This window comes from Leopardus geoffroyi, chromosome C2 (genome assembly GCF_018350155.1).
Source record: "Leopardus geoffroyi isolate Oge1 chromosome C2, O.geoffroyi_Oge1_pat1.0, whole genome shotgun sequence".
In the NCBI taxonomy this organism is placed as follows: Eukaryota; Metazoa; Chordata; class Mammalia; order Carnivora; family Felidae; genus Leopardus; species Leopardus geoffroyi.
In genome coordinates this window covers 106,291,767-106,363,855 of record NC_059333.1, presented here as the reverse complement: position 1 = coordinate 106,363,855, position 72,089 = coordinate 106,291,767, and the positions used below count along the sequence as shown (strand labels likewise).

Sequence of the window (72,089 nt, the reverse complement as noted above, 5' to 3'; positions counted from 1 at the left end):
GGGAGGGGCAGAGAGAGAGGGAGACACAGAATCGGAAACAGGCTCCAGGCTCTGAGCCATCAGCCCAGAGCCTGACGCGGGGCTCGAACTCACGGACCGCGAGATCGTGACCTGGCTGAAGTCGGACGCTTAACCAACTGCGCCACCCAGGCGCCCCACAGGTAGTTTCTTTTAAAGCATGGTTGGATTCTATTGAAAAAAATTTTCTTGTTTTTATATTTTTTTTAAACCAAGAAACATTTTTTCTACAAGCCAGTCTATTTTATTACCTCTCTGAAGATACTGTGATTTTCCTGACAGTTTATTCTGCTCTTTGTGCTGTCTTGGTTTCCTCTGAATTTCTATATTTGATTAGGATTTCCAATAATTATTGTCTGTAAGTTTTTTCTTTGAGGAACTCAGTTTCCCTAAGAAGGAAACTTTGAGGCTGCTGGTTCAGGTCTCCAAGCTGGGCCACCAAGATTCTCAGAAGCAATGGGGAAGAGTTACTAGTGATTGTCACCATTCATTCAGCATGCCACCTTGCCCTCAGTCTCCTTCTCCAGTATGTTTTCTGTTGGATGAGAGAGATGCCTGGTTGGTGGGGTGAAGAAGTGATCTACGGATCTCCTTGCATTTAGTACAGGCTTTGAACCAGGACCCCACTTCCTGAGCAGTTCCTGATGCCTCTGATCCTACGCCTTTCAGGGGCTCTATGAGGCTGATCTGTTAGCTTTCTGCCTCCTCTCTGCACCCCATGCCCAGTCTCTGAGTCATTCATCACTGGCTATCTGTTTTCCAGTTGCCAACACTGTGTTCACATCTCTCTTTCCATTCTTGTTGCCTTTAACAAAATCTTTATATTGTAATGAGGTTTTGAGAGGAAATAGAGGCAAAAAAATGTGTTTAATGCACCATGTTTACTTGGATGGTTACCCCATCCTTCCTCAATGGAAAAAAAATACTTAAAATAGATTCTATGGAAATTCTACCCACTTTGAGAATGCTATTAAACCTTCATGTTTCTAGTGCCCAGTTCACAACCCTCATAGAGCTGGTGTCTGCCATTTAAAAGGTGAGCAATTACTTTGAATGAATTCATTTGAATGAATAATATCAGGTGATCACTGATAGTGCTGCTAGCTCCTGGGGAAGCTAAAGGGCTCTGAACACTCAGAATAGGGGAGAGCATAGCAGGTGCAGTAAACTAGGGAACAGTGGCTTCCACATTTGGTTGCAAATTAGGACTGCTTGGGAAGATTCTAGAATTACAAATCCCTGGAGATCATTCCAGAACTAACTGAATCCTGTTCTCAGGGACTGGTTCTTGGGGAATCTGAATTTTTATGAAGCAACTGCCCACCTCTAGCCTTTTTGTTACATGAAAAAACAAACCTCTGATGTTTAAGGTACTGTTGATCACATTTTTTTTGTTGCTTAGAGCTGACAGTATTCCTAACATATAGAGTAAAACCTTGGTTTGTGAGTGTAATTCATTTCAGAAACATGCTTGTAATTCAAAACACTTGTATATCAAAGTGATTTTTCAGGAAACATTGGCTCAGTTGTGATCACGTGACATTCAGCATCAAGTATTACTCATATTGCAAGACATCACTCATTTATCAAGTTAAAGTTTATTAGAAATGCTTGTTCATCTTGCGGAACACTCACAGAACAAGTTACTTGCAATCCAAGGTTTTAGTGTACATGGGGCTCATGAGAATCTCAAAACACTTAGTGGAAAGGATGACCATTCAGGGGAGTATGAGAGCAAACATCTCCAGGGATATGCAGCCAGCTGAGGGCCTCCTGGGGGAAGGGGTGGTAATGGGAAATGCTCCAAGATGCTCCCCAGGTTTTCAGTGCTGACCTACTCTTCCCTGTGTGCTCCTCCCTGTCCCTCCCCTCACCCATCCAGGAGACCTACACTAGTGCCCCTAGAGACACCGGGATGTGGTTGTCTGACAACTCCTCTAGCCTCTCTCCTTGTTCCATGTTTCTTTATGTGCTTCATGACCCAAGCCCCACCTTTTGATTCTCAAAAGCTATTTCAGAGTCACAAAGCTCAGCATTAACCATTCTCAGCTCTTCTCAGTTCCTCTCTATGAACTTTACTCTTCCATGGGGTCACTTGCTCACTGTACAAGGAAATGGGGAAAAAACTCCACAGATGAATATCTCAAGATAATATCTAGCCATGTTTGTTAATAACAACCTGCCAACTGTTGCACCCACCCCCCAGACCTACCCTCAGCAAGAGAAGCTGAGCTTACTCCCTGAACCACTAGAGGCAGATTATGCAGGATCCTACAGAGATGGCAGAAATACAAAGGATTCTGGGGAAAGGGGAGTGGCTAGAACCCAAGGGAGGTCCCAGGGACTAAAGAAAAGTAAGGGGAGGAGGCTTTTTTTCCTTGGGTGAAAGGAAGTAGGTGAACTCCAGGATCAAAGCCCCATCTCAGAGAGGCAGTGGAAGAAGGGATACCCCAAAAGAATGGTCCCCATCTTTGAAGATTAAAGTTAGGCAAATGTAGCAGAGTAATTTACTCCTCCTGGGGAAAAAAGTTTTGATGCAGAGATTATGACCAATCACTTGAGAGTTTGCCCAAGTGGGCAATGTATATTAGGGTCATATGTGTGGGGTGACCACAGACAGGATCGAGAAGTCAAGGGATCCTCATGAAAAACAGCTCTTGGGGCAGAAATTAGTGATGACACAGGGAACTGAGTAATGTGTTCCTTATTGGGGAAGAGACCCACATTTTAAAATCCTCTACATATTTATAATCCTTTGGACCATAATCCTGGAGCTCTTCACTGTTATGAGTCTCTGATGAGGACTCCTGACGGGCCAGGTACCAAGATGCAACTGCACATTATGTTTATCTTTTGACAACAAGACCAGGACTGGAGAATCCTAAGGCTGGGACCTGGCCTGGTGATCTGCTGACACTGAATAGAATTCACTTAGAAAATTGCAGATGGAATGTAATAGTCTTGGTAAGGATGTAATATTTGCATAGTGTTTTTTTTTTTTTATTTTTTTTCTTCCTTCATCTTCAAATAACCTAATCTTTCATTTGTTAAATTTCAGAGGATCTCTTTGAACAAATTTTGTGTTCAAATTTCATTTTTTTGAGGAATGTAAATTATTTATTTATTTATTTGATGTTTTCATTTTTTTATTTTTTATTTTTTTCTCTCTGTATATGTTTTTTATTTTTATTTTTAATTTATTTTTTTCAATATATGAAATTTATTGTCAAATTGGTTTCCATACAACACCCAGTGCTCATCCCAAAAGGTGCCCTCTTCAATACCCATCACCCACCCTCCCCTCCCTCCCACCACCCATCAACCCTCAGTTTGTTCTTAGTTTTTAAGAGTCTCTTATGCTTTGGCTCTCTCCCACTCTAACCTCTTTTTTTTTTTTTCTTCCCCTCCCCCATGGGTTTCTGTTAAGTTTCTCAGGATCCACATAAGAGTGAAACCATATGGTATCTGTCTTTCTCTGTATGGCTTATTTCACTTAGCATCACATTCTCCAGTTCCATCCACATTGCTACAAAGGGCTGCATAGTGTTTCAACTGAAGTGCTGGAGATGTTTTCTAGAGATCTCACTAAGCAAGAGATCTAGCAGGATGGATACAGCTCACTGTCCAGCTGCTGCCCCTATCCAACTGTCCCTGAGGCAACTTCATGGCCGACTGGTGCTTAGGCAAGTCATGTGCTTTGTGATAAAGAGTTCAGAATTAGTAGTAATTCACTCAGATCAGTTTTGAACTTAATCACTGATTTCCCTCAGTGGATTTCAGATCTGTCAATTTTTCAATTTTTCACTTTTTGTATTTTGAAGCTAAGTTATTGGATGTTCAAGGATTTGGGATTGTGTTATATTCTACTGGATTCACTCCCTGATCATTATAAAGTGTCCCTCTTTCTTTGGGGTGTGGCTTCTTGCCTCACAGTTTACTTTGTCTGATATTAGGATAGCTATACTAGCTCCTTAGGGTGAATGTCTGCATGATGACTCTTTTTCCAATATCTCAGTTTCAATATTTCTGTGTTATTGTATTTAAAATGTGTCTAGGGGTGGCTCAGTTGGTTAAGCATCCAATTTTGGCTCAGGTCATAATCTAGCAGTTTGTGAGTTCAAGCCCCACATTGGTCTATCTGCTGTCAGCACAGAGCTGGCTTTGGATCCTCTGTCCCCTTCTCTCTCCGCCCCTCCCCTGCCCATTCTCTCTTTTAGTCGCTCTCAAAATAAATAAATAAATAAATAAATAAACTTAAAAATGTGTCTATAGTTGAATGAGAGGGTCCAACACAGGGATGTATAAAGACCCTGAACTCACCTCTCACTGACACATCAATTCTACACCTATTTCTAAAGCAATTCCTCCTGAAAAAGAACTGAGGTCTGACTGAATAGATTGTGCACAACAAAAGGTAGAGAGACCACATAGACAATGGCAAGAGAGATGGAGACACAGTAATGAAGGGAACCCCTACCCCTGATGCTACGAACTGCAGGGGTGAGGGACAGTACCTAGGAACCTTGAGTAGATTCATCTGCCCTATAGCACAGGAAAAAAGAGCAGTTTAAAAGAGTAACTACAGTATAAAAGAACCAGCCCTAGAACCTTGCCAAATGGCAGGGGAGGTGCTGGAACTCTCTTCAGGCTCAGAGGGGCTGGCGAACACCAGTTTGTGTTCCTTCTCCACCTTAACAGTACACATGGGAACAGGGTCCAGGTGCCAAAGTCAGCCTGTCACCTCAGCAGCCCCTAGATCCGCGGTCTATACTAGCCCGGGTTGCTCTGGGGCACAGGAAAAAAAAAAAAAAAAAAAAAAAAAAGCCATGGTTTAAAAGAGCAAGTAGACCCAAAGCAATCTACAGATTTGATGCAATCCCTATCAAAATACCAAACAGCATTTTTCACAGAACTAGAAAAAACAATCTTAAAATTTGTATGGAACCACAGAAGACCTCAAAGAGCTGAAGCAATCTTGAGAAAGAAGAACAAAACTGGAGGTATTATAATCCCAGATTTGAAGATATACTACAAAGTTTTAGTTATCAAAACTGTATGGTACTGCCATAAAAAGAGACAAGCAGATCAGTGGAACATGATGTATAGTCCAGTCATAAACTCACGCTTACATGGTCAATTAATCTACGACAAAGGAGACAAGAATACACAACGGGGGAAAGACAATCTCTTCAACAAATGGTGTTGAGAAAACTGGACAGCTACATGCAAAAGAATGAAGCTGGACCACTTTCTTACACCACATCTAAAAATAAATGCAAACAGAGGTGCCTGGGTGGCTCAGTCGGTTGAGCGTCCACTTAGGCTCAGGTCACGATCTTGCAGTATGTGGGTTCCGGCCCTCGTCGGGCTCTGTGCTGACAGCTCACAGCCTGGAACCTGCTTCAGATTCTGTGTCTCCCTCTCTCTCTGCCCCTCTCCCACTTACAATCTGTCTCTCTCTCTCAAAATAAATAAACATAAAAAATGCAAATAAAATGGTTTAAGGGCCTACATATGAGGCCAGAAACCATACAACTTCTAGAAGAAAACATAGTAATCTCTTTGACACTGGCTTATCTCCTCAGGCAAGGGAAACAAAAGCTAAAATAAACAAATGGGACTAAATCAAACTGAAAAGCTTTTGCCCAGAGAATAAAGCCATCAACAAAGCAAAAGGCAACCTACTGATTGGGAGAAGATATTTGTAAATGAGATATCCAATAAGGGGTTAAAATCCAAAATATATAAAGAACTTATACAACTCAACATCAAAAAAACAAAGAAGCAAACAAACCCAAATAATCCAATTAAAAATGGAGAGAACACCTGAATAGACATTTTTCCAAAGAAGACATACACAGATGGCAAACAGGCACATTAAAAGATGGTCAACATCACTCATCATCAGGAAATGCAAATCAAAACCACTGTGAGATATCACCTTACACCTGTCAGAATGGTTAGAATCCGAAAGAGAAGATATAACAAGTGTTGGTAAGGATGTGGAAAAAAAAGGAACTCTGGTGCATTGTTGGTGGCAGTGTAACCTGGAGAACAGTATGGAAATTCCTTCTCAAAATTAAAAATAGAAATATCATAAGATCCAGTAAGTCCACTACTAGATATTTACCTAAAGAAAAAGAGAACATTAATTGGAGAAGATATATGCCTCCCTCTGTTCATTGCAGCATTATCTACAATAGCTAAGATATGGAAGCAACCTAAGTGTCCACTGATAGATGAATGGATAAAGAAGAGTGAGATATTTATATATATATATATATATATATATATATACATATATATATATATATATATATATATATAAAATATTAACAGCCATTAAAAAGAATGAGATCTTGTCATTTGTGAAAACATAAATGGACCTAGAGGGTGTCACACTAAGTGAAATAAGCCAAACAGAGAAAGACAAATACCATATAATTTTAGTTATATGTGGAATCCAGAAAACAAGACAAATGAACAAACAAAGCAGAAACAGATCGATGAATACGGGAAGCAAACTGGTGCCTGCCATAGGGAGGGACTTAGAAGGGTGGGCAAAATGGGTGAAGGACTTAGAAGGGTGGGCAAAAGTGGGAAGTACAAGCTTCCAGTTACAGAATGAGTAAGTCATGGGGATGAAAGGCCAGCATAGGGAATATAGTCAGTGGTGCTGTAATAATGTTTATGGTGACAGATAGTAGCTATACTTGTGGTGAGCGTAGCATAACACATAGAGGTGTCCAATCACTATGTTGTACAACTGAAACTAATGTAACATTGTGTGTCGACTCGACGTCAATAAAAAGAGTGTCTATTGCTTTTTTTATCCAGTGTTGCAGTTTTAGCTTTTTACTTGGATTTAGAGAATTTATATTAATTATTGACTTAGTTGAGTTTATAGTGACTTATATTGTTTTCTAATTAACCCACCCGCTTTGTATTACATTTTTTTCCTTTCATTTTTTTGGATTAGTACGTTTTTTTATTATTCCATTTTGCCCCTTTACTAACTTGTGATAGTCCTCTTTATTGACTATTTTCATTTTGTCAGTGCTGATGTCTGACAACATATTAAGGCATTAGTTAGAATCCATGTTCTGGAGTCCACAGATTAAAGAGGAAAAGTAGCAGACTTTCCCAGTTCTAAAAGGTGAGCAGTAGATGGTTTAAGCTTAGAAATTAATGGCTGGATGGATAAATAAAGATGGAGGGCTGAATCTGGTAATTCTTTGAAGGGATCCGTGAGATACACGGTTTTATAATGGAGGGGACTGCATTTGCAACAACAGAAAACACTATCAATGGTGCTTACTACAGTTGATTCCTTTAATTTGTATTTTGGTCTTGATCCATACAACCAATTGCTATTGGAAATTGCCACCAGATTACCTATGAGCATCTCAAATGCAACGTATCCTACCTTACTCACTGCCCCAGCTCCCTCTCTCTCTCCTCTTCTCTCAGGCAACAGCACCATCATCCGCCAAGAACCTGAGCATCACATCTGACTTCTCTCTCTTACTCACCCATTTTCACCACCAACTCTGATTCCTTCTGTATCTTAAAGGTTCTTCACAGTTACTCACATCTCTCCATCTTCACTTCCTCACTGACCCCACCTCTTCGCTGTTGCTTAACCACAGAATGCCGTGAAGTGGAGCGGTAACTCCATTTGCTAAATGAAGGAGCGTCCACGTCCACTACTGGCAGAAAACAAACATTTTAAGATAAACAATGAATACCTTCTAGCTATATCAATTGGCCTTTTTTCAGATGCTAAAGAGGCGCCCACAAGGGACTGGGGCGAGGGGTGTGGGGGTGGGGGAGAGGCCAGATTCAGCAAGATGGAGTAACAGAAGAGCATTGTAAAGCATTCAAGGTTTTAAATCTGTGGGTCCTATGCTAGCCTGTGCTCCTCTCTTCATGTTAGGAAACAGAAGATGCTGTCTCTGGAGGTCATAATAACCAAAGTGAGCGAAACTCTGAAAGCCAATTTGCAATTCCCAAGTATATTGGCTATCTGGAATTTTCAGTGGACTTGATTGATCAGAGTAATGCAAAAATCGGGACCTCCAGCCTCAAGATTTTATAGCACCTATAAAACATGTTTTACAGTTTCGGCTCAATTTTATGCTGTTAAGCTAAACATTTGATATCATATGGCACTTTAAGCACATTGATTTATGGTAAGCCAGCAATTGCATCTGTAATAAAAAGTCCAAAGTATGGGTTTTAAAAGTAATCTACTGTATTTATTATTGACATAAACAGTTACCTGCAGTCCATTTGAACATCATCTTAGATTTAACTCATGTATTAAAGATATTATGCTTTCCACCCAGCAAGGTCATCACCAAGGTGAAAACTATATATGGTTGGAAATGAAAAAGATCAAATGGGTAATGATAAATATTTTAAAAATAAGTGACATATAGGATTTCATCTTTCTACATTCCTGATTAATAATCATATTCTGTTTATTTTATTTTTTTATACCCACCTCCTTCCCCCATACCCCAGCTCTGGCAACCACTAATCTTTTCTTCATCTCTGTAATTTTGTTATTTCAAGAATGCTGTATAAATGGAATTATACAGTCTGTAACCTTTTGATATTGGCTTTTTCTTTTTTAATTCAACACAATTCCTGTGAGTTCTGTTTAATTTTATGTGGACTGTCTCAGTCTTATTTCAGCATCATGGTTACAACTAGGGTGGCATAATTCAATTAATTTAAGAACTATTTCAATATATACCAAAGTAGAAGAGTCTGAATTCAAAGTAATTTCATAACAGGGAACATTATAGTTGAGTCCACATTAAAGAGTGAGAGATGTTTACTTTTAGGCAGTGTCAAAGCAGGTCTGGACAAAGTGCATCTGGTTCATCTAAAGGACAGTTGGCAGCATAATTAAAAAACACACAGTTTCCCTAATGTGAATTTAAGAGCTGCTTTAGTTACACATTTGGAAAAATTTATGAAACAATTCCATTTTCACTTTACATTTGCAGAATGTATGTTATTCAGTTTGTAAGCATTTATTGAGTTCATCCTGTCTATACAGAGTAAGCCCAACAGTCATGGAAAAACAAAACTTGCATCAGCTAGCGGCACAGATTTGTATTGCCTTCTATTTTTTTATGTTTATTTATTTTTTCTGAGAGAGAGAGAGAGAGAGAGAGAGACCGAGCAAGTGAGGGAGGGGCAGAGAGAGAAGGAAAGAGAATCTCAAGCAGGCTCTGCACTGTCAGCGCAGAGCCTGATGTGGGGCTCAAACTTTGACCTGAGCCAAAATAAAGAGTCAGGTGCTTAACCAACTGAGCCACCCAGGTGCCCTGTATTGCCTTCTTTGAATATTGTTAAGATACAGTATGTGGGTTTATTTTATTTTGGGGGGGAGGGTTATTTTTGTTTTCACACACAAATTGAAAGTTTGACAAAGGCTCTTTCTTTTCAAATAACCCAACAAAGGGAAGGCTGCAATTTGAGGTAAGCTTATGTCAAGAATTGTTAGCAGGCCATGTCATGAGGTTCCCAAGACCAACCACGTTCAGTTATTCTCTAGGAGGACCCATAGGACTCAGCATAAGTCAGAGACATGGGTTTGATTTATTACAGAGAAAGGATAGACAGCACAATTAGCAAAGGGAAAAGGTGCATTGGGTGAAGTCTGGAGGAAACCAGGCACAAGCTTCTAAAAGTCCTCTTCCATTATAGTCACACAGGACACTCTGAATGCTCCCAGCATCAAGTTGTGACAATACATATATAATGTTGCCAATGAGGGAAGTCCATTAGAAGTCAATGCTTGGAGCTTTTCTTGAGGGCTGGTCACACAGTATTCTTTACCTAGCATATATTCAAATTCCAGACTACCAGAAGGAAAGCAGATGTTCAGCATAAGCTACATTATTTGCACAGTTGGGTTCAGTGAGGCACATTTATCAGTTAATGGGTGGGAACTCTCCTGAAATCTAAGTTCTAGATGCCAGAGAAGGAGCAACCTTGCAAGTTGGAGTTTTTCAAGGATAGTAGCTTAGGCCTGCCATGTTAACTCTTTTCTGTACATACTACTTATCATTCTGATCTCCATATGTCTAACTGCTGTATCTTAGAACACAGGTGGGTAAGAGACAAAGGTTATCTGTTGACTCTCAGCTAAACTGTATAGCAGGGACAAATGAACATGGAAATGGCTAGGCAGACATGCCTCTTTCTCCCAGTGAGAGAAAAAAGAAAACCCGGCAACAAAAACCGACGTACAAAACTTTTAGATTAAGAATACTATCTGAAAAATGGATTGACATTTACTATCCTTATTGACAAAGTCTATACTGTGACTTGAGATACTGATAATGATACAGGAGGTATCCAGCTAATCAGACATTTAAAATACTGTTTTCATTTTAAAATCTCATTCTTTAAAATTTTCTTTTTTTATTATTTATTTTGAGAGAGACACAGCATGAGGGGGGAGGGGCAGAGAGAGAGGGAGAGAGAGAATCCCTTTGCTGGTGCAGAGCCTGATGCAGGGCTTGAACACCCAAAGCTGTGAGATCATGACCCTAGCTGAAATCAAGAATCAGACGCTTAACTGACTGAGCCACTCATCCTTTAGAATTTTTCTTATGTGTTTATTACTATGAGATACCATAGTACCTATGAAATACCATTCAGCCTTACAAAAGAAGAAAATCCTGCCATTTGCAACTAGATGGGTAAGCCTGGATGACATTATGCTAAGTGAAATAAGCTAGATACAGGAAGACAAATACACATGATCTCACTTATATGTGGAATTAAAAAAAAAGTGGAACTTACAATAACAGAGTAGAAGTGTGGTTATTAGAGGCTGGGGTGGGGGTGGGAGAAAATGGGAGATATTGACCAAATGGTACAAACTTTCAGTTCTAAGATGAGTAAGTTCTGAAGACCTAACATACAGCATGGTGACTATAGTTAATAACAATGTACTGTATACTTGACATTTGCTAAAAGAGTAGATTTCAAATGTTCTCACCACACACACACAAAACGAAAACTATGTGAAGTGACAGATATGTTAATTAGATCAATCGTATTAATACGTTCACAATATACACAAAATTCAAAACATCACATTGTATACCTAAATATATATAGTTAGCCAAATCATAATTAAGCTTGGAAAAAAATAAGGAAATTGAAGCCTAAAGAGGTGAAGTTGACTTGTCCAAGGTGATGTAGAAGTTAGTTGTAGGGACAGGCTAGAACCTGGATCATCCTTGAGCCACACAGGAGTATTTGACAAGGTGTGGGAAGCATGACAGCCACAGTTCTTTTGGGGAAAAGAATGAATGAGGTACATTTCTCCTTATCTCTATTTTCTTGTGTCATCTTGCATTGACATCTTCTTTTTTTATATTCTTCCTCCCAGGGGTACTGACCTGTCACAGTTTGTCTTTTCTGGAGAGAGGGGACAGGGGGATTTATGCCCCCTTTTTTCTCTGGTGAGTGTACATGGGATATTGCTGGTTAGACAATGGTCAGGAATATGTTAGCTCAGAACATTTCATACTGCATTGTGTTAGATGTTATCTTACTCCTTTCCAAGTTGATAGGCTAGAATTAGAAAAAATTAAATTCATCTGGATTAAAATTTTTTTTAATGTTTTATTTATTTTTCAGAGAGAGAGAGAGAGACCCATATCTTTTATGAATACAGAGGCAAAAATCTTCAAAAAAATACTAGTAACCTGAATCCATAAACATATAGAAATAATTATAAATCATGTACATATGGGATGTAAGGCAGCAAATCAAGAATGACATAAAAGACTTGAACAATAATATAAATCAACTAGATCTCGGTATCTCTAGAACACTCCCCCCAACAACAGCAGGATACACTTTTTTCTCAAGTGCATATGGTGCATTCCCCAAGATATATTATATAGTAGGCCACGAAGAAAGTGTCAGTAAATTTAAAAAGATTTAGGTCATACCTAGCATGTTTTCTAAGCACAATGGAATAAAATTAGAAATCAATAACAGAAGGAAAGTTGGGAAATTCACAAATATGCGTAAGTTAAACAACATATTCCTAAATAACTAATAGGTCAAAGAAGAAATCACAAGGGAAATTAGAAAGTCCTTTGAAATAAATAAAAAACATAATACAATATGTAAAAGCTTATATGAAATCAGTCAATGTGATACAACACGTCAATAAGAGAAAGGATTAAAACATATGATTATTTCAGTAAATGCAGAAAAAGTACAACATCCATTCATGATAAAAAAAAGTACAACATCCATTCATGAATTCAGCTGCAGGATACAACATCCATTCATGAATTCAGCTGCAGGATACAAAAATCAACGTACAGAAATCTGTTGCATTCCTACACATTGATAATGAAGCAGTAGAAAGTGAAATTAAGAAAATAATCCCATTTACAATTGTGTCAAAAATAATAAAATACCTGGGAATAAACCTAACCAGAGGTGAAAGACTTGTACTCTGAAAACTATAAATCACTGATGAAAGAAATTCAAGAGGACGCAAAGAAATGGAAAGACATTTCACGCTCATGGGTTGGAAGAACAAATGTTGTTAAAATGTCTCAATTACCCAAAGCAATCTACACATACAATACAATCTCTATCAAAATACCAACAGAATTTTTCACAGAAGTAGAATAAACAATCCTAAAATTTGTATGTAACCACAAAAGATCCCAAACAGCCAAAGAAATCTTGAAAAAGAAAAACAAAACTGGAGGTATCATAATTCCAGACTTCAAGTTATATTACAAAGCTGCAGTAATCATCTCCATTAACAAAATAGTTATTACATTGTGTTCATATGCAATTTACATACTAAAATATATTGGTGTATATTTAAATGGAACAACAACAAGAAAAGAAGACTCAACTACTTGCTGTCCAAAGAAACACAAATCCCAAGTGTGACTATTTTTTTCTTTTTTTCTTTTTAAAGTTTATTTATTTATTTTGAGAGAGAGAGACAGACATGGAGAGAGAGAGCAGAAGAGGCACAGAGAGGGAGAGAGAGAATCCCAAGCAGGCTCCGCACCGTTAGTGTGGAGGCTGATGCAGGGTTTGAACTCACAAACCGTGAGATCATGACCTGAGCAGAAACCAAGAGTCGGATGCTTAACCGACTGAGCCACCCAGGCGCCCCGACTATTTTTTTTTTCAATATAGGTTCTTCAGCTTTGTAGGCTTTGAGTGCTTTAAGTAGACCCTCCAGGTTTTCAGACTATCATGGTGCATATAGTTTTCTTCACTCAATCAATGAAAATACTTTTTTGTTAATAAGTTAACATTGTTTTTATCAATAATAACTATATCTTGATTTAAAAAGGCAATGTGAACCAAAAAGATTGAAATGATCTCTTTTTAATAGAAAAATGTATTTCATTATGTACTGTAGCAAATTATCAAGGGCATATCTCGTCTACATGACACAATGATCAGTCACAAAAGACTGAATTCTGTAAATATGTGATTTTAAATATGAACTGCTTTAACACTAATAATTTAAGAGTCTGGTTTTTGTTTTTAGGAATGATGGCATTTGCTGGTAGATTAAACTATTACAACTTTCCAAGCATTAAAAAAACTCAAAGCTATAGTAATCAAAACAGTATGGTACTGGCACAACATCACCACAGCAGAATAGAGAGCCCAGAAATAAATGATTATATGGGCAATTAATCTTTAACAAAGTAGGAAAGAATATATAATGGGAAAAAGACAGCCTCTTCAACAAATGGTGTTGGGAAAAGTGGACAGCTACACGCAGAAGAAATAGGAAGAAATATAAGAGGATACCTTAAAAAACTGCATGCCAACAAATTAGAGAGATAAAATGGAAAAATTCCTAGAAAGACCCAAACTACTGAAACTAACTCAACAGAGAAAATCTGAATACACTAACAATAAATAAAAGCTTAACAATTAAAAAAAATTTTTAATGTTTATTTTTGAGAGAAAGAGAGAGAGAGAGAGAGCGTGCTCGCGCACGTGTGCGCACAAGCGGGGGAGGGGCAGAAAAAGGGAGGCACAGAATCCAAAGCAGGCTCCAGGCTCTGAGCTGTCAGCACAGAGCCTGATGCGGGGCTCAAACCCATGAACGGTGAGATCATGACCTGAGCCGAAGTCAGACACTTAACTGACTGAGCCACCCAGGCGCCCCAAAGCTTAGTAATTTTAAAACTTCCCACAGGGGTGCCTGGGTGGCTCAGTCAGTTAAGTGTCCGACTTTGGCTCAGGTCATGATCTCATGGCTTGTGAGTTCAAGCCCTGCATCGGGTTCTGTGCTGACAGCTCAGGGCCTGGAGCCTGCTTTGGATTCTGTGTCTCCCTCTCTCTCTGCTACTCTCCTGCTCACACTCTGTCTCTCTCCCTCTCTCAAAATAAATAAACATTGAGTAAGTAAATAAACTTTTCACAAAGGAAAGCCTAGGCCCAAATAGCTTCAATGGTGAATTCTACCAAACATTTAAAGAGTTAATACCTATCCTTCACAAACTTCCAAATAAAAAAGGATGGAATATTTTCCAATTCATTCTATGAGGCCAGGATTACCCTGATACCAAAAACAAAGACATCACTAGATAACTATAGACCCATATCTTTTATGAATACAGAGGCAAAAATCTTCAAAAAAATACTAGTAACCTGAATCCATAAACATATAGAAATAATTATAAATCATGTACATATGGGATTTATTCTAAGAATTCAAGGTTAGTTTAATTTATGAAATTTGATTAATGTAATATACTCTATCAATTGGATGAAGGGTAAAAATCACATGATTCTCTCAATAGACACAGAAAAACTTGACAAAATTAGTATCCTTTCATGACAAAACATGATAAAACATGATAAAAACACAACAACCAGGAAAAGAAGTAAATTTCTTCACATGATAAAGGACATCTACCAAAAAAATCCTACAGCCAGCATTCTACTTAATGGTAAAACAAGACAAGGATGTCTGCTCTTCCCACTTCTATTCAACATTTTACTGGAGGTTATAGCCAGGGCAATTAGGCATGAAAAATAACAGGCATTCAGATTAGGAAGGAAGAAGTAAAATGATCTCTATTTGCAGATGACATGATCTTGTGTATAGTAAATCTTAAGTAATCCAGTAATATACACTAGAACTAGCAAATGAGTTCAGCAAGGCTGCAGGATAAAATATCGTTCTATATATAAAAATCAATTATACTTATATACATCAGAAACAATCTGAAAATGAAATTAAGAAAACAATTCTAATATCATCAAAAATATCATCAAAAATAATAGAATAGTAAGAAATACATTTAACAAGAGTACAAGATTTGTACACTCAAAAGTATAAAACGTGGAAAAAATTAAGCACAATCAAAATAAATAGAAAGATATCCCATAATCATGGATCAGAAGACAATATTGTTAAGATAGCAGTATTCCTCAAATTGATCTACACATTCAGTGCAACCACTACTAAAAATCCCAGATGGCTCTTTTGGTTTGTTTGTTTGCTTTACAGACACTGACAAGTTGATACTAAAATTCATACAGAGATACAATAGACCCAGAACAGCTAATATAATCTTGAAAAAGAACCAAACTAGAGGAGTCACACTTCCTGATTTCAAAATTTACTACAAAGAGTATAGTATTGGCAGAAAGATAGAAATGCATATCACTGAAATAGAATTTATGGTCCAAAAATAAACCCTTATGTTTATGATCAATTGATTTTTGACAATTCAATGGGGGGAAAATGATCTTCAACAAATGGTGCTAGATAAGCTACATATAAAAATGTAAAAAAAAATTAAGTTATGATCCTTCCTTGTATCACACACAAAAATTAATTCAAAATAGATCAAACATATAAATGTAAGGAGTAAAATTATAACTCATAGGAGAAAGTAAATCTCTGTCACCTTGTGTTAGGTAATGGTTTCTTAGATATGACACCAAAACTTTAAGAGAAAAGAGAAAAAGTTTATAAATTGAATTTCATCAAAATTTAAAACTTTTGTTCTGCAAAAAGTATGAGTAAAACCTACAGAATGAGAGGAAATATTTGCAGAGCATATATCTGATAAGGGTTTTATATCCAGAATATAAAAAGAACTTTTACAGCTCAATAATAAAAAGATAATCCAATTAAAAATGGGAAAAGGCTCTGAAAAGACATTTCTCCAAAGAAGATGTATGAGGTCTAATCAGCACATGAAAAGGTGCTCAATTTCATTTGCCATTAGGAAATGTAAAGCAAAGTAATATGACTTCATGCCCACTAAGATGACTTAAAATAAAAAAGACAAGATAGTAACAAGTATTGGCAAGGATGTGGAGAAATTAGAACCCTTATATATTACTAGTGATAAGTGAAAACATATGTCCACAAAAACTTGTATAAGAATGCTCATAGTAGGCTTATTCATAATAGTCCAAAAGTGGAAACAACCCAATGTCCATAAACTGATAAGTGGATAAAGAAAATGTAATATGTTCATGCAATGGATTATTATTGGCAATTCAAAGGAATGAAGTACTGATACATGCTACAACATGGATGGAACTTGAAAACATTTCACAAAATGAAAGGAGCTAATCACAACATATTACATATTACATGATTCCACTTATATGCAATGTTCCAAGTAGGCAAATCCAGAGATACAGAAAATAAACTAGGGATTACAGAGTCCTGGGGTGGGGGTAATGCGGGATCAGTAAGGGGAAATGGGAGAGTGAATGCTAATGAGTACTAGGTATTTTTTTTGAGTGTTGAAATATTCTAAAATTGGATTGTGCTGATGGTTGCACAACTTTGTGAATACACTAAAATCCACTGATTTATATACTTTAAATGGTAAATTGTAGGATATGTGAGTTATATTTTAATAAAGCTATTTTAAAGGACTTCATTAAGAAAATGAAAATGCAAGCTACAGACTGGGAAACATTTACAAAATATAATCTGATTAAAGGATTTATATCCTAAATAAGTAAAGAACTCTTACAACTAAATATTGGGAACACAAACAACTCAATTTTTTTTTTTTCAACGTTTATTTATTTTTGGGACAGAGAGAGACAGAGCATGAACGGGGGAGGGGCAGAGAGAGAGGGAGACACAGAATCGGAAACAGGCTCCAGGCTCTGAGCCATCAGCCCAGAGCCCAACGTGGGGCTCGAACTCACGGACCGCGAGATCGTGACCTGGCTGAAGTCAGACGCTTAACCGACTGCGCCACCCAGGCGCCCCAAAACAACTCAATTTTTAAAAATGGGGAAAAGATTTGAACAGATACTTCACCAAAGAAGTTACATGCATGTCAAATAAACACATGAAAAGTTGTTTAATTAATATCAATGATCATCAAGAAAATATATAGTAAAATCACCATGAGCTATTACTACACATCTATTAGAATGGCTAAAACTAAAAGAAAAACACCTGACAATATACAGTGTCCAAGAGGATGTGGATTTCTCATACATTTCTGTTGGAAATGCAAAAGACACAGCTAGTTTGCATAGTCATCCTGCACTTCTTAAAAAATTACATATATACTTACCATACAACTCAGCAACCCTACTCATAGGATTTACTCAAGAAAAATAAAAACATGTTTTTACTAAGTTTTTTCCAAGAATTTAGCAATTTTATTCACAACAGCACAAACTGGAAGGAACTCAAGTGTTCATCAACAGGTGAATGGATAAACAGACCATTCTATATTCATTCAGTGGAATACTGCTCGGCAATAAAAAGGAGTAAACTGGTGCTCACAACAATATGGGTGAATCTTGAATGACTTATGCCAAGTGAAAGAAGATAGACAAAAAAGACTACATATTTTATGATACATTTACATGAAAATTTAGAAGAGGTAAACTATAAAGAAGGAAACCAGATCAGTCAATGTCTAGTATTTGGGCTAGGGGTAGAGGAAAAGATCGACTGTAATGGATCATGAAGAAACTTTTTGGGGAGATGTCTATTTTGTCTTGACTGGGATGGTGATCACATAATTGTATAAATTTATCATGAATCATTGATTTGCACATTGACAAGGGATAAATTTTATTGAATGTAAATTATACCTCAATAAAGGTAATTACAATTTTTTAGAAAAAAATCAAAGAAATATGAGGTTTATTGTGGGAGATGATTTCTGTAGATTGTTTGCTTTCCCTCTAAAATTCTTATGTTGAAATCTAGTCCCTAATGTGATGATATCAGGAGGGAGAGCCTTTGGGAGGTGCTCAGATCAGGAAGGCAGAACCCCCACGAATGGGAGTAGTATCTTTACAAAAGATAACCATGAGGGCTCGCTTGCCCCTTCTGCCATGTAAGGCCTCAGTGAAAAGAACCATGAGGTGGACTCTAACCCAACACCAAATCTGCTGGCACCTTGATCTTGGATTTGCCAGCTTCCAGAATTGTAAGAAATAAATTTACATAATTTTTAGCTACTTCATCTACGGCATTTTGTTATAGCAGTCCAAATGAATAAAAACAGGAATTAACAAGGGGTCTTTGGTGGCAACAAACTGAAATCCATTGATGTTAGCCAATCCTTATGTGAGGTATGAAAGGACTAAAGTCAAGATCCCTACTCCCAGAATAGAGATCTATCCATTATACTACATTTTCAGTTCTTTTTGGTTTGTATATTATTATTATATATGAATCCAAAGAATTTTTAAAAAGAGTGACACATTAGTAACTTTCAAAATCAAATATATTGAGTTTACGACATGATTACTGCCCAGTAATCTCAGAGGAGGAGCATACTCCAGCATTAGTATGGATTAAGTGAACCCTGACACAAAGATCTGAGGACAAGAAATTTACTTGGGATATCTCTTGTCCTCAGATCTTTGTATCAGGGTTCACTTTATGTGGATAAAAGCATTAATACACCAGGCCTAAGACTGCTATTCTGCTTGCAAAGTTGGCCCTTGGCTGGCATCAGGGAACTTGGATTTTGAGACGGTTCCCCAAACCCTGGTAAGTGGCTCACTGTGCCTAAGTTGCATGCAAACAATGTGATTTGTGCTAAACACCTTTCCTTCTGGGAGTCTGGGATTTGGGCACATAGCAAGCAGAGGGTGTCATTATGATCAACTTTTGTTAAAGACTTTGGGCATGGAGTCTCTAATGAGCTTCCCTGGTAGACAGCTTTTCAAACACACTGTCACAATTTGTTGCTGTGGGAATAAAGCACATCCTGTATGATTCACTGGAGGAGACATTTTGGAAGCTTGTTTCCTCTGGGCTTTATTTCATGCACCTTTTCTTTTTGCTTTTTGTCCTTTAGCTGTGTTAAATCATAACCATAAGTACGACCATATACTGAGCTGTGTGAATCCTCCTAGAGAATTACTGAACCTGAGAAGGGTGGTCCTGGAGACCCTCAACACAGGAGGTGATCCTAGAAGACACTAAGAAGGGAAGAAATGATGGCCCTTAAAAGGATATATTATCATATATTACTAGAATGGGCAATCAGAGCAGAATTCTTCTGGGGAATTTTGGAACAAGTGTAGATGTACTTCAGAGTTATCCACTCAAGTGGCAAGAAGGATGTGATATTTATCACCCAACTAAAGAACTGGTATTAATTGTCTGGAATTTCCAGTCCACCCTTTGCACAGGCCCAGTGGGCTCTCGTGTCCATAACCAGCCCTGAAGCAAAGAGCTGCAGCTGGAGGTTGGATTTGCATGTATGGAAATTGTATACTCTTGTGGAGAATATGATGGGACACTTCTCCCACAGCCCCTAAAAGGCATGAAATCAAACATGAACGTAAGACTACTGCCCAGTTATTTGACATGTGGCCCATTGCTTTCCTTAGGATGAGTTTCTTGTACCTTATTCCCATAAGGGAGGCTTTGCCTCCCAGGAGAGTCCTTTAGAAGCTGCAATCTGGCCCAGTATAGTGAGAACATAAGGGAGAGTTTGCCTTATCCATAGAAGACAGAAATAAGGTCTCTATTCTCCCCTCTCTGCTTTCAAGTCCTGGTCATAGGAAGTCCTGCTAGGGTTTCCTGTTTCTTTTGTTTTACCTCTTTACTAGCCCAGGCTAATTAGTAGGGTCAATAGGAGGCTTCTTCTCCCATAGAAGGGGCACCTAGCATGAACCTCTGGCTTTCTATCCTCAGAACATAGGCTCCTCCATTAGGCCACATACTTAGGGATACTCTTTTATCTGGGTATCGTGTAGGTCCACTGGGCTGATCCATCTTGCCTGCTCTTGGTAGAGTCCCTACATTTCCCAGAACCTCTGGATTACTTAGTTTCCTCATTCTATCTTTTATTACTTACATAGCCAGAAATACATCATTTATTTAAATTCTTTTTTTGAGTATAATTAATACAATGTTATATTAGTTTCAGGTGTACAATATAATGATTCAACAATTCAATATATTGCTCAGGGCTCATCAAGATAAGTGCATTCTTAATCTATTTAAAGTGTACCCCTTTATCTATTTCATCCATCCCTCCACTCACCTCCCCTCTGGCAACCACCAGCTTCTCTGCATTTAAGAGTCTGTTTTTTTTTTTTTTTTGGTCTCTTTTGAAAACTTTGTTCATTTGTTTTGTTTCTTAAATTGAACGAAATCATATGGTATTTGTCTTTCTCTGACTTATTTCATTTAGCATTATACTCGCTTGGTCCAACCACGTTGTTGCAAATGGCAAGACTTCATTCTTTTTGATGGATGAATAATATTCCTTGTGTATATATATTATATATAGTAGTATATATAGTAGCATATACTATATATAGTATTATATATAGTAGTATACAATATATATACTACTTCTTCATCCGTCTATCTGTGGATGGACACTTCGGTTGCTCTCCTATTCTGGCTATTGTAAATAATGCTGCAATAAACATAGGGGTGCATATATCTTTTCAAATTAGTGTTTTCATTTTCTTTGGGTAAATAGAGGAATTAATGGATCATATGATAATTCTATTTTTATTTATTTTTAATTTTTTAAAAAGTTTGTTTGTTTAATTTAGGGAGACCACAAGCACGAGTGGGAAGAGTAGAGTGAGTGAGAGAGGGCGGGAGAGAATCCCAAGCAGGCTCTGTACTCTCAGTGCAGAGCCCGATATGGGGTTCAATCTCATGAACCATGAGATCATGACCTGAGCTGAAATCCAGAATCAGACTTTTGACCAACTGAGCCACCCAGGCTCCCCTGGTAATTCTATTTTTAATTTTTTGAGGAAATTCCATACTGTTTTCCACAGAGCTGCACCAGTTTGCATCCCCGCCAACAGTGCATGAGGCTTCCTTTCTGCCCCCCCCCCACATCTTCACCAACATTTGTTATTTCTTGGGGTTTTGGATTTAGTCATTCTCACAGCTGTAAAATGTTATCTCATGATGAGTTTAATTTGCATTTTCCTTATGATTACTAGAAATTCATCATTTATGATATGAAGATATTAAAAGTACCTATCTCATAGGGTTGTTGTGAGGATTATGTCAGATAATACCAGTAAAGTGCTTAAAACTTCCTAGAACACAGTAAGCACCTAATATTATTATGTATGTATAAATAGTTGGCACATGTGTATTTATTAGAAAAACTGGAATGCCTAGATTGCTTCAACCTGCTCATTGAAATGCATTCGCAGACTAGAAAGGCAATAGATTCTTCAGGAACTCAGCTGATTTTCAATTTCAGCTTCTGAAAAATTTCAAGAGTTCTATGTAAAATACTATTCCTCTCAAACAGTTGTGAATGATTTAGCAGTTCAACTCCTAAATTCAAGGTTGCTAGGTAGACTTAGTGAAATTCTTGTTCAAGAAATGGAAGGTAATAAAATGGTAACTCTTCTAAGCTCACTGTCATCTTCTACCACCTATACAATTTAATCTTCCCTTTAAAAAAATAGCTCAACATTTACAGAGCAGAAACTCCTCCTTCTATAACTGCTTGTGGGGAGAACATAGAGGCCATGGCCAGAAAACTTAGAATTCTCAAATTAGACACACACAGAAGCCACAGGGCCACACACAGACAAGGAGATGAGCCACTCCTGTGGCCATGCATGATGAGCAACAGACATTCAGCAAGCACAGTGGAAGGAAGAGGACACTCCTGGGAATTCCTTTTTGAAAACTGCACTTCAGGTGACCTTGGAATAAGAGCATAAGCAGGAACTCAGGACTGTGTGGCAACTGGAACACAGGCTGTAACACCCAAAAGGTACTAGGCCAGCAGGTGACAGCGTGTGGCAGAACTTCCACAGTGCAGAGAAATTCAGAATGGAGATGATTTCTTAGGCATGCTTGGCTGAAGGTTATAAGAGATTTAACTGTTGGTATTAGAACTCAGTGTGTATCATGTTGCCAGTTTTATTGATCATGGTTCTGTTTACTGAATATTGTGCTTATTTTAGGATGGGGAATTTGGCTATTCTCAACTCATCTTTGGCAATCTTTATTAAGACTCTTAGAACCTTTTTTTGATATATCCTCTAGTCCTATGCTCTCATTTTTCTGGTGGGACTCTGCTGATAAAATATCTATTTAAAAATACAATCTATACGACATGTGATTAATTTTGATAACAAATATGCCTGATAACAGCTCTAATCTGTGAACTTATATCTTTTCTTTTTGATTTGAAAATTACCTGCTTTTTGAAGTAATGAATATTCAAAATCTATAGTTTAACATTCTAGATTTGCTAAGATTTCTCTCTTCTCTTAGTCCACCAAGTAATGCAAGGATTCTCCGGTCCTTAAGATCATCCTTGCCAATTTTCTTAATGCATAAATGCTTTAGGAATTGACATCAAGATCAATTTTATGAAGGCAGTGTTAGCAGAAGGAGTGCAAGAGCTAAGAAATTTGCATTTCATGTTTGGAGACTGTTCTAAGTGAAAAACCCATTGTGTTTGGCTGGAGAGGAGTCTGCTGAGTGAAGGTAAGGCCCCCTCTAGTTTTTCTGGACCTGTAGAGGTCATTTCATCAAGGACAAAACCCTCAAATCTGTTTATATGTATTAATGAGCCACATGATCATGGTTTAGTTCTCATTGCCCATGAATTTTGTTTTTAATTTAGCTAATTTTAGTTATTAGATCAAAACTTACCACACAGTTTAATCAGAACATGCTAAATTATTTTTCTTTAGCTCTTCAGAAAGCTTTTTCCTGCTAAGCATATTAGTCTTGGGTTTTTTTTAAAAAAGACTTATCCCTTGGAAACTCTTGCCTAGTTTATGTAGTGAATACATGCAGTGGAGTTTTAGAGTTACTGTCCTAAGATACCTGAACTGAGAGGGCTGTACCAGAATCTATCCTTTAAAGTAGCACTACAGTGACCCCCACTGGCCAAACAGCATTAGTGGCTGTGAGAGACAGCTTACCTCTGATGAGCAACAAAGAACATTGGGAGACAGATGCTCTAAATAGCTGAATATGCCAATCCAAAAGCAAATGATTTCTGCCTTTAAGAATTTATATCTACTACTGTATACATTTATTCATGTTATTTTTATAAGTCTTATGTTGCATACACTGAACCAGATAGGCAAAAATTCAAAAGCTTGACAGTATACTCCCTTGGTTAGGCTGTGGGAAAACACATATTTTCACAACACAAAATGTTACAACCCCTCTAAAGGGAAATTTTGAATATCTAACAAAACTATATATACACTTATCCTTTGATCAACAATTGCATGTTAGCCTGAACACAGACTTCCAACACACACTTCCAACAATATGAAAACACGTACGCACAAGATTATTCATTGTAACATGATTTGTAATTGCAAAACATTGAAAGCTTAATAAATAACAAATACAGAATAGTGGTTGAATAAACTACAGTACGTATATACAATACAGTGTTATGCAGCTATAAAAAAAGAATAAGTAAGATCTTATAAGAACTGATATGGAGGACTTTTCAGAACATGTGGTTAGACAGGAACAACTTTTACCAATTGACATCAGTATCAATGCTGTTTTTTGACCTAACTCAGGTATAATTTAAATTTTTAGTAGTAGAAATTTGTGGTGAATCAGGAATGGTAGAGATGGATGAGGAAGGCATTTTAAGACAGGTATACCTGTCTTTGCCTTCCATGGGCCAGCCCTCCTGACATATTCACTAATGTACTCTATATGTGGCAGGTCACTTTCTTGCTCTCTCTTTCTCTCTCTCTCTCTTTTATTTATTTATTTATTTTTTTTTATAAAAAATTTTTTTTCAACGTTTATTTATTTTTGGGACAGAGAGAGACAGAGCATGAACAGGGGAGGGTCAGAGAGAGAGGGAGACACAGAATCGGAAACAGGCTCCAGGCTCTGAGCCATCAGCCCAGAGCCCGACGCGGGGCTCAAACTCACGGACCGCGAGATCGTGACCTGGCTGAAGTCGGACGCTTAACCGACTGCGCCACCCAGGCGCCCCTCTCTCTCTCTCTTATTGTGATTTCCCCCCATATTTTTATTTAAGTTCTAGTTAGTTAACGTACAGTATAATATTGGTTTCAGGAGTAGAATTTAGTGATTCATCACTTACGCATAACACCTACTGCTCATTATCACAAGTGCCCTCCTTAATATCCATTGCTCATTTAGCCCATCCCCTCCCATCAACCCTCAATTTGTGTTCTCTATAGTTGAGTCTCTTATGGTTTTCTTCCCTTTTTTCCTTCCCATTTGTTCATCTGTTTTGTTTCTTAAATTCCACATGAGAGGAATGATAAGGTATTTGTCTTTCTCTGACTGACTTATTTTGCTTAGCATAATACACTGTAGCTCCATCCATGTCACTGCAAATGGGACGATTTCATTCTTTTTGATGGAGATCGTTTCTCTCAAAAAAGAGATACACACAAACACACACACATACATACATAGGGATCTGAAACAGATAATAAAAGTGTGTTTAGGCTTAGATGTATGAATTGAACCACACATGGACTCTGCCAATGTTGCAGTATTCACAGACAAATCACACTTGAATAGATGACAGCAGATGGTCCAGTGTCTAGTAAGTTTGCTCATTCTAAGATTTTACAATGATCTCTTTGACATAGGTGTGTGTTGATTTAAATTTCAACCCTAGATTAGACCTTATTACCTCCCAAATTATAAAATTTTCCCTGATTCTGTACTGGTATGCTCATATGTCCTTATTGTTCTTCTAACAGGCTGGTTAATTTTTACTCATCCTTTTTTTCTTTTTCCTCTTTACATTTCAGAGGTATCTTTGTTGTATACTTTTGTTACGGTAATAATTTTATAGATTTGTTCTATTAAGCTGTAGGTTCCTGGATATTTTTACCTGCGCTGCAGGAGCCAGGTGCTGGAGAGGCTATGCACACACCAAGCCCTGAAACAAGCACAGGCCAACTGCTGGCTAAATCCTTCCAGCTTGAGATGTCTCTCCTGCGCCATCTACCGGCAAAACTTCACATTGTGCGAGTTGAAATGGAAACATTTTTCTTTAAAAAAAAACTTTTTTTAATGTTTATTTATTCTTGAGAGAGAGAGAGACACATATTGTAAGTGGAGGAGGGGCAGAGAGAGAGGGAGACACAGAATCCGAAGCAGGCTCCAGGCTCTGAGCTGTCAGCACAGAGCCCGACGTGTGGCTCGAACCCAACACGATGCAAGATCATGACCTGAGCCAAAGTCAGATGCTTAACCAACTTAGCCACCCAGGCACCTCTGCAATGGAAACCTTTAAATTATCACAGACTAGGTGAAGACAGTAAATCCACAACCTGTGTAAGGAAGGTCCTTATACATTTCCTATGGCTATTCCTCCAATAGCTTAATTTTTAAAATATTTTCTCATTCTTTGTCTTTCTCTTCTCCAATATGTAATTCATAATTATGTGCAAAGTTTTTGTTGCTTAGTATGTATGCATGTATATTTTCCCCGGTTCTTTTGAGTTTTTCCCATGATAAAATTTAATATTACATATTCTTTCATGAGCCCTTTCACCTGTTATGAGGAAAAATACGGTGAGTTAATTTTTGCAATTAGTCTATAAAACAGACTTCCATAACCATGGTAGATAAATAGATAGACAAACGTATAGGAAGACATAGGCATATGGATGAATGCATAGCTGGAAACATACAGAAAGAGGAGAGCGTAGAAATAGGTTGAAAGAGGAATACATACATAGATTAAAGACAATTACAGTAAGATAGACATATTTTTATTAAAAATTGAAGTCTGTAGGGGATAAATGTAGTTATTGGCATTAGAAATTTAGGGAAATTTGGGATGGTCTCTCATCTTGGGCATGGTACCTATCTGTGTTCCCAATATGCCAGCCTTTCTCCTCTTCATCCTGACATACTTACGAATTTCGTTTCTTAAGGGGAAGTCCCTTCTCTTTAATTAGTTTTCAAAACATAATAAGAATGTACCCAATTGAGGGTCTTCATGTGAATAGAAACATATTTTTACCCTTAACACTTCACACTCATGCACATGTAGCTCTAACAGTCACACTGGGATCTGAGGGTCAGTGGCTCTGACCTCTTAGTGTAAGAGCTCTCTCCTTTCCATTTTCTAATTTTCCCAGTAAGAAATCTCTTGTGCTTCTTTAGGGGCATGCTCATCTTTACTTTCTAATGCTGTTTTTCCATGGGGCTGGTTTTGTCGTTATTAATTTCTTATCTTTTCCTCTTATCTTGTTATTCTTTATTGCATTTCTCTTTATTATTGTTTTGTCATATTGCCTCATATATTTCCAATATTTCTATAATTTTTATATTTTTAATAAATATATTCATTCAGTGGAATAGCCATGAATATTAACACAGTAGCTTTTGTAATCTTTCCTTTTTTTTAACCAGTTCTTTCAAGATAGCAATTTACTATCTAATTTTTGTTTACTTACTAATTTGTGTTGAAGCCCCAGTGAATTATGTATTCTGCTCTTTCAGGACTCAAATTTGCCATAAACAAATGAGGAAAACAACAGAATTATTCCATTGGAGGTAATAAAATCTAAATACTTTCTAGGTGTTTTCCTATATGATAAAAACATTATTGGGGCGCTTGGGTGGCTCAGTCGGTTAAGTGTCCGACTTCGGCTCAGGTCATGATCTCACGGTTCGTGGGTTCAAGCCCCGCGTCGGGCTCTGTGCTGACAGCTCAGAGCCTGGAGCCCACTTTGGATTCTGTGTCTCCCTCTCTCTCTGCCCCTCCCCTGCTCATGCTCTGTATCTCTCTCAAAAAATGAATAAACATTAAAAAAAAAATAAAAAAAAAACCAAAAAAAAACCCCCCAAAAAACATTATTTATTGAGCATGTAAGCATTCTTTCAGATCTTTCAAAAAAGTTTGACCACAGAGGGTCAGATTCACGAAGACTACTGTTTGGCTTTGGTTATTTTATGATTTTATTATTATTTTTAAAATATTTATTTTGAGAGAGAGAGAGCGCGCACACATGTGTGCACAAATGGAGGAGGGGCAGAGAGAGAGGGAGAAAGAACCCCAAGCAGGCTCCACGCTGCCAGCACAGAGCTGGATGCGAGGCTTGATCTCACCAACTGTGAGATCATGACCTTAGCCAAAATCCAGAGTGGGAGGCTTAATCGACTGGGCCATCCGGCACCCCTAGGCTTTAATTATTTTAAATGCAAGACTCTGTATCTAAAAGACATTAAGATTAGTATTTACTGCTCATTGTCATTCATATTTTTTCCATATGAAGACGTTAACATGCTTAAAATTCTCACAGTCACCTTGACATTCAAATAAAGTATTCAGGGCACAAATATGATTTTTACTGATGGAAAAATTAAGGTGCAGAAATGTGCAATGAGTCAACGTCACATACTGCGTATCTTTTCTCACTGAAAAATCATTTCTATTTCAATCAACTTTTAAAATCATGCTTAAGGAAGAACATCATTTCAACTTTTTTATTCTGGGCAAAGGAAGTAGATATTGGGAATGGACTTCTTTGCAATCCATTGCTGAGAGAAATGTTAATGAATGAAAAACAGCAATACCGGAGTCCCAGAGTTGAAAGGTGAGGAAGAGCTTTCTCTACACTGGAGACAGTCAAAGGCAGGTACCAAAATGTGTGGGAGACACAGATTCTCAGACCATAAATGGTAATGCCCAAAAATACCCCAAAAAACAACAAAAAAAACCCCCAAAAGCTAAAGGAAGCAGGTAAAGAATGATTAGTAGATGAATTAGCCAAGGCTCCCCCAGACCTCCTAGTGGGTGCCTCCCCATTATCTGGGCCAGTAGTTTTGCCAATTCAGCTCTAAAATATACGAGCAATTTTATCTTACGCTGCTTAGTCCCATGGTTTAAATCAATGTAGTTATTTTTTACCAGACTTCCAAAGCTTTCATTTACACATCTTCCACATAGAATATAATGAAGCTGATACAGCAGTTGATGTGATTTTGTATCCCTTTCTTAGTCTTTGTATATGGTGTTGCTTTTGCTTTTTGCTGTAAATACTTTAACAGGGGGGTTAAGAGATCAAGCTCACTTATTACTGCTTTTGGGCTCCCAAGCAGAACTAGACACTCTTCACTCTTGTCCCACATTAGAAACTCACACTGTGAGGGAAAGAAGGCACTGAAAAGGACTATGGGATTTCCAGCTTGGCTTCCACATAAGATGGAGGTAAGAGGAATATTCTGAACCACACAGCCCTCTGGAGGAGTGGTAAGAAGTAAAGGCATGTGAAGGCTGAATCTGGACCTTAAGATTTTGAGAAAACTCTATCCTCTCTTCTTTCTGTGGGGCTAACTTTACTCTGAAGACTGCAGCCATCCCCACACCAATGAAAACGGCTGGTCAGTCCAACTGTGTCTATGCCCTCATTCTTATTTTTCCATCACTTGATAATTATAAAGTAAGTCAAATTACTTGACTAGTAAAAGGTCATACAGTAATATGACTCAGAAAACTTGTAACACTAATACAAAGAATTTCCATATATCTGGAACCAAGATCCCCTAAATGTTAACATTTTACCACATTTCCTCTCTCTCTTTCCGTATACATATATGTGTGTAAACAACATACACAATTTAAAATTTTCTAGCAGTCATATTAAAAAAGGTAAAATTGTATTATTTGACCCAATATACGTCTGTTATCATTTCAACATGTAATCAGTATAAAAATTAACAAGATATATGTATTTTTTCATACTAAGTCTTGGAAATCTGGTGTGTATTTTACAGGTACAGTACATCTTAATTAGATAGCCACACTTCAAATGCTAAACAGCCATACACAGTGATGGCTACTTAATGACCAGCACAGAGATAGTGATGATCTTTCAAGCCATGGGATTGGATGAGAGAAAGAGAGCCCAGGACTGAGTCTTGGAGCACTCGAAAATTTAGAACTCAAGCTGAAGAAGAGGAGCTGACAAATGAAACAGCAAATGAGAGCCCGGTAGACTAGTAGGAAAACAAGGCAAATGTAGTGTCAGAGAAGGAGACTGCCAACTGCATCAACGGATGCTGAGAAGTCAAGTGAGATGAGGACACAGAATTGACCACTGTAGTTGGGAAGATGAGAGTTGTTAGTCTTCTTGGCAAGACAGTTTCATTAGACTGGGGGCTCCTCTTTTGGAACTGAAGAGAGGCTGGGAGGTGTTAAGTGGAGGCCTCACGTACAGCTATCTCCAAGGCAACAAGTTCCAAACGGATCTATCTCCTATGATACTCTCCTTCACTCTCTTCTCTTCTTACTTTGGATCTCTATTTGGGGCCTATGCTGGATATGCAGGAGACATTCTCCAGTCCTTCCTTTCTTTCAGACCTCATATGCTATTATTCACAAAGTCATTCCGATTTCACCTCCTAAATACTTATTCTGTCTTCTTTGCTCTATCCGTATTTCCCCATTGTAGGCCCTTGCCACCTCTTTCTAATCTTCCTAATACCTAGTAATCCTCACTGTAATTATATCTCTAGGATTGTCATCCTCAAAATTCTTTTTGCAGAGCCTGGAGACATGCAAAAAGGGGGCGGGGTTAAGACTGAGTGATGTTGCCAGGTTGATTTTTTAAAAACACCAATCTTGTATCCTTGCCATTCTGCTAGAAAACTTTGCATGGCTCTTCATGCAACAGGTTCAGTGTCCCTTCTCTTGAGTTCCTTCTCCCTTAATCCCAAAGTAACACTCTCTCTCTCTCTCTCTCTCTCACACACACACGCGCGCGCGCACACACACACACACACACACACATACAGTTCTGTTTCACGTTTGCAACGTTATTATCCCTCCTGCCCATCCCTTACCTCCCAGTAACCCATTCCCTGGAACCGGCAGCACTACTGGCTCATTTTTACCAATACTAGTTTAGACACCACCTTCAAGTAGCTTCAGCATTTTCCCACTCCCCCTATGGCCACTTTCTCCAAAACTAGTTAAACTGTGCACGTGTTCTCCTTTCCCAAATGCCCTTCCTGGGCTTTTCAACAAAATTCAGGGCTTATTTCAGCCACTGTTCTCATCACATTCATCCATTCCTCTAGTTTTTTAAAGTACCAGTATTTGGCACTATCTCCAACTAAACCGTAAACACCTTGAGGTCCAAGAGCTTGTCTCATTACATTTTGTATTCCCAGTACCTGGCATGTCACGGCACATCATTAGGCGCTCAATCAAGTATGTGAGTATTAAGAGCAGCCAAAGTGGCTGCGGAAAGCAATGCTGCGAGAAGGGCGGCTCCTCTTTTCGTGTCTCCAGCCACATCCGATCACGCAGGAGGAGCCTGGCATCGAACTGGATGCAAGTCCCGCACCACCTCCCGGTGGAGCTGCGCAGAGTCTGCAACAACAGCAGGGCAGGAAACAAAAAGATAGTGCTGCCTGTGGTAGAAGGCCGGAGCTGAGCATCTCACACAGCTCCCCCGGGGAAAAGGAGCGGCGAAAACCCCACGTTTTCGTTTCCTACCAGGCCAGTTCTGCCCACCATGTGATCAGGGCGGCTCACGTGAGCATAGCTCCACGTGACCTGCCGCGGTGTCACGTGAGCTATCGCAGTGAGCACATTCTTCCCTGGGCTTTTGGCCGCGGAGCTTTATCTCGGAGTTACCACTCTAGCGTCGATATTTCCCCGGTTCCATGGGAGAGGACGATGAGGAAGCGCGGGCGCTGCTGGAAGGCAGCCCCAGTGAGGCTGGCAGAGGTGCTTCGGCCGTCCCCGCTGTCCCCCGGGCGCTGCCGGCCCTTTGCGACCCCAGTCGCCTGGCGCACCGGCTTTTGGTGCTGTTGCTGATGTGCTTCCTAGGCTTCGGTGAGCCTCTGGCTGGGTAGGGTGGGGCTGATAATCAACAAATTTCCGATTTTCACTCGGAGCCCGGAGATCCGCCCTGAGCTGACAGCCGCCACACGGCCTCAGCGCAGCTTCTGGCTTCCTTTCGCGCCCCTCCCTCCCTCCCCCCGTTCGCACCTGAATTCAGGCCTATGGATGTTGCCAGCTCTTCGGCATCTGGCTGGTGGGAGTCAGGGGACTGAGCTGGGCGAGTTTTGACCCACTCTTTTGCTTTGCAAGAAGTCCCAGAGGCTAGCAGCTCGCCTCCTGGGGCCATAGATGTGAAGGAATCCCTATGTCGCCCAAGCTTCTGTCGTTATACTTTTTGTTAAGAAGGGATTCAAAAAGATTTACCCACCCGTAAGCACCCACCACCCGCCTTTTAAATAAACAATACGTTAGCAGTCTATTGTTTGTTTCTCACCGTCTTTGGGTAACGTGTAGGAGTGTGTCTGGGTGATAGCTTCAGTGAGTAGATGTGTTGTTACTCTTCCGCTCTGCCACTAGTGAAGTAATCCTACTGGAGTAGATTTGTGTGTGGTAGGTAGTCTTGGCGGTATTTGGTTTCAGTTACGAAATCTGAAGACTCTGAAAGCAGTTTCTTAAGATAATTTTTAAAACGTCTTGTATTCCAGCAACTGATGTATTCCGTAGCATTCTAATGTCAGCTTGGTACGGAAGTAATAATGTGTTTTGCGGAGGGATTGGCTAAAACTGGTGTCATTGACAGGTTTAGAACATTATTATGGTGGATAGCTTAATGCTGCTGCTGGAATAGTAAACAGGCATGAAGGATGGTTTGGCCTTAGTTTCCTTGTAACTCTGTTCACCCCTCTCCCCACACTTTGTGGAAAGATGATGCCCATCAAAGCTTTAAAGCATGACACTGGTATCCTTTATCGCAGTTAAAGCAGGAATCACAACTTGCTGGGTTTAGAAACCAAAAAGAAGAACAATACAAAACACTTAGAATTGCCCCACTCAAGCAGACAGATTATTTTTGGTAAATTATGGTTAACTGCCTGGTTTCAGAAGCCAGATTCATATCTTTATACTGATAATTTGCTTTCTTTTGAACTGGTAGCTTCTAATGTGTACTTCTAGAAAGTGAAGAAGTGAACTCAGTATTATCTTGTATCCCATTAAAAATCTGTTAGTTATATTACTTTATTTTTATTTTTTAAGTTTATTTTGAAAAAGAAAGTGGGGGTAGAGGTAGGGAGAGAAAGATGGGAGAGAGAGACAATCCGAAGCAGGCTCCACACCACCAGCACAGATCTGGGTGTGGTGCTTAAACTCAAGAACCATGAGATCATGACCTGAGCTGAAATCAAGAGTCAGATGCTTAACCGACTGAGCCACCCAGATGCCCCTAGGTATATTACTTTAAATCTGAGTGCATGTATATCAAACCTCTCTACACTTCTTTCATATCTGTACAGACATTATCATCATGTTTTAATTTAATCTTTTTAGAACTCTGTTTCTTCTTCAATCCTGGTGCTGTATTCACTAAATTATTTGATCTTGGGTATTCTGTTTGCAGAGTTAGATTCTTACTTCAAACAAACAGAGTAGTTAAACTCCATTCCTGTGCTCTCATGGTAAGTGGTGAACTCAGGTAGCATTATTAGGAAACTGCTGAGGATGTTTGTTAGATACTGTGGGTGTGTTTTGGTAGCTTTAAATATGGAAAATATAGCTGCTTCATGAAAATGCTAAAAAAAAATAGACATGGAGCATGATAATAGTAAAATGGAAGAACAATTAGTTGTTGATTAACTTCTTAATCTAAGGTCCCAATATTTGCTATATATGCACATAAGTAATTTGTAAATGTTTTGGCATGTTTTCTCTGCATTGTTTGGCTACAACCTAAAAAAATATTAGTGGATAGGAAGTGGTCCACCGTGTTAATCCTTAAGCCCCTCATATAAACATTGAAAATCACCATTTGAGTAGTATTTGCAGCTTGAAACTTCTGTATGGGCAGTATTATCACCTATGAAACATTTGTTGTTTTTTATTCTAGGCAGCTATTTTTGCTATGATAATCCTGCTGCTCTTCAGACTCAAGTCAAACGGGTAAGTTGACTTTTCACCTCGTTTCTTTCCTTGGCTTTGGAATAAGTATAGTTGTTGAGGCATGGTCAGGTCTCAGATTGCCTAGTCTGAAACATTGTCCATTGAGTCCATGTTAACATCTGTAGTCAAATCCATATGTAGCAAGGAGTGTTCCTGAGTTGGAATGAGTGGCCACAAAGACTTCATTTATAGCACTTGCCGCTTGATATTGTTTTATACTTTAAATAAATAATTAAGTGCTATTTCCATAGAAATGCCAAAAAGTATTAGCAGATTTTTGTTTGCTTTTCACTTTCCAGTTGCATAATCATCTGAATGGCAAATGATTTGGTAGCAATAACTTTTTACTTTCTTAAATATGTCTTTGTTATTGTTCTTTCATTTAAAAAGTTTTTTCTTTAATATTCATTTTTGAGAGAGAGAGAGACAGAGTGGGGGGAGGCAGAGAGAGAGAGAGGGAGATACAGAATCTGAAGCAGGCTCCAGGCTCTGAGCTGTCATCACAGAGCCTGACATGGGGCTGGAACTCATGAGCTGTGAGATCATGATCTGAGCTGAAGTTGGATGCTTAGCCAACTGAGCCACCCAGGTGCCCCTGTTCTTTCGTATATTTTTTAAAAAAATTATTTATTTTGAGAGAGAAAGAGAGCAGGGCAGGGGCAGAGAGAGAAGGAGAGAGAGAATCCCAAGTACGCTGCATCCTGTCAGCACAGAGGCTGATTCGGTTCTGGAACTCACAAACCATGGGATCATGACTCCAGCTGAAACGAAGAGTCGGACACTTAACCGACCAAGCCACCCAGGCGCCTGGTTCTTTCATTTTTTAAATGTGGATGCCGATTGCAGAGGATTCTGCATGTCAGTATTTTTAGTCTGGTTTTGTAAAAACACATTTGATATTTCCCTTTTCTTGTGTATTTAATTTTTTTAAATTTACTTATTTATTTTGAGAGAGGGAGAGCAGGGGAGGGGCAGAGAGAAGGGGGGAGAGAGAATCCCAAGCAGGCTCCACGCTGTCAGCACAGAGCCTGATATGGGGCTCGAATTCACAAACTGAGATAATGACCTGAGCTGAAACCAAGAATCGGGCATTTAACCGACTGAGCCACCCAGAAGCCCCTATTTTCTTGTGTATTTAGATTTCTACCTTTGGACAGGAAGAAATAGATTTGCCCCTCACATTCTAGAATGAAAGGGAAAGAAGGTAGGAGTTAGTTGGAAGGGGTATGGATAGGTTAAGATAATTTTTTTCCATGTGTTGGTGGGGGGCACCAATGCGGATAGTATCATGGGAATAAGAGTGTAGAAGATACAGGCAAATGCAGATGGAGGTGGTCCCAGTAATGGGGGATCTAATTAACCCTGGACACCATGAAGCCTCTGAAAAGGCATGTGGACCCAGGAACTTCCCAGGGAGCCCACGTGTGACCATTTTTTCTGAGGCAGGGGCCGTAGCAGACATGAGCTTCTCAAAGCAGTTAGTGACTACGAATGATTAAGAAACGCCTGCCCTACACAAAAATAATGTTTTGATTTGTTGCTAAACTTAACTGTTTGGAAAAAAATAGTTTTATTTTCTTTTCATATAGGATATGCAGGTGAATACCACGAGATTCATGCTGCTGTATGCCTGGTATTCTTGGCCCAATGTAGTTTTGTGTTTTTTTGGTGGCTTTTTGATAGACCGAGTATTTGGAATACGGTAAGCTTGAAAAACATCTCACCTGTGGGTAAAATATTAGGAAAACACAGAACTAGTTAAAATATTTCTAGGAAGAAATGAATAAAATTCTGTATCGACTATGATTTTATGATTTTTTTTTTATGTCCCTGGAATTGACTTTTGAAATTTTGTTGGTATTTCAGTTAAGGTTGGGACTAGTAAGGCTGCTAATGGAATATGGTAACTCAGTTATCTAAAAGTGTAAATTATGTCCTCACTTGGGACCAGGCAAACCAAGGTCTGAATCCCATTGCTGCCACTTGCTCAACTTCTTATTGTGAGCTGTCCTGGCTTCCTGAGCTTTAGGTTCTTCATTGGTAAAGTATGGGTAATAATTCCTGCTTTACAGGGTGGTTATGAAGATTGAAAGAAACAGATGTATGGCATTTGGCTCATACGTAGTATTTGCCTCTCCCAGTCCCAGTGATATTTTCTCTTTCTGCCTTTGGGCATTGAAATTTTTGTGGTCACTTCTGTGGTTGAGGAAGGAATAACATAATAAGCTTCGTCACTTTTCATCCTTAGGATTATGTATGTATTGTTAGTGGAGACTTTAAGGGGGATGTAGTCTGGGAATATTTTCAGGAGGCAGAGTGGAAAATGATGAAGGATCTTCCAATCGTATCTGATGGGAAAGGATTGAAGAGACTAAAAGTGTTTAGACTTGGGGACTTAAAAATTTTGAAAGATTAAGTATAAAGGAGAAATTAAATTTATTTTGCTTGGTAAAGGGATGGAATTAGCATGAAACTTCAGGGGGACAGATTCTACTTATTATGATGAAGACTTTGCTTGGTCAAGGTTGATGAGGGACCATGAATTGCATTGGGACCATAGCAAGTTTTCCAGTGCTAGAAAACATTCAGTAGATTGAGAGGGACTTGAGTTTCAGAAGTATGATTTCCTCATAGGATCTTTAGGGACTGTTATAATACTGGTGTTTTATTACTCTGGGGAAACATTAATCAGATATTCAAAGTGTAGAATGTGTAAGTAGGCCGATTTGTAATTGTATTAACTTAGCTGATATTTGTCCTTTTAAAAATAGTTATGCTAAGTGGAATAAATCAGACGGAGAAGGACAAATACCATATGATTTCACTCGTGGAATCTAGAAAAAAAGACTGACAAATAAATAAACAAACAAAAAGCAAAATCTTACCTAAACAGAAAACAAACTGATAGTTGCCAGAGGGGGGGGGGGGGGATGGAGGGTTGGCCACAATGGCTTAAAGGGAGTGGGAGATAAAGGCTTCTAATTATGGAAGGAATAAGTTACAGGAATAAAAGGCACACCATAGGGTATATAGGCAATGGTATTGTAATAGCGATGTATGGTGACAGATGGTAGCTATATTTGTGGTGAACATAGCATATGTATAAACTTGTGAAATCACTGTGTTGTATACCTGAAAGTCATATAACACTGGGTCAAACTATACTAACAGAACAAAACAAAACAAAACAAAACACAAACAGGAAACAAAATAAAAATAGTTTTAGTTATCAGGAATTGTAACCACTTAAAATTACTTAATCTTGGAATAAATTCTAAACTATTAATAGTAATTTTGTAAAGAATGTCCATTTTTAAGTGGGAACCCTGGGAACTTCTTAAAGATTATGTAACAAGTTTTGTTTGTTTAAGAGATGAAAATGGTTTAAACTAACATATGCCATTGCTAAAACTTCTGGAATCTCCTTAGAAGTCAAGATTTCTGTAGATTAGTATTTAGCTGGGAAAGCTGCTGACTGAAGAGGCAGACCAGCACTTTGTTTTTCTTTCCTTGGAGGAAATGTATGGGGGTATAGAAAACTGAAGTGAATTATTACTGAAGGACTTGGTGACATACTCTTAATTCATTCTCTTTGTCTCTGTCTCTAACAGATGGGGCACCATTATTTTTAGCTGCTTTGTTTGCATTGGACAGGTAAGAAAATCCAAAACATTCATTGATTATTTATTAAACAGTGACTTCTTGTCTAATTCTACCAGCAAAAATGTGTTTATTGAATGCCTGGCTTAATTAAGCAGGGTTCAGAAATGCTCATGTGGCATAATACATGGTCCATTTTAAGCCTTGAGCTAGAGGAACATTAATATCTAAATTTCATGTATTTACTAAGAAGGGATGTTAAAACCATTATAGAAGTTGTTATTCATTGTAAGTTACTGATTTCTCTTGGATACTTGAAATTTACTTTTTCATTGATTCTACGTTATATTCTACATTATAGGTAGTTTTTGCTCTGGGTGGAATATTTAATGCTTTTTGGCTGATGGAATTTGGAAGGTTTGTGTTTGGGTAAGTTATATATAATTTCATTCATTCTAATATATTATAGTTTTAGTGTTCACCTATCAATTTATTGAAGATTTACAAAAATCTATTATTGTCTCTTCTGGAGAATTACCTCAAATCCTCGAAATCTAACTACATATACACAAGACTGTTTATTTTACTTTTCCTTTAAACTAAGCAACAATTTTGAGTGGTCATTGTTAACTCTGGGGTTTGAATATTAAATAGTTCTCTAGAAATGATATTTTTCCTGAGTGTTTTGTTTTTTGTTGTATTGAAGACTGATTTAAACCTCATTTAGAAAAGTATAGAGCATCAATTTGTAGGTTGGTGATTTTGCTGTTTCTTAGTGGGTAATGTGCAGGTCCTTTTGAAACCTGTTAAAGAGGCTTGAATGGGCAAAATACCAATAGATTGATTATTCTTCATGGATTTCAGTGTCTGTTCAGTAACTCCATTCTGAGTCCAGCCTTGGGCTTCCTGCCCTGAGGATGCAAATGACATAACTTATTTAAGCTTTTAGAAGTACTGGAGACATGTAGACTAATGTGGCAATTCCATATGTAGACAAAGTGCTCTAAGTGAGAGAGAAGGAAACAAAATGTATATAAAAAAAGAAAGGGATTCAGAGATGGAAATGTGGTCAGAAATGGCCTCAGACATGAAGTATGTTTTGGCATCAGTATAGGATTTGGATTAGTAGAAGAGAGAGGGAAAATTTTGGATTAGGACAGAGCGAGGAGGGTTCAGTATTAGGATATGGAGGAGAATCTCCTAACTGAAAGCCTAGAGGGGGCGTGGTCAATATGTAGAACTTACAGAAGGGAAAGTTAAAACCCAGGAAATAGGAAAATGTCGAATATGGAAGCGATTGGCCTGAAAAATGAATTTTTGTGTTTCCACAAAGTATGAACCACCCTTCCCACATAGACATTTTGTATAGCATAGGTAGATATTTCATTACAAGTCATGGTTGTTATTGCAGCACACCACATTCCCCCAAATTTACCAGTGTCATACAGCAATTACAATGTGCTTGTGAACGTTGTGGATCAGGAATTTGGGCAGGATACAGCATAGATGGCTTGTCTATGCACCTGATGTCTGGAGCCTCAGCTCGAAACATTCATGTAAAGTTGGGGGCTGGAACCATCTGAAATCTTGTTGACTTATATGTCTAGTTCTGGCATTGGGATGACCTGAAGACTAGCACTGCTGGATGGAGTGCCTAAGTGTGGCCTCTCTGTGTGGCTTGGCTTTCTTATAGCATGGCGTACTGAGGGTAGTTGGACTTCACACCAGGTGGTTCAGGGCCTCCAAGTGTGAATGAGTGAAAAGGCAGATGTCACCTTTGAGAACACAGCACCATTTCCACCATATTACGTTGCTTGAAGCCGTCTCAAGCTCACCTAGATTCAGGAGTGGGAACGTAGATCCCATCTTTTATTAGCAGGGTTGTCAAAAATTTAAACTTGGATTGTTCATTGTGGTATTTCCGTAAAAGCTGTGACTTTTCTTCCTTTCCTCATTTTTAGGATTGGTGGGGAGTCCTTAGCAGTTGCCCAAAATACATATGCTGTGAGTTGGTTTAAAGGCAAAGAATTAAACTTGGTGTTTGGACTCCAACTTAGCATGGCTAGAATTGTAAGTATGACAAACTAATGAAGCCAAATGCGAAGCAAGGGATTTAATCTTGTAGTTATCTCATAAAAATTTTTTTTTTTTTTTTTTTAGGGGCACTTGGGTGGCTCAATCAATTAAGCATCCGACTTCAGCCCCTGTCATGATCTCACAGTTCATGAGTTTGAGCCCCACGTTGGGCTCTGTACTGACAGCTCAGAGCTTGGAGCCTGCTTTGGATTCTGTGTCTCCCTCTCTGTCTGCCCACCCCCCACTCACGCTCTGTCTGTCTCTCTCAAAAATAAACATTAAAAAAAAACACTTAAAAATTTTTTTTAATGTTTATTTATTTATTTTTAATGTTTATTTATTTTTGACAGAGAGAGATAGAGACATATAGCATGAGTGGGGGAGGGGCATAGAGAGAGGGAGACACAGAATCCGAAGCAGGCTCCAGGTTCCGAGCTGTCAGCACAGAGCCCCACGGGGGCTCGAACTCACGGACCTCGAGATCATGACCTGAGCCGAAGTTGGATGCTCAACCGACTGAGCCACCCAGGCTCCCCAGTGTTTATTTATTTTTGAGAGAGAGTTGGAGTGCAAGTAGCGGAGGGGCAGAGAGAGACAGAGACGCAGAATCTGAAGTAGGCTCCAGGCTCTGAGCTGTCAGCACAGAGCCCGCCGGGGGGCTCAAACTCACAAACTGCGAGATCATGACCTGAGCTGAAGTCGATGCTTAATCAGCTGAGCCACCCAGGTGCCCCTGTAGTTATCTCTTAAAAATAACAGGGTGAAGTATGTTTTTGCTTGATAAATTAGGTACTGATTTTTTCTGTATTTCTCTAGACTACAATATAGCATTTACCTTCCTTTAATTAAGGCATTTCTAACCTTATTTCACTTAGAAAACAGTGTAAAAAGACTAATTTTATTTTCATTCGTTCAAAGAATCTAAGCATTGGGAGGGATCTTACAGGTTTTGTTATCTAATTTCTTTGCCCACCTTTGGCATCCCTGCTATGAAAGTCTTCACATATGGTCATCCAGACTCTCCTTGCACATTTCCAGTGATTGGAAGCTCGCTGTATGATAGGGCAGCTCATCTACTTCAGTTAACTTTATAAAGTTCAATCTCATGTAGAGATGAAATCTGCCTCCACAAGTTTTTTCTGATTGCTCCCACTTTTGGCGTCCAGTTAATGTTTATTTCCTCTACTCTGCACCAGACCTTTCTTGCAAAGACAGCTCTTAAGTTCTTGGTCAGACGTGCTCATTTCCTGTGGTTGTCTAAGCCACATGACATGGGTTTCAGCTCCCTGACCATGGTGCTCCCGCCTGCCTGGGCTTACTGCAGGTGGTCATACTTTTCCCAGCATTTGAAACCTGGAAATGTTCGTGGTGTTTCAGGTTTGGTTTGATGGGAAACGTTATACTTTTATTAGTGCAACCTATAAGGTGTTTGGCAGTCCCAAACCCTGTTAGGTTTTTTTCCCCTCATAAACTCCTATGAATGGAGGTTTTTAAAAAAATCCTTGCCATTGAAAATCAAGGTTCAAAAGACCAAGGTTCCAAAAATGGCATGAAAATGCTTGTAATATATTCTTAGGAAAGAAGAAATCGAGTATACAAAAAGTTTTTAATGTACTGCTTCATTATATGAAGTATATGACACGTATGTGTAATCTATAGAACATTTTTGTGATTTTGTGCATGCAGTTCTAATTTTTCACCACTATCAACAGTGCTGTTGTTGTGTGACATTGTGTAAAACTTGCCTGCATCTCTGATTGTTTCCTGAGACTAGGTTGCTAGGAATGAAATTGAGTCTAGAGGATTTGTTAGGGTTTGTTAGGACATATTCTCGTATTATCCTTCCAGCGATATTTACATCCCCATTTATGGGATATGGAAGGATCCTTTTTATTACAGCTTTGATAGTACAGACTATTATAACATTAAAAAAAGTCATTTTAGGGGCATCTGGGTGGCTCAGTTGATTGAGCGTCTGACATTGGCTCAGGTCATGATCTCACGATTTGTGAGTTCCAGCCTCGCACCGGGCTTGCTGCTCTCAGCGCAGAGCCTGCTTCGGATCTTCTATTCCCCTCTCTCTCTGTCCCTCCCCTGCTCCCACTCTCAAAAATAAATAAAACATTAAAAAAATTTTAAAAAGTCATTTTATCAAATTGATTAGAAACACCTAAATATTACTTTAATTTGTAATTTTACTTAGTGTGGTTTCCCATATTTAGACAATATCCACAAGGATATTCTGAGTACTTCATTATGTATCTTGTGCATGTCAAGACATGTCTGTGGCAGTTTGTGGGTCTTGTTGTCTAATAACTTGTCAAGGATGTAAGATGCAATCTTTGTGATACCAGTGTGATTACTAGTGATCTTCAGGTTCTTTTCTGTGCAGTCCACTCAGCTGCAGTCTTTTCCCAGCTGCATTCTGAGGAGCCCCCAGTTTCTAGATAGGAATCTCAGGGGCTTCTAGGATGCAGGGTGGGGGTTATTGGAGTAATGGGAGGACCTGAGGAAGAGGTGGAGCAAACCAGACCTCAAGCAGCCACCTCTTCTTCAGCCAGAATGGCTCAGCTTTGACCTGATTTCTGCGCTTAGGGTCCTTGTGAGATGCATGAGACCAAAGGATTCTATTACAGAGCTGTTGGGGTAGATGGAGTTTTGGTGTTTTTGCACTTCCCTTGTCCTTGTGCATATTCAGAATGGTCAGAGAGGTTCTGGCTTTACTTCTCCTTTTCTGTAGCCTGAGCTGAGTTTGTCTGGTTTTGGACACTTGATCTGTTACCATTACACCTTCAGGCCGTGGACTTTTCATTTTTATTATTTATCTCTTACTGGGGGTTGGGAGTCCAGCACCCTTTTGATGTTCATTTGTAATGTGTTACTTTTAAACTCATTATTTCAACAAATATTTATTGAGTACTTGCTAAGCCATGTCGTGTTAAGCATTTTAGAATTAAAGGATTATTAAGGTGACATCCCTATCTTTGAGAAGCTTTTATTTTCTACTATAATTCTAGGAAAGTTTCCAGTTTTATACCTATGCCCCATTTATACGTTGTTGCTCATTTGAGTAATGCCATAAGCTAGCATTCTGTAAGAAGTAGCCATGTGTAGGGCACCTGGGTGAGCATCCTATCTTGATCTTGGGTCTCTCGGTTCGTGAGTTTGAGCCCTATGTGGGGCTCTGTGCTGACAGAACGGACCCTTGGGGTTTTCTCTCTCCCTCTCTGCCCCTCCCCTGCTTGTGCCTTGCCCCCCCCCCCTTCTCAAGATAAATAAACTTTAAAAAAAATTAAAAAGAAATGAATAGCCATATGAAATTTGCTATTGTATTTGCTGTGAGAATATTGTTGAGGACATATTCATTTCTCTGTCTTCAGTGTCTGACCTATTAACAGCATTTAAAACAGTTAACATTCCCCTTACCTTGATTTCTTCTCTTGGGTTCCAGGACACTGCATAGTTTCCCTCTTGCCTTACTATCTACTCCTGCATGTTTTGCTGGTTCCATCTCAGTCTTCTCAACTTGTAAATGTGGGAGTGCCCCAGGGCTTGGTTATTGGACATCTTTTCTTTTCTTTTGACCCCTCCTTGGTGATCTTATCTAGTTTTGAACTTTTTTTTTTTAAATACAAACAATAGCATTTATTTACCATTTTATTTATTATTATTTTTAATATAATCTGTCAAATTGGCTAACATACAGTGTGTACAGTGTGCTCTTGGTTTTGGGGGTAGATTCCTGTAATTCATCACTTACATACAATACTCAGTGCTCATCCCAACAAGTGCCCTCCTCAGTACCCATCACCCATTTCCCCCTCTCTCCCACCCCTCCATCAACCCTCAGTTTATTCTCTGTATTTAAGAGTCTCTTATGGTTGGCCTAGTTTTGAACTTTTAAATAGCATGTCTTTGCTCCTGAATTTATATCACTTGTCCAGGTCTTTCCCCTGAATTCCACACCCCTATATGCAACTTCCTACTTGACATTTCCATTTAGATATCTAGTAGGCATGTCAGACCTGACATGGCCAAACCCAGTTGTTGCTTTTCTACCAGTTATCCCCCAAACCAGCTTATGCTGTAGTTTTCTCATCCTCAGTTATGAGCAACTCTTTTCTTCCAGTTGCTCAGTCAAAACCTTAGATATTATATTAAATTACTCCTTGCCCTTCAACACACATTTTCCAATAGCAAACCCGAATAGCTTTACCATCAAAATTCATCTATTTTCTGACCACTTCTTATGATACCCACTGCTAGACATCCTAGTCCCAAGACCCTTCATCTCCATTCTGGATTATTGCACTAGCCCTCTAATGCCTGTCCTTACTTCTGCCTTCATCACCCCTTGTAGTCTCTTTTGAATACAACAGCCAGGGCAAGTCTGTTAAAACGTATGGAATCCTTCCACTTCTCTACTCAAAACCCTGGTGGCTTCCCATCTCACACAGAATAAAAGCCAAAAGTCCATATTATAACCTATAGCCTGTCTCCCCACCATTTCCTCTCCAGGGATCTCATCTCATTTTCTTTCTTGTTCACTTACACTGTTCCAGTCTCTGCCCTTCCTACTGTTGCCATGTGCACTTACTGGCTATTCCTTCTGCCTGAATGTGCCGTCCCTCCCAGTTCACCTGATAGCTAGCTTCCTTCAAGTTTTTACTCAAAGGAAAAAAAAAAAAAAAAAACTCAAGTTTTACTCAGTGAGATTTCTGTTCTCCTTCCCTGCTGTATTTTTTCCTTATTTTTAGAAGTACTTTTCACAATTTAATATACTTCATATTTTCCTCTTCTACCCCACTGAAGTCTAAGCTTTATGAGAGCTGGAGATTTTTCTGTTTTATTCTTTATTATATTTGCAGTATCTAGAGTAGTGACTGGTTCAATCAGGGCCCAGTGATTGCTGAATGAAGAAGTGAATGAAGATGATATTTTCTATATTTTTATATTTCTGTAACCTTTACTGTCTTCTTATGGACAGAATGATTTTTGTTTTTAGATGTCAATATCAGTAAAAGCTGTGCTTTTTCTGAGCTAAAGTTTATTTTATTCATAGGTACCGTATGAATTTTGTCACTCATTGTGTTTCATTTTTGCTTTGGCTGCTAGGAAATTCTAGCATTGTGTTGTTTTCCATACTAGCATTTTCTATAAACTGGCATTTTTTTGTGTGCAGTAATCTTATCTGTGGCTTTATCTTAGTTTGTTAGTTTTTTCCTAGTAGTGTTTAAAAAAAAATCTATCTCTTATTTAATCTGAATCCTGTTTTATCTGTTTCTCCTAGCCACCTCACATCCTTTTGGAACAAGGCACATCCTTATATACAAGTGAAAATTACGTATTTTTTCCTTTTCTTTCAGGGAAGTACAGTAAACATGAACCTCATGGGATGGCTGTATTCTAAGGTTGAAGCTTCGTTGGGTTCTGCTGGTCACACAACCCTTGGGGTCACACTTCTGATTGGTGAGTGGATCCTGATGTCCCACGTTTTGTCTCTTCTGAAAGCATGTCATAGGAAGTACTGTGGCAGAGAGGGAAGAACACTGGAGTCAGGGATAGGCCACTTTGGTTATAGTTTTACCTGAACAGTTCCCTGGTTCTTGGACCTAATTAGAAATAGTGAATCCTTCACCCTTTCCATTTACTTAAAATGGAGGATCTTGTCCCACCTTGTCTACTTTAGTGTTGTCATGCTGAGCAAATAAGAGAGTGTGTCTGAAAACTCTGAAAACAGAGACTTTATGCTTGTAAGGTGTTACTAGTCTGTAGCAGAGAGATAATTACTTCCTTTTGATCGAATTCAATTGTATACCCATAGAGCTAAGATTTTATAGAAGTCAGAGGTAATATCATATGGTGGGAAGTCCACTAAATTGGGAGTCAGGAGTCTGGGTTCTAGTCCTGCCTCTAACTAGTTCTGTCATCTTGGACAAGGAAGTTAAATTTTGTGTCTCAGCTTTCTTTTCTGTAAAATTGCAAGTGTTTGACCAAAGCTGTGTAGGTCCCTTCTGGCCCTAAGTTCCGTTAGCTAAGGCTTGGGTTATGCTGGTTGCTTGGTGGGTCACTGGGAAACATATGAGGCCTTCTGGAGTTACCACCTGTGCTTTTTCTCTGAGCAGCAGATTTTTGTAACTGAGCCCAGTGATGGGTAAGAGGTCCACTTTCAGAGCCCTACAGAGACTTGTGGGATGGTGAAGTGAACATTCTGTGCCATCTTTTATTCCTTATAATTCCTTGATAATAGCTTGGTAGAAAGAGGGCATTGGAGAGGAAATCTTGGACATGCAGCTTATACCTAGGGATTCCTCTTTTCCTCCCTGCATTCCCAAATCCCATGCTTTATTTAAAACTTCTTTTTTTGATGGGGGGTGGGAGGGAGGGGAGGGTGGGTGATGAGTGTTGAAGAGGGCATTTTTTGGTATGAGCATTGGGCGTTGTATGGAAACCAATTTGACAATAAATTTTATATATTTAAAAAATAAATAAATAAATAAAAATAAAAAGAATAAAACTTCTTTTTTACTCTCAGATGCTCTTTGGGATTCCTTCTAGTCCTCTCCACAATGGAGAATATGAGAATTTTAAAAAATTTTAAGCCAGAAAAGATCAGTGCCATCAAGTCAAAGCCTCTGATTTTACAAATAGAAGTTGAAGCTCTGAGAGATTAAGTTCTGTGTTGACGATCATTCAGCTTGTTAGTGGCAGAAGTAGAACCCATGTCTACTGACTCTCATTTTAGCAATTTTCAGCTAGACCACATTATGAAATTAAAGATTCATTTATTTTACTGATCTTTTTAAAAATCTTGAGAAGTATAAACTTTATTCACTCTTTATCCTGATTTGCTTAAATAATATAAGATTAGCATTAGCTAGTGATGCTGAGTATGCAAAGGAAAGAGAGCCTGGGTGAACTGTGCTGTGGGGAGGGTGGGCCCTTTGGGCTGCCAGAGGGTAGGTAGGATCAAGGGTTACAGACTTGGGAAGGAATCTAGAGGAAGATGAGATGATCACAGAATCAGACTTTGCTTTTATAATTTTTTCCTTCTGGCATCTGTCAATAATCAGTGCTTAGACTGAGTTAAGGAATTAGTACTGATTTGCTAGTTGGTCATCCACTTTGTTAAGTCTGTATTCTGCTTTATAACCCTAGACTAGTATGTTCTAGGCTTTTCCTTCTAGTCTCTAACCTTCTATTGGGAAATAATATCAGTAAGAGTGACTGTTGTTTGTTGAGTTCTTACCACATGCTATTCCTTTTCTTTTGTCCTGATTTAGTACTTGTAGGATTTTCTTGTATGTGTCTAGATGCTATCCCTTTTAGTTGCTAAGTTTCCTGCTGTTAGGTAAGATGCTGCCTCTTGGGAACCTTCAGTCTGATTCTCTTTTAAAAACGTCTTTCTTTTAAAAATTTTTTTCTATTATAGGAGGTATAACATGTGTTCTTTCACTAATCTGTGCCTTGGTTCTCGCTTACTTGGATCAGAGAGCAGAACGAATCCTTCATAAAGAACAAGGAAAAACAGGTAGGTCTAAACACAAGAAAAGTGGGGCTTTGGGAATTGCAGACCTTTGAGGATAATTTACAATGAGATAAGTTCCTAATGTAGTGTTATATCCCAGTGAGGCTTAATACATGTTTTTTTTTTTTTTAATCTTTTATTTCCCAACCCATTTCTACTTGTCTAAATTTTGGGGTACATTTTTTCCCCCTTAAGCATTGAAAGCATTTACATTCTTGTATTTTTAAAACAATTTTTTTTTTCAACGTTTATTTATTTTTGGGACAGAGAGAGACAGAGCATGAACGGGGGAGGGGCAGAGAGAGAGGGAGACACAGAATCAGAAACAGGCTCCAGGCTCTGAGCCATCAGCCCAGAGCCTGACGCGGGGCTCGAACTCACGGACCGCGAGATCGTGACCTGGCTGAAGTCGGACACTTAACCGACTGCGCCACCCAGGCGCCCCGCATTCTTGTATTTAAATGCAAAATGATGAGTGTTCTTGAAGGGGAGCAGGAAAGTAGACACTAATCTTAGATTTTGCTTTTTCTAATGTCTTTTTAAGTTTTCCTAGAAACTATGTTCCAGTAATTTACTGAGACAAGTATTTTGTAAACTGAATGGTAAAGGTTGATCACATGATAAAAGAAAAATAATCTTGACCTAGATATGCAAAATTATGCTGATAGTTTCTTCCCTTTCTTTTTAAGGTGAAGTTATTAAGTTAACTGATGTGAAGGACTTCTCCTTACCCCTGTGGCTGATATTTATCATCTGTGTCTGCTATTACGTGGCAGTCTTCCCTTTCATTGGACTTGGGAAGTGAGTATTCCCTAGGATTCCATTTTTGTTGGCTAAATTATAATGAGAATTTAATCACATAAATGTAATTTTTTTAGCTATGAATCTTGCTTTTCCAGTTACAGTTTATATTTACACAGGAATTGTTTTACATCCTGGCATACAACTGATTTTCTTCGCTTTAAGATTTAGTATTTGGCTTAATAGTTTTAATTATTTTTTTTGATGAAATACCTAATAATAGTTTTTGATATGATACAAATACATTATACATTTTACATTATACATAATACAGCTTTATTTTAATGCCTTATATTGGACTAGCATTCTTTTTTATTTCCTCTTTATTCCTTTGTTTGGAAGCTTTTTCTTGAAAATGGAAACAGTACTTTGGCTCATTGTGCCTGGGCACATTTCCATTTGCTAGGATTATAATTATGCCAGGGTTCAAAATCATTCTTTTTTGCTCTGTCACCTGCCTCTCTCTTTCCATTGGCAGCTGCTTAAACAGAGCAGTGTATGAGTGTATATGTACTGAGTGTCTTTGTAATCAGAACCTTTAAATTGAGACTGTCTGTGACTTTGACACAAAGTCACATACATTATTTTGCAAAGAACCTATCCGGTCCTACTTTAAGGGAAAGAAGCACTCTTAATATCATGTAGTAATACAGTTGATTTTCTGAAAACTTATGTGTACTGTTTGCTGTATTTTTAAAATGAAAAAAATTGGGGGCGCCTGGGTGGCTCAGTCGGTTAAGCGTCTGACTCCTGCTCAGGTCATGATCTCCCAGTCTGTGGGTTTGAGCCCTGCATTGGGCTCTGTGCTGACAGCTCAGAGCCTGGAGCCTGCTTCGGATTATGTGTCTCCCTCTCTCCTGCCCCTCCCCAGCTCATGCTCTGTCTCTCTCTCTCTCAAAAATAAACATTAAAAACATTTTTTCAAATAAAAATAATGAAAACAAAATGGAGGGCCTGTGTGGCTCAGTCAGTTAAGTATCTGACTTCGGCTCAGATCATGATCTCTCAGTTCGTGAGTTCTCTACTGTGAGCACAGAACCTGCTTCGGATTCTCTGTCTCCCCCTCTTTCTCTGCCCCTCCTCCACTGGTTCTCTCTCTCTCTCAAAATAAATAAATACACTTAAAAAAAGGAAGTAAATAAAATAAAATGAAAAAAATTGACATCAATATATTTTATTTAGTTAGTGAAGTATTTATATAAATACTAAAGCTTTAGCTCCAGTTGCTTGAAGATGAATGTTAAATAAGATGGGAAAGTAGTATCAAGAAGGAAAAGTTGGGGCACCTGGGTGGCTCGGTCGATTAAGCGTCTGACTTCGGCTCAGGTCATGATCTCACGGTCCGTGAGTTCGAGCCCCGCGTCGGGCTCTGTGCTGACAGCTCAGAGCCTGGAGCCTGTTTCAGATTCTGTGTCTCCCTCTCTCTCTGCCCCTCCCCTGTTCATGCTCTGCCTCTCTCTGTCTCAAAAATAAATAAACGTTAAAAAAAAATTTAAAAAAAAATTAAAAAAAAAAAGAAGGAAAAGTTGACTAAACTTGAGTTTTTATTTAGTTTAATTATAAACAATAGTTCACTCTAAAGTGCTTATTTCTGTCTCTCTCTCTTTTATTTTAGAGTTTTCTTTACAGAGAAATTTGGATTTTCTCCCCAGGCAGCAAGTGCTGTTAACAGGTATTTCATTAATTCTGTAAGTGCTTATTGTGTGTTTAGTGTGGGTCTATAATTATAACCAAATGTCCTAATAGATAAAAAAGACATGCGACTTAACATCCATAGTGTGAAACCAAGATTATATTGGTACTTGATCCTGAGAGGCCATCTTTGCATTAATGGAAAACCAAAGAAATCTTGGACCACCCTTTATATCTTTAAATTTCTGTTTGTTGATGACCATTTTAGAAAAATGCTAAATAAAATGAGCTAGGATTTGCTTTGTCTAGTGATTTTAGGGACTTTCTGGATGTGATATATTTCATTAAATATCTTTTATATTCTCTGGACAGTATTGTGTATGTCATATCAGCTCCGATGTCCCCAATATTTGGGCTCCTGGTGGATAAAACAGGGAAGAACATCATCTGGGTTTTGTGTGCAGTGGTTACCACTCTTGCTGCCCACATCTTGCTGGCCTTCACGCTGTGGAATCCTTGGATTGCTATGGTAATATCATTGTTGATGTTTGTGGGGATCAGGGCTTTAGGGAAGACTCTGTAGAGTGCAGGTCCGGAGCCACACTCAGCTCTTCTGATAGCAGAGCTTGTGACAGTGAGAAAAAACATGCCTTGATTTTAATTTCTACAAAATAACTATTTTTAAAGTAAATATTAATTATTAATGCATAAGGTATTTTTAATTTATTTGGCTTATTTAATAGTAATCTCAATGCTGAAATCGAATTTGAAATAAAGTAGTCTTATAAAAGCCAAAATGCGTATTAGTTTCATTTATTTTTCTGTACTTTCATCATAGGTGGCAAAAAAACAAAAAAACATACAAAAAACCTATCAGCCCAGGATTCATGATTTTGCATTCTTTTGTCTTTAACTCCTAGAAGGTTAAAAAGTGACAACGAATTCATCAGATTTTTGTTATTGTTCTTTAGAATGTCATTTTAAAACTTTTTTTTAACTTTTATTTATTATTGAGAGACAGAGACAGAGCATGAGCATAGGAGGGGCAGAGAGAGAGGGAGACACAGAATCTGAAGCAGGCTCCAGGCTCTGAGCTGTCAGCACAGAGCCCGACGCGGAGCTTGAACCCATGAACTGTGAGATCATGACCTGAGCTGAAGTTGGGCACTTAACCAACTGAGCCACCCACGTACCCCAGAATGTCATTTTAAAGACCACAGGCTTAATGAATGTATATGTTTGCACTCTTAGTGAGATTTCCATAGGACGGATTCTTGGAAGAGGAAATGCTATAACAGAGGATTTGTGCATGTGACATCTTGATAGACATCTTGAAACTTATCTAAAAAGTTTTTACCCATTTATAGCTTTACCAATAATACACAAATGTGTGTGTTTTTTAGTATCCTAGCCATGTTGGGTGCTGGCCATGTTTTAATCTTTGCCAGTATGATAGGTTTAGATGATCTTATTTAAACTTAAATCATAAGGTTTCTTTTTTTTTTTTTTTTTCAACGTTTATTTATTTTTGGGACAGAGAGAGACAGAGCATGAACGGGGGAGGGGCAGAGAGAGAGGGAGACACAGAATCGGAAACAGGCTCCAGGCTCTGAGCCATCAGCCCAGAGCCCGACGCGGGGCTCGAACTCACGAACCGCGAGATCGTGACCTGGCTGAAGTCGGACGCTTAACCGACTGTGCCACCCAGGCGCCCCATAAGGTTTCTTTTTAACTAAAGAAAAGTCTGCATTAGGTGATAGATAGTTCTCTGCCATGCCGTTCAGTTAGGTGTTGGTTACCCAGAGGTAAGATAATGGATTGTTGGTGTGATGTTGCCTTGATTGCTTAATTTGTAATTAATCAGTACTGGAAAATTAGCTTGCCTGAAACATTGGTAATAATTTTTTGCAATTTACCTTTATTTTCTTATTTACTCCTTAATTGTACTCTGGGCCCAGTCAGTTATATAGGTATGTAATATAAAATGGTTAAGACTGTGTGTGTGTGTGTGTGTGTGTGTGTGTGTGTGTATCAAATGTGAATTTTAGCATAATTGCAATAAATTTTGTATGAGTGTTGATATATTTGCTCTTAAGTCACTCTAGCTAATCTGAATCAAAGGAAAATCACCTTTTGGTTAATGTTAAGCTTTTTTCCTTTTTGGTATTGCTTTCTACAGTGTCTCCTGGGAATCTCCTATTCGTTACTTGCCTGTGCATTGTGGCCAATGGTGGCGTTTGTAGTTCCTGAACATCAGCTAGGAACCGCATATGGCTTGTAAGTGTTTGCACCATAATGTCTCTCTCTGCTGTATCAATTTAATTATCGTGTAAAACTCTGTGTCTCCTGAATCCAGTCACCTTCAGGCTTCTGGGACAGCTCTGAACCTGGAAATCACTGGAGAAGTTGGTTTAATCTATGGGTGATATTGTGGCAACAGAAATGCTCCAAGCCTCCACAAGAAAGCTGGAGTTAAGCTAACCCATTAGAAGTGATTTCTGACATTGACATTGGCTGCCTGTTTATCTGAGGCCTTCTGAGTGAGAAATTGAGGCCTGGTCTCTGGCCCAAAAAGCAGAAGGGGGAAATTGCACCCGTGTTGGTATTCACTTAGCTCTTTCTTTCATTCAGCAGGAAAGTATTGAGTTCATACTTCACTTAATAAGACAGGGTCCCTTACCTTTGAGCATAACATCTAGTAGCAGAAACAGTTATGGGATAAAAAAACAATTCTAATCAGGTCGTTCCTGGTTGAAAACATCTTTTGACACTAATAGTATGTCGTTTATTGATACTAATGTTTAAAGTGAATTGTTATTCTGTGTGTGAAGACTTTCTAAATTGAAATGTGTTTTTATATTTCTTGAATTGTAGCATGCAGTCCATTCAGAATCTTGGGTTGGCGATCATTTCCATTATCGCTGGCATGATATTGGATACTCGGGGATATTTGTTTTTAGAAGTTTTCTTCATTGCCTGTGTTTCTTGTAAGTGTAATGTGGCAACATTTAGTTTCTTATAAAGTGTAGCAGAACGTTTTATTTATACTTTTAGGTTTTTGTTGTTCTTGTTCTCATTTTCCCTCTTTTAAACCAAATCCCTAATATGTACCTCTCAGATTTGCCTATTTCTTAGTCTGTACATCGAAGTTTTCCAGCCAGTGGTTTTCTAGTTCTATGAGGATTCCCAAGCATTTTTTAAGGAGATGCCTATTTTTAAAAGTAGTAGTGGAATTTGCTTCATATTCTGTTTTAAATACAGTTTTTAGGAAACATTATCCTCTTTGAAGTGGAACCATTTAAAGGGTGCCAGGTATGTTCCTGGTGTGAATGTATAGAATTTGGTATGATTTAGGTGTGAGTGCTCATGGTTTATTCATTAGGCAGCTTTTAATTGCTTTTATTCTTAGTCTTATAATTTAATTTTTACCTGTAATGATTTATTCGTTAAAAATAGGAAATACTAGGAAACTGTTGAAAACTACAAAAATAAACTAGTATTTTTCCTGTGGTAGGCTTCACCATACATATAGTTGTATTTACCTGAAAAAAGTTCTTATATAACATACCAAGTTGTCTATTATGCTTTATTTATTTTTTTCATCATGACATTTCTGTTTTTTTAAAAATTTTTTTTTTTTTTCGTTTATTTTATTTTTGGGACAGAGAGAGACAGAGCATGAACGGGGGAGGGGCAGAGAGAGAGGGAGACACAGAATCGGAAACAGGCTCCAGGCTCTGAGCCATCAGCCCAGAGCCCGACGCAGGGCTCGAACTCACGGACCGCGAGATCGTGACCTGGCTGAAGTCGGACGCTTAACCGACTGCGCCACCCAGGCGCCCCTTTTTTTTAAATTTTTTTTTTTCGTTTATTTTATTTTTGGGACAGATTTCTGTTTTTTTTAATATAATTTATTGTCAAATTGGTTTCCATACAACACCCAATGCTCATCCCAACAGGTGCCCTCCTCAATGCCCATCACCCACTTTCCCCTCTCCCCCACCCCCATCAACGCTCAGTTTGTTCTCAGTATTTACGAGTCTCTTATGGTTTGCCTCCCTCCCTCTCTGATTGTAACTTTTTTTTCCCCTTACCAACCCCCGCCATGGTCTACTGTTAAATTTCTCAAGATCCACATATGAGTGAAAACATATGGTATCTGTCTTTTTCTGACTGACTTATTTCACTTAGCATAACACCCTCCAGTTCCATCCACATTACTGCAAATGGCATGATTTCATTCTTTCTCATTGCCAAGTAGTATTCCATTGTATATATAAACCACATCTTCTTTATCCATCCATTATGCTTTAACATGTGTTTAATTGGCAAACCCTAGTGATGATTTTTATCAGACCTCATTTACAGGGATTAAAGACAATTTATACTTGAAATGTGGTATTTGTAGATAATTGTTATGCAAAGCCTGACTGTATTATGTTATCTCATACTCTTAGAGTAAGCACATCATATTTTAAAAACGTATTATTTGTTTTTAAAAAGTAGATGATACAGAATTCACAACTAGGTAATGAAAGTATTTTTGTCTGTTTTTGATGCTGCAACACGTGGTTTAATTTCAGTCCACAATTCCACATATATTTGATTCTCAAACCTGACACCATGCCATTTAAAAATGTTTTTGTTGCCATATTGACTTAAAGTAAACTAAGTGTGCCTCACCTGTTAAGGTAAAAAGCCAAGTCCTGACTTTCTGAGGTTTTCCCTGGCTCTGGGCTTCTGGGATTCAAATGACCATGTTCTCATGTTTGGTGAATTTGTAAAATGGATATGATGTTTTCAGACTAGAAGGATTACTTCTGTTTGGTTCTCTGTAAAAAGATAAGTAGGGTGCTGGCAGGACTTTTTGGAGGTGTAAGGAAGGACTACCACTTAAAAGGGAGAGGAAAGAGCTACAGGGATGATCCGTGGGTAGATCAGCCCCTTCTGTCTCAGCTTCTTTGTTTCTGGCCTGCCATGCCTGGTCTCATGTAGCCCATGGGAAAAAATGGTGTGTAAATAATTTTTAGTGATTTTTGAAAACTAATGCGAATAGTGTTTTTATTTTTATTATTTTTTTGAGAGAGAGTATAAATGTGTGGGGTAGGGAGTATGGGGGGAGGGGAGAGGGAGAGAAAGAATCTCAGCACCAATATGGTGCTCAATATTATGACCTTGAGATCATGACCTGAGCTGAAATTAAGAGTCCGACGCTTAACTGACTGAGCCACCCAGGTACCCCAGTAGTGTTTGTATTTTTAAATGCCAGTCAGTAAAGATTTCTCTAAGTTTTACTTTGTAATTATGATTACATAGGAATCATTGGGAGGAAGTACATGTTTTTTAAGGACCTGTGTTTTTTCCACTTTCAGTGTCACTTTTATCTGTGGTCTTACTCTATGTGGTGAATCGTGCTCGAGGTAAGTAGAATTCAGACATTTTCTTCTTAAACCACCGTGGATCATGTTGTGGGGTCCCTGGATTGTCTACATGCCTCTTTAGAGCCCAGTGCTTTAGTTATGTAATAATGACATTCCATTCGTAGTGATAGAAACACAATTCATTATTTAACATATAATTATGTGTTCTGGAACTTCAGATTTATTAAAATTGTTGTCATTTTCTTTCTGGCCAGTTTAAGTTTTGTAATATAACATTTTAGATGTTCTTTTTTATGTTAGCATAAAAAAAGTATGGCATTTTTAAAGTAACTTAAAGCCATTATTGTGTTACTGTCTCATAGTTTAAAAAAGTACACATATTTATAGCTACAGTTTGCATTTTAAGGTTGAAAGTGTTTGATAGAGAATGAGGTGTTACACAATTCTTCTTTTGCTGTATCTTCTATATGCATTTGTACTTCTTTTAAAAAATTTTTTTAATGTTTATTTATTTTGGAGAGAGAGAGAGAGAGAGAGTGAGAGAGAGTGAGTGGGGGAGGGACAGAGAGAGGGAGACAGAATCCAAAGCAGGCTCCAGGCAGTTGCTGTCAGCACAGAGCCCAATGCAGGGCTGGAACTCATGAACCTTGAGATCATGACCTAAGCCGAAGTTGTACACTTAACTGACTGAGCCACCCAGGCACCCCATTTTCTTTGTTTTTTATAAGGTTTTGATGTTACCTTTATTAATTTTTCTAACTTGCTTGCCCTGAAAAGTTGTTATGTACCTAGAAAAATGTGTGTACTTGCTAATTAAATTATTTTAGGTCATTTCCTTTAGTTTCTCTTAGTTTTCACTATTATTGAATATTAATACAATGTCCCAGTTAACAGGATGTAATGAAATACGTAAGTCCAAGCTTAAAAAAAACAAAGCTCACATTATACAGTGATTATTTGTATTTGTATCATATAAAGATTCTTAAAGTACATTCCGCCCCTGCCCCCCTTGGGAAGGTTCCAGGAGATAAACTATTTCTTTCTCATCTTCTGTAGCCTTTTGTGTTACTTTAAGGTATACCAATGTAAATGTGGGGTGTGTGTGTGTGTGTGTGTGTGTGTGTGTGAATGTTTGAATTTTAATTTTAGTAGTTTTATAGAAAAGGTTCTGTGCTTATTTGTGTTTTAGGGGGGAACCTAAATTATTCTGCAAGACAAAGGGAAGAAGTAAAACTTTCTCATGCTGAGTAAGTATTAAAAGAGAAAAGTTGTCTTTCTTTTGCAAATCTCAAACATTAGCATTTTATTTCAAAGTATGAGGTTTGGACTTTTAAGAAATTAGTCTTCTTGAGATTTGAGAGCTAGAAATTATCTGTGCAACTAGTGTAACAAAATTCTTACTTGTTCAGAAAATTTAAATAGGGTCAATGTCAAGGGTTAAAATGAAGGGGGATAAGAAGAATTGGGCTTTAAATTGCTTTCTGAGAGAGAGAGAGAAAGACTTGTAGTATTTGTCATTTATTGGAGGAAAGGTCTTTGTCCTAAGCTCCTATTCTGGGCTTACCCTTCCATTCTCTCTGATGTTGTCTTTTTCTTAACTAGTTGAGATAATTTTTCATCTTCTGCTACTAACATTCTGTGTCTTCTGACTCATTTGGAACAGATTAAGTATATAGTGTGGTGTTTAAGTTAAATTAATTTTTTCCACAAGTGTATGCTAAAACATAACTGATTCTATTTCCTGTTACTATAATTTCTGATTTTTTAGATATTAAAATTTTTATGATTTAAAAAATGTACTTATAAACATATGCCATGTAATTATAAGTTTTGTGAATTTTGTATAGCTTAAAATCTTGTAGAACAAAGCTGTCTTTTAAGGAGGTGATTCTTGGCCATTTCAAATTACCTTTTAACATAGTAATTCTACTTCTTAAAATACATCTTGAGAATATAATCAAAACTATTACAGGTTTTAAATGTCTTTATGACAGTCTTGTTTGTTATATCAAACAGTTGGAAAGAACATGAATGTCCCAAGGTAGGGAAATGGTTAAATAAATTATGACACATCCATATAATATGTTGTTAAAATCATGTTTTAGAAAGAATTTAAAAGTTAGGATGACTTTTTTTCTGTCCCTGCACCAAGTCAGAGATACCTACCCTACCACATGTTAAGTAGACAAAAGATTAAAATGCAAACATAATATCCAGTTTTGTTAAAGAAAAAGTATGCAGGCATGTGTATTTCTTACTTACTTGTATATGATAGAAGAAATACTGAAAGGAAAAACCGCAAATACTAACAATTCCATTTGAATGGTAAGGTTACAGGCATACATTTTCCTTTATCCATATTTTCCAGATTTTCTACATTGATCTTATGTTACTTTTACAATCAAGAGGAGTTAAGAGATATTCAGCAAAGTGTGCAGCCTTTAATATTTGGCACTACATGTTTTGTAATGCTTATGGTTTTTATTTTGTAAACCAGTTGAGACCTCCTGTGTTTTCCCTCTCCTTTTTGATAACTTACTGCATTGTGTTTTGCAGATGAGAAGCTTAAATGACTGTGTCATGAGATGGGCTGCACACATCATTGGTTTGAAAACTTCTATTTTTTTTTTAAATCTAGAGATTAATCATTAGGAAAAATAATGGTGTGGAAAGTTTTTATATTTATATTTCAAAAATACCTATTTCAAAGTATATTTGTGATGACTATTTTGGCCTCTGTCTTATGAATTGTGTATTGCTGAAGAATTCTACTTTGGAATGGGCTAATCAACAGTGAGGTTTAGAAAGTTTCTCTGGTATATACAGGTGAACTTTAGTGAGGACAGTAAATAGTGGAAAACTTGGATCTTGTATTGAGATAATTTTCAGAAGAAGCATCTTTAAATCTTAAAGCAAAAGAAAAAAAAGGCTTTTGAGGGGTAGAAGGGATATTTTATACAGAATAAACAATGACATGTTCATAGGCATTCCCTATTTTGATAGGGAATATTTGAAAGATATTTTTTATGCAGTCTTTTCATTTTCACAAATAGCAGATTGAATTCTGCTCTCTTTAGTTATGAGAGGTTGATGAGCAGTGACCCTTTTGAACTTCTTTGTATCTCCATTACTCAGGACCCTGATCACTTAGAGATGTAATTTTGTGCTAGAGTTTTTTCTTAGAATCTAATTAATTACTAAGCAGTATTCTTGAAATTATGCATATCTACATGGATTAAAACACTGCAAAAAGAATACTTGATGTCTTTTAAAACTTGATTGTTTAAAAAATATTAAAACACTGATTTTAACTGTTAATTATTTGGAAGACGATCTCTATAAGAAAGTCTAAGTTGGAGGGGTTCTGGGGTGGCTCAGTCCGTTAAGTATCTTGACTCTTGATTTTGGCTCAGGTCATGTACTCAGTTTGTGAGTTCGAGTCCCATATCAGGCTCTGTGCTGATGGTGTGGAACCTGCTTGGGATTCTGTCTCTGCTTCTCTCCCTCCTTCCCCAGCTTGTGCTTTCTCTCTCACTCTCTCTTAAAAAATAAATAAACAAATAAATAAACAAACAAACAAACAAACAAAAGATCTAAGTTGGAATAAAGAAAATTTGCTTAATTAAAGTCTTTGTAAGTCAGTGGAGCACCTTTTTCTCCAGAGTAGGACTTTAAATCACATTTATATATTTTGGATTAAATATGGTTATAAAATTTCTTTGACAAACTTAAAAACTTTTTAATTGACTTAGTCTTAGCATATTGTATGTTATAGTCAAGAAATTTTTCATGTGATTTGCTTTTCAGGAGCATGCAGGTATTTTAGACAACTATTAAACTGTCATTTTTAGCTAATTATATTATTTGAAATATATGACATTGTATGCTTGAAAGTTCTGGAACACATTGAAAATGCATTCCTGATTCAAGTTAAGTTTTATTTACATCAATTTTTCTGATTTACCGTTTATTGTGTCATTATTCAGTTGTGAGTTCTTTAGGTTTTGATTGCCCTGTGACTGTTCTAGCCCAGATTATTGAATGTTGGCTTTACCAGTTGGTGAGAGTGGAGGAAGCCAGCTGCTACTGTTGCTGGAGGGTTTGTGTGGTCCAGCCTCTGCCTTACTCTTTCCACCACCTCTGTGCCTCAGCCACAGTTAGCTGCTTAATTACATTTTTTTAAATGGGTCGTGTTCCTCCCCTTTTCAGGGGCCTTGTCCATGCTGCTCCCTCTGCCTAGAATATTTAACTCAAAATTCTCCACAAGCTGGTTTCACCTCATTCACAACAGAAAACCTTAGCCCCAGCTCAGAACCATTCTTCCTGTGGAAACTCTTCCAGGCCCTTTAGGCTAAGTCAAGTTCTTCTAAAATTTCTGTGATCTTTGAAAAGCCCTGTGCTTTTTCCTTCTTAGCTTACCTCAGCTTATAATGAAGAATTTGTGATAGTGTGGGTTTTGTTGTCTACCTCTTCCTTTAGATTGTAAGCTCCATGAGGGCAGGGACTATGTCTATTATGTTAATTACGATTGTGTCAATAGTGCCTAGCACAAAGTAAGCACAAAATAAATATTTTTTGAATGATGCATAAATAAAAAGGAGAGTAAAGTGGAATAACCTTTTTGGAGGATAAGTTGGCAATATGAATAAAAAGACCTGAAAAGGATGGTGATGGGCTCTGTGCCTTTTGGCTTAGCAATTTCATTTCTAATAATTTATCCCAAGGAAACCATTAGACAAGTACACACATAAATGTCTTTTAAGAAAGTATTTTCATTGCAAGATTGCTTATAATAGCGTAAAATAGGAAACCACCCATGTTTATAAGAATAGAAGTTTTGTTAAGTACTTTGTATCATGTGCTTAAAGTGAAATATTAAAGTAGCCATTAAATGGTTTCATTGGAGAGCATTGACATGGAATGATGGCATTATTATGTGAAGATTCAGAGTGCTGCTATTTTTGTAAAAACACACAAACGTGTCTGAAGGATATGTATGTAAATGTCTCTGGGTGATGACTTTCTTTTGACTTATTTATGTTTTCTAATTTTTCAACAATAAACATTATATAATAAAAGTTGAAAGAAACCCACAAAAATCAAAATTTAGCACAAGTTTGAGTGCTGCTTTTGAGAAAAGTGGAACTTGGTGTTCAGAAGGGAGAAAGGTAACAAATAGGTAGAGTTTCCCAAAGAACTTTGGGGATGTAGGTGGGAGTTAAACAGGGCCCTGAGTTAGAAACAGAATTTGCATTGACAGGAAAAAAATTGAATGTGAAGGGAACCTTGAGAGACAGAATAGAGAATGGGGTAAAGACTAATGAAATAACACATATTCTGTTCCCAGTAGTGGCAGAGAACAGCTTCAAATTGTCTGCAAGCTCTCCATGATTCTGGAATGCCTTAACCTCAGTTTCATCCCCCTTGACTTCTTCCATTTGCATGTTCTTGGAGTGCAACATGGGAAAACTGAATTTAGGTCCTGAACACAGATTTGCTACCTAGAGGTTAATGGGGAAAACTCTGATGTTTTGTAAGAAATACTGAAATGTCCTTGACGTCATACAGGTAGGTGACAACCAAACTTATTACATACTTATTACCACTTACTCATGAGGTATTCCTATATAAGGTCACGTACTCAAGTACACACTTCTTTTCCTTGTGGATCTTTATCAGTCCCACATCTTGTCAGCAACCCTGCTTAACTCCCTCAACTTCCTAAAATGATTTTTTTCCCCATAGGTTTGACGGCACATCAGTTGTGTAATGAAAAATCAGTAGACCTATGAGGCATTCCATTTGGGATTAGTGTGTACTTTGTAGGAATTTGTCTTTTTGAAGATCATCTTCCATGCTTGTCTTCTAAGTTTTACTAGGTTGTAGTTTCCTGTGCTTCCATTTTCTGATTAGCGAAATGGAGTATCACTAGAATTCCTTCTAGCACTCACGTACTTAATGTATGAAACATACAGATATAGTTTATTGCCACATGTTAGGTATATATTCATTGATGGATGACCTAAAACACTGTCGAGAGAAATATCTGTCCATTCCTTGCATTTAGTTGATAGATTGGAGAAGATGGACTGTCTTACAATTATGCTCAGATTCCTTTGGACACTGTGGCAAATAAATGGAGCATGCTTGGAAATTTCTAGGATACAGTGGGTTGTTTACAAACAGCTGAAATTGTGCACTGATTACACTTTCAAGCTTCTTGCAAGATTTGTCTAACTCTCCTGCCCGCTGCCCCAATATTGAGGCTTGTTCGTTTTTTTTTTAAGGGAAATCTGATTATTTCAGGGTTCAGTGTCTTAGTATGTTCAGGCGCGACCCTATCTGCCCTGGGGAAGAGGTAAATAAAAGTGTCAGGACACAAGGTGAACCCTCTTCTCTTTTTCCCCTCCTTAATCCAATAGAGCCTAGATTTCACAGGGTATGGTGGACAAGAGGTGGACAGTTGATGGGGTGAGGTGGGAAGAGGATGAGAGAGGGGAGAGTCTGGGCTTAAGCAGCCACTGGTCTGGGAGAGAAATGGCTGGAACATATGTCTCAGGCGGGAACATAAAGTGGGCAGGTGTGCCTGGAGAGAGGTTAGCTCAGATTTGAAAGTCACCGATCATGAAATGGAGAGTGTCAGAGGAGAAATAAGCATCCTCTTTGGGTACTAGTGGGGTCTGGGAAGGTGGAATCCAGGCTTGGTGAATGGAGACTGGGGGGGATGGGTCTAAGAAGGCAGGCGTATTTAATGGATGTTTAGAAATATTTTCCATAGCTTTAATTTTATTTTAAAGTTCTATGAATTTTAATAGAGATTTGTGTTCAGACTACCACAATTAGGATACAGAACAATTCCTCAATTACCATTTTAAAGAAAAAATATTGTAATATTTTAAGGTAATGTAAACGTGTTCCCTTCATTTAAGAGTTGTTTGGTTTATTTTTTAACACTTCAACTGCTAAAATGTTTTTCTAGTCTGTTGACTAAGTACATAAAGTTTTTATGATCATGTTACTTAAGTTAATATGCTGTATTTCATAGACTACAATATTTCATCTTTAATATCTCTGAAATTGGGAGATATGTTTGATACCATCTTATAATTCAAAGAAAACCAGTTGTGGGAAAAACAAAGCAGGATGCTATAATAACGTGATGATGCTTGATGATGTAAGATATGATAGACTTCTGTGTCATCACTTGTTTCTGGCATCACTGATCCTAAGGCTCTTCACTAGGGATGACGATTCAGAGATGTGGGAAATGTAGACCATCCCCCGCAAGGGTTGCATAGATGCATGGAGTAAACAGACAAAGGCTCAGTGATTCTGTGATTGTGATACAGTGTGATGAGCACTGTCATAGAGCAATGGCTAATGGGGTTCAGAGGACCTAGAATACTTCCAAGATTCCCAGAGGAGATGGTCTTTGAGCTGTATCATAAAGAATGAGTAAGATGATTCACCTAAGCAGGGGAGGAGTGGGGCAAGAATGGGGAGGACAGGAGATCCCAGAGCTAATCCTGAGCGAGCTTGCTGGTTAATGAAAATGGACTGAAGGGGTGCCAGGGGAGTTTAGCTTGAAAGTTTTGTTTGGTACAGGCAGATTGCTGAGGCCCTTTCATTCCATGTTCAGCATGATGTTAATCCTGAAGGAAAATGGGAGGTTCTTTTGGAAGATTTTTCTGTTGGGGATTCAGATAGGGTTTACATTTCAGAAAGATGACCCTAGAAGCAGAAGGAAGAAAATGAAGTAGAGGTTGAGGGGAACAAATCTGGCGTCAAGAGGATGTTTAATAGGTTGGAGCAGTGAAGCTCACGAGAGGTAATGAGGATTTGAACTAAGGCAGTGGCAGGAGAGGACAAGTTCTAGTGATGCTTAGAGGCTGAACTGACAGCGTGATCATGACGTGAGGTTGGGGAAAGGCTGGAATTGAGGACAACTCCCAGATTTCTGGCTTGAATGGATGGTGGTGCCATTTAACCAAGAAAGAGCAGCCAGCTTGTAATGATTTGGAATAGGAATCCAAGGTAGAAATTAGGATAAAAAAGGTAGCCTACTCTTGGAAGAAACTAGGTTATAAGAGAGAACATAAGGAGTCTTCAGCAGCTGTTTTTGTTTTTGTTTTTAATTGTGAGGTTAATGCTTTAGAAAGGTCTTGTTGTTAATGTGTTTTTCTACTTGTAGAGTGGAACATTCTCATACTCTGCAATTCTTTAATTTTCTTGAAGTGGCACTTTTTGGTTTTTGTTCATGGTTTAACCACTAAAAATTCCCAGCTACAGCTTGCTGCAAGAACCTAAGTTCTACTTCTCATCATGGATTTCTTCTTGAGGCCATTATCTTTGAAGTTTGATAACATTAAAAAAAAACAAAACCTCTCAACAAAACAAAAAGTTGAGAAATTGAAATACTAAAGGAATTTGGCTTGTTTACAAGAAAGTAAAAGATAATGAGAATATATAACTTTATAAGGTTAGGTTAAGTTATGTTTAATTGCAAACAACTTTGTGAAACATTTCCCCTCTTTATTGTCTTTAAAATGTAGGCTGCAAAGTATGAATGCTTGCAGGTATTGTATATTCTGGAATTGCTTTGAATTGGAGTTGGTGAGTGTTAGAACAAATAAATCCCAGGCAACTTGTGATTTAATTTTATAGGCACACATTCATAAATTGGATTTAGGCAGTAATTCCAGAAAAGCATACACAGGAGAATCATTTGCTTTGTGTTCATTCTACAAAGATTTAGTGAGTACCCATATGTTGAAGGCTTTGCTACATCCTGTGGCAGGGGAAGTAAGAGGATTTAAACATTGCCACTCATGCTTGGTAGAAGGGATATGTGCTTGTGGTGTGGATAATGGGTCAGAGAAGGGAAAAGATGTTCTGATGCATGATCAGGGAAGGCTTCTTGGAAGAGGTGGCAATTGAGTTATTTGCCGAGAGATAGCTGTTCATTCTCTTTGACTAGTCTGTTTCATGTGACACTCTTCTTTTAAAATTTTTTTTTTACTTTTTAATGTTTATTTGTTTTTGAGAGAGAGAGACAGAGTATGCGTGGTGAGGGTCAGAGAGAGAGGGAGACACAGAATCCAAAGCAGGCTCCAGGCTCTGAGCTGTCAGCACAGAGCCCGATGCAGGGCTCGAACTCATGAACTGTGAGATCACGACCTGAGCCGGAGCCAGATGCTTAACCAACTGAGCCACCCAGGTTCCCCTCATGTGACACTCGTGATTCATTACCCCCTTTCTTCAAACTGTTCCCTCATTTGATTTTCCGGTGCTCTATTATACAGTACAATTTCCTCTCACTGTGTTACCCGTCAGGATTTTTATGGTTCCTGTATCTCCTAGGTCCTCTGTTCTTTCTCTTTCCTCCTTTCTCAGAGGTACCATTTACATCTGCAGCTTTGAATACTTTGCTGGACAGATAACTCTAGACTCAGAGCTGAGCCTAAGCTGTCTCTGAACCTCCATCCTGCATTTCCTGCTGAGGTCTCCCTGGACACTCACATTTAACTCGTCTGAATCTGAACTCTCCCCTACAATGCACACCCTCCCTCCCTCTCTTTCTTTCCCCAATGACTGCTGAGTGCCTACCATGTGCTAGGTGCTAGTTTATTATTCTTTTGATTTCTCAGACTTGGAGTCTCAGAGTCATTTTTGTTCTGTCTCCCTTACCACTCTTGTCTAAATAAGTATTTTATTTCTGTTCATTCTTTCCAATATGTTTTAAAATATTTTTAGTTCTACTCGTGCCCATTATCTGTGTGCTTGGATCACTGCAGTGGTCTTCTAAATGTGGATTGCCTTCGTCTTCATTATCAGTGTCACCATTGCTTACTGAGTGTCTACTATGTTCAGAATGTTGCTAGCATGCCATGTTCTATAGACTGGAAAAGGGAGTACTGAGGGAGAGAAAACAGACCTGGGATGATAAAGGAGCCCGTCATTAACTCCAAGGTGATAAACCAGTGGGAGAGTCAGCAGTGCAGAGTGAGATGGGAGGCAGCTGGAGGAAGTAGAATCCAAGGCTTGGGAAGATGAGCACTTAAGCATGTGGAGAAGGTTTTGGGCAAGGTGTTGAGTGGTAAACATGTGAGGGGTAGAAATCCACATGGAGTGGTAGGAGAGCTGTGAGCTGAAAAGTTAAGCTGGGAATAGACTCTGATGGGTGTAGTATGCCCATATAGGAAGTCTGGGCTTTGTCCTGTGGAAGTGAGGGTATAGGAGGGGCATGGACAGAATTGGGGAGAGTGTGATGTATGGGAAATGTTCTTGTAAAGAAAATGTGGAGGTAGTGTGTAGGCTGGCTTTGAAGGGAAGGAATTAGGAGACCTCACAGAAGTCTTCTGTGACAGTTTGTTCCTCTTCCTTAATTCATTCAAAACACGGGAGCTGCCAGATTAACTTCCTGAGCCACAGTTTTGATCATACACTCTCCTGCTTAAATGACCTCGGAGATTCTCTGTGCCTTGAGTGGTTCTTTGCTGGGTTTGGGGTGGCCTTTGTAATCACACTTTAGCCCACCTCCTCCCCTTCAGGAACCAACATTTGGCTCTCACACAGATTTTCCGTTTTCTTGAACCTGCGTGGGAAATTGTGCTGTTTGAAATTTCACCAGTCTCCCGCATGCTCATAATGCCTTTCATGGCCTCTCAGCCAGTAGTATTCTTACACCTGCTCATGAAACTTCCCTAATACTTACTGCCTGTACTGTTCATTTTTGATTAATCAACAACTGACATTTCTTTTGTAGCTGCAGAAACTGTTTAATTAGCATTCATGTTGTTGTTTGTATGTTTTTGTTTTGTTTCTTCAACAGTCTGTAACATCCTTGACCCTTTTGTAGGTGGCTACAGCCATTATATTGGTATCTACTACTGCCCCAGTTATGGTGTTTTGAACATGGCAATATTTGCTGACCTTCAGTTTTGTTTTAGCTTGTCAAAACAGCCAGGCAGATTATGCAAGATTCGTGGGGCTCAGGGCAATAACACATTTGAAGGTCCCAGCTTTTATCAGGGTGGTGGGCATTGAATGAGTAGATCTAGGAAGAACTTTCATTTCTTCTAGTCTTCTTGTCCCTTTCTATAGTTGGGTTTTCAATGACCACAAGGGAGTCAAGAACATCCCCTTGACTTACGTTGGGCAGTGGGTTCCCAGCTCCCCTTACAAGGCGGTCCTGTTTTCAAAGGGAAGAATCTACTTAGATTCTTGTCTTGAGATTTTTGTCTTGATATAATTGTCCCTGAAAACCGGGATTTAATATCAACTAAGTTAAACTTTTTTGATCCCAACTATCCAGAAGTAAGTTAAAAATGGATGCTTACACTTTGCTGTTAAGTAGGTCAGAAGGTCTGCAGAGCAAAATTAGCATTATATGGATCAGAGAAATAATTGCAAGCACCTAAGTTAACAAAGACTAATGGCTGGAAAACTTTGGTCAGGGGTGTTAAAGCGCTTGCTTTTTAGATGAAGGTGCTATATTCTGAGGATTTTAGATTAGTTTTCTTCTCACCTCCAGGGTTGGCAGGCTGGTGTGCATTAGAGGTAAGGACTAAGTGGGGAATATGGGGTGGCTTTATGCTTTTATTGAGGAACCTAGTGCACCAATTTTCCGTTAACGTAAGCCATATTAATTTGTAGGGGTGATAATTGGGAATGTTGGCTAGCTGATTCTTCCCTGTGTGCTGCTATGCGAAGAAAGGGACAAAAATGAAAAATACAAGCAAGAGAACTGAGAGAATGTTCGAAAGAGCAAACAGTTGTAAGTTCTTTTAGCTGCAACAGAGGCACTTACGTGGAAACAGCTGACCTGCTAATTAGAAAACATCCTTGCCTATTCATTAAATTAATTATCCTAAGGAATTCTGCTAGGCAACACTTCGTCTAGTTCTAATTATTATGTGCCCTTGAAAGCAATAAACTGCACTTTTAGAATAAAATTTTATAATTTAGACATCTACATGGCTTACTCAGACACTTCCTGTAATTAGAGTAGGATAGTAATGAGGGGTTACATTTTGGTTTTTATTAAAAAGGCTTATCCACCTCTTCATAGGGAGATTATAATGAATTATTAAATAATGTATGTTTAGATTTGAGAACTCCTTGGAGATCATTATTGTTCAAATATGAGAGGTTTTTAAGGTTATCTTTTTGGATTACTTTGGATCTTCATTTTTTTGAATGAACATCATATTATGATTAAAGATAGTAGTAAAACTTTTCTGTCATAAACTGACATTATGTTCAGTAAGAATAAGGTGAATCATCATTCATGCAGCCAAATTATCCTGTTTTCCCCACTTTATCCCGCAGAGCATTTTCTAACCTTAATCAGAACTCTGGTTAAGAAGTGTAGGAAAAGAACACCTACTGTATACCCCCAGTGGTCTGCCCATGAGAGCGATTCTGTGAAAGGTGAGCTGATCTAAAACAATGAGCTGGTGTTATTGAGGAGAACTTGGCTGGCTCTTGACCAGTGTTTGGATTGGGCCATATATGTTTCAGTCTTAGGAGTGTATGCTTCAGAGGTCAGTGCCTGGGTCCAAAGCTTCCATCTAGCACTGTGATCTGGGCATTCTCCAACTGGCTGACCTTGGACAAGTTACTTAAAGCTCTGTGCTTCAGTTTTCTTATCTGTAAATGGGGCTAACATTAGCTCTCACCTCCAAGGGTTGTTGTGAGGATGAAATGAGTCCCTTCATGTAAAGTGCTCTACATAGTAAGGGCTTTATTCACTTATCCATCCATCCATCCATCCATCCATCCATCCATCCATCCATCTGTTACTTATTCATTCCACTCCTATTTATTGTGCACTTACTGTGTGCTGGGCCCTGCTGTGGAGACTGGTGTTAGGGGTACAGGAGTCAAACAGATGAGGTCCCTGTCCTATTGGAACCTAAGTTCTAGGGGGAAGAGACACACTATAAATAACTAAAATTAACAAGTTCAGGTACTAAAAAGACAATAGCTAGGGAAATAGAGAGTGACTGGGTTGTAAGGAGAGAGGTCATTGTTAACTAGGGTGGGTAGAAATGGCTTTTGAGGAGGTGACAGTTAAGCTGAGGCCTGAATGAGATAAATATCAGCTTTGATTAAAATAAAAAAGTTTTCTTTTGTGTTGGTGGCTGTTTCCATATTCTTATTTTAAAATTTCTTAACATCAATATAAAATCCCTTGTAGCAGGACACCACTAGGAGACCTTGAGCCCCTCCTAGTGGCACATGACTGTGTTCAAACCAGTCATTGTCAACATCTTGGAGCTCATTGTCTCCAAACTTCATCTTGTCAGTACCCAGATCTGCCCTCCCCTGGGTCTCTCTCCCTTGGCTCCAGCTGGGTGCTCACCCACCTTGTTATGCCTGAGTTCCTGAAAGAGCCTGACTCCATTGTTCCCCACTGATAGAAAGTACAGGATTGGGTTGAGGCAGCTGCTCATGCTCACCAGTGGTCTCCATAGCTTATAGGCCAAGCTGGCCACCATCAAGAGCTGGCAGTCCTCTGAAGATAGGTAGCGGAGTGTGAGGTAGAGGGAGCGTGTGATGTGGAAGGGCACAAAGCAGACGGTGAAGAGGCCGCACACCAGCAAGATGGTCCGGATGGACTTGGTCCGGGCTGCATTGCCTGTCCTCATGAGGGTCTCTCCTGGCTTGATCAGTCTCTTCACCATCAGCGAGTAGCAGACCAAGATGACCAAAGAAGGAAAGACAAAGCCAGACAACGTTAGAACCATGCCGTAGGTGAAAAACTTATCAAAATTTTCAGGGCTTGTCATGTCGTAGCAGATCATCTGGCCGTCGATGTAGTCTGTTTGGGAGAAGAACAGTGTGGGCAGTAGCTGGAGGACCACCAGGGCCCAGGTGGTGGCAGTGCCCAGGAAGGCATGCCAGCGGGTCCGGTAGGGCAGTGAACGCAGGGGGTGGCACACACCCAGGAAGCGGTGCACAGAGATGCAGGTCAGTAGCAGGATGCTGCCATAGAGGTTGGTGTAGAACAGGAAGCGCACCAGCCTGCACAGCAGCTCCCCGAAGGGCCACCTGTCACCCAGGGAGTAGGTGATGATGAGAAAGGGTAGCGTCAGCACATAAAGCAGGTCAGCTACCATCAGGTTCACCAGATAGATGGTGGCACAGCTCCAGCGCTTGCTTTGACGCCAGGAGAGCCACAAGACCATGACATTCAGGGGCAGCCCTAGCACGAGGATGATACTGTAGGTCAGGGAGAGGTAGACTTGCTTGTAGTCCTCTGAGAACTTGCAGAATCTCTGTTCCTTTGAGGCATTAGTATCCAGCATCTCCATCTCCTGGGAAGCTCCCTCTGGGACCATAACTGCTCCTGCTTGTGCTTCCCCTGGGAGGAAAGAAAATGGGCAGCATAGCATCATGACCTTGGCTGAGTGTCAGCCTCTCCCTTGATCTGGCATTTTACTCTGTGTTCCCAAAGTCTGGTCAGAGTCCTTGTTTGAAAGAGGCTAACTCCAGGAAAGAAAATTTAAATTCAAGGGCACAGCAGCCTTTAAAAGCTGAGCTTGTAGACTTACCAGGTCCAGAGGGCTGGCCCTACGCTATCTTGTATGCTTGCTGCTCTAGGCTGGGTTGTGACAGGAGGCTCAAACACACATGGTGCTTCCTGTCATTTAAACAGGGCATACAACCTGGAACAGTGTGACTGCTCCTCTGGCTAGAGTCCTTTGCATAGAGTCAGGAAATCTCCAAGGGGATTTTTATTTGCATCTCTTTCAGGATTTATTAACTGCCTATTTGAATACTGAGGCTGATTTGCTTATTAACCATCTCAGCATCCCGAACATCCAAGAAAACAGATGTGAGCCATGAAGCCAGGTGCAACTTCTTCCATATTCCCATTTCTGCTGACAAAGCAGACCTAAGAGATCCATGTAGCTGAGGAAGCTGTGTGTGGAGCCTGCTGGTTTCCATCCCATTGGGAAGTCAGTGGGTCAGTCAGCCAATCAGCATGGAGTCTACAGAAATGAAAAGTTTATTTCTAGGGTCTAACATTCAGAAAGATAAGTTAATACAGGGCAAGAGAGAAAGGTTTAAGATAGGTAATTTTGGGATAAATTGAGTGTTGCCTATATAACATACAGCTTTATTCACAGCAAAAGGAGCAGAGACCTCATTCACTCTGTCAGTCAACAAACATTTATTGAGCATATCTATTGGGTCTGGCACTAGGGATACAAAGATGAATAAAATATGGCTCTTGCTGTCCAGGATTTCACAGTCTGGTGGGGAAGACAGAAACCAATACAGCTAAGTGTAACAGTGTAAAGAGTGGTCAACAAAATGCTGTGAAGACCAGCAGGATGCAGCAGTTCTCTGCTAAGGGAGTCGAGTCAAGGCTTCCTAATGAGGTGCCATTTGAGCTGCTTGGGAGAAGAACAGAGACAAAGAAGGGTAAGAGGCCTTCCCATGGGGTGGGGGAGGCAGCCCATGAAAGGGAATGGAGCTTAAGAGCACGGTGTGTCCTGGGGTGGCAGGAGAGCCAGCGTGGGGGATGCCATCATAAAGAGGATGGATGTTCTTCAGCAGGATGGTGATGGGATAGGCTGTTTGAGGGAGATACCCAGCAGCCTGGAACTGGGCCTGGAGCAGTCGGACTGTAAGGGACTGTAGCAACGCATGCAGGTGAGAGATGCTCAGTACTCCCAGTGAGGCTGTGCAGCATGGATGGAGGGGAGGGACCTGTCCCCAGAGATGCTGCTGGGGCAAGAATGACAGGACTGATTGGACTTGGGGCATGCACCAGAAGAGGAGTTAAGGGTGTCCCTCAGACTGGGTGAGTGGGCGGTGAGGCCAGTGTCTGAGCCGAAGCCTGAAGCTCGAAGGTTGGGACTGATGTTCTGAGGTTGCAGGGCGGTGGCTGTCTATGCTGCAGCTTGCGCACGGGCTCGCCACCTTGCTAACTGGCTTTACAATCTACTTGAGCAAAGCAGAGCAAAGCTTTCTGGCTAGGTGAGTGAAAAGAATATCATTTTCTCTCATTTTGTTCCCCATAATCTTTCATGTGTGGGGGGGGGGGCTGGAAAATGCTTAGTTATTTCCAGCGAAGCTGCCTTCCCAGCTCGGTGTGGGCTCTCAGAGGGAAGCCAAAGAAGGGAACCAGCCTGGCTTAGTATAGGCTTGGCCAGCCAGTTCACACTGTGGTCTTACTTAATCTTCAGAATAACCTTGTGGATGAAGTGTTATTAGCTCTAGTTTACTGCTGAGGAAATTGAGAGTCAGAGAAGACACCCCTATAGGGCTCACTAGGCCCTGTGATCTAGTATGCTTGTTCCTGATGTGGATTGTGGGTTTCTGCTCCCTCAGAGCACATTGTGGTGTGGTGGAAGGTGCTCAGATCTGGCTCTCCCAGAAACCGCTAGTATAGTTTGAAACAAGCCACCTTGTCTGTCTCAGCCTTGGTCTCCTCAGCTATAAGACGGGACAGTCTCTCTGGTGAGATTGCTGAGAACTAGCTGGAAGAAAGGCACACAGTCCCCACAGGCCTGCCACAAGGGAGGGACCTGACACATTTTAGTTCTCATCCCACACCCTCCTCCCTCTTGCCCTAGAGATTATGGTGCTCTGAAAACCTGAGCTCTATTGTTTATTTGGGAGGACGGGAGGGCAAGTGTGCCTTTGCTACCCTGTAACTAGAGAAAGTGACTTTTCTTCATGGCTGTTACCTTCTGCTATGGTCTCAATTGTGTCCCCTACAAATTCATATGTTGACCCCTTAACCCCCACTGTGACTGCAGTTGGAATAAGGAAATGATTAAGGTTAAATGAGGTCATAAGAGTGGGACCTTAATTCTGTAGGATTATTGTCTTTGTAATGAAGGGCAGCAGAGAGTTTGCTTTATGTGAGGATATAGTGAGAAGATGGCCTGCAAGCCAGGAAGAGAGCGCTCACCAGAAACCAAACCTTGCAGTTCGTTCTTGATCTCGGACTTCCCAGTTTCCAGAATGGTTTCTCCTGTTTAAGCCCCTCAGTCTGGTATTTACAGCAGCTTGAGCAGGCTAAGACACCTTACTTAGACTTCAAGGCCAATCTGGTCTGGAGGGATAGCTGTTTAAGTGAGAGGATGATCATCTTAGTCAAGGCATAAGTGTAGAGAACTACAGTGTTTGGACTAGTGCATTACTGAGGTTGCTATTGTGGAGAAAGGAAGAGGGAGAAAAAAGTCAGGCCATAAAGGGGTAATTGACTTGGCAAAAGCTGTGACAGTCTTCACCACCTCCTTTTCCTTGAAGCTTCTCTTCTCTGGCTTCTGTCATCCACTGGCTTTTCCTCTGCCTCCCTACAACGTCTAACTCTCTCCATTCACTGGGATGAAGAACTGAAGGGCTATGTAACTATTCATAGAAGAAAGGAAAAGAGTGGAAGAGAGGCAGGTTGGGGTTTTGCAACAGAAGGGAACGTGAGGGACATTTGCCACGATGAATGGGATTCTAAGGAGAAGTCCACACATCTAGAACATATGTATTGCATAATGCAGATTCCCCTCTTTGTCGCCATTTCTTCAAGAACTTTCAACAAGACTGACGCAATTTAGAGTTGGAACTTGTTTCTTTTAAATGGGCTCAGTG

At 39.0% G+C, this 72,089-nt stretch overlaps 1 protein-coding gene across 2 annotated transcripts; it reads left to right on the top strand.

Moving 5' to 3' along the window:
• The first annotated feature begins 31,075 nt into the window (after positions 1-31,075).
• On the top strand, positions 31,076-59,389 carry MFSD1 (major facilitator superfamily domain containing 1). 2 transcript variants are annotated; one of them, XM_045503137.1, is made up of 16 exons: positions 31,077-31,358; positions 33,409-33,461; positions 35,051-35,163; positions 37,073-37,115; positions 37,423-37,490; positions 39,023-39,131; positions 44,504-44,606; positions 46,570-46,668; positions 47,355-47,466; positions 49,082-49,138; positions 49,471-49,627; positions 51,278-51,375; positions 51,973-52,085; positions 54,471-54,518; positions 55,669-55,726; positions 57,036-59,389. In XM_045503137.1, exons 1-16 carry the CDS (start codon positions 31,187-31,189, stop codon positions 57,037-57,039), a joined length of 1,407 nt encoding a protein of 468 aa, XP_045359093.1. In that variant the 5' UTR covers positions 31,077-31,186; the 3' UTR covers positions 57,040-59,389. The 2 variants fall into 2 exon arrangements, with proteins under 2 accessions (XP_045359094.1, XP_045359093.1); XM_045503138.1 differs by lacking the exon at positions 57,036-59,389 and having other exon boundaries at positions 31,076-31,358; positions 55,669-55,730.
• Positions 59,390-72,089: the final 12,700 nt, after the last annotated feature.

Coding starts and splice junctions, on each gene's coding strand:
- MFSD1 (XM_045503137.1), top strand. CDS start 31,187: ATGGGAGAGGACGATGAGGAAGCGCGGGCGCTGCTGGAAGGCAGCCCC. Junction 35,164..37,072: donor GACCGAGTATTTGGAATACG/GTAAGCTTGAAA, acceptor TGTCTCTAACAG/ATGGGGCACCATTATTTTTA. Junction 54,519..55,668: donor TGTGGTGAATCGTGCTCGAG/GTAAGTAGAATT, acceptor TTTGTGTTTTAG/GGGGGAACCTAAATTATTCT.